The sequence below is a fragment of the Bos javanicus genome, chromosome 2 (assembly GCF_032452875.1).
Source record: "Bos javanicus breed banteng chromosome 2, ARS-OSU_banteng_1.0, whole genome shotgun sequence".
Lineage (NCBI taxonomy): Eukaryota > Metazoa > Chordata > Mammalia > Artiodactyla > Bovidae > Bos > Bos javanicus.
This window is the reverse complement of record NC_083869.1, coordinates 5,733,219-5,804,801: the sequence shown is the minus strand read 5'-3', so window position 1 is coordinate 5,804,801 and position 71,583 is coordinate 5,733,219. Positions and strand designations below refer to the sequence as shown.

At 42.5% G+C, this 71,583-nt stretch overlaps 1 long non-coding RNA gene across 1 annotated transcript; it reads left to right on the top strand.

Annotated features, from left to right (window-relative positions):
• Nucleotides 1–19,015: 19,015 nt before the first annotated feature.
• On the top strand, nucleotides 19,016–39,273 carry LOC133257116 (uncharacterized). Its single transcript, XR_009739417.1, has 3 exons — nucleotides 19,016–19,188; nucleotides 30,466–30,539; nucleotides 38,829–39,273. It is a non-coding gene; the product is annotated as an uncharacterized LOC133257116 (long non-coding RNA).
• Nucleotides 39,274–71,583: the final 32,310 nt, after the last annotated feature.

Below are 71,583 nucleotides of genomic sequence, written 5' to 3'. Positions count from 1 at the left end.
TTATTTTCTAATGCTTTTTTGTATGAAATTAAAAGATGCTTACTCCTTGGAAGGAAAGTCATAACCAACCTAGATAGCATATTCCAAAGCAGAGACATTACTTTGCTAACAAAGGTCCGGCTAGTCAAGGCTATGGTTTTTCCAGTAGTCATGTATGGATGTGAGAGTTGGACTGTGAAAAAGGCTGAGCGCCAAAGAATTGATGCTTTTGAACTGTGGTGTTGGAGAAGACTCTTGAGAGTCCCTTGGACTGTAAGGAGATCCAACCAGTCCATTCTGAAGGAAATCAGTCCTGGGTGTTCTTTGGAAGGAACGATGCTAAAGCTGAAACTCCAGTACTTTGGCCACCTCATGCGAAGAGTTGACTCATTGGAAAAGACTCTGATGCTGGGAGGGATTGGGGGCAGGAGGAGAAGGGGACGACAGAGGATGAGATGGCTGGATGGCATCACCGACTCGATGGACATGAGTTTGAGTGAACTCCAGGAGTTGGTGATGGACAGGGAGGCCTGGCGTGCTGCAGTTCATGGGGTCGCAGAGAGTCGGACATGACTGAACGACTGAACTGAACTGAACTGATGGATATTTTCTTAAGATAGTCACATTTGCAAAATGGCTTTGTACTGTTTTCTCTTTGCGCCCACTCGTGGCCCACACATGCCTGGCCTCCTCCTCCTTGCTGACTCACAGGCCCAGGCTCTGCCCACACTCACACTCAGTGACCTGGCACCCACTGTCCAGCTCTCCTGTGTTCTCCTACAAGTCCACCCACGCACCTGCTCTCCTTCACACAGGTAGACACATTCATGCTTCCACTGCTCAGCAGCCAAAGCACAAGCATGGCTTAAGGGAGGGGAAGAATAATGTTTCCAATGATCATCATGTTTTATTTAATTAGCAAGCTCTATTCACACATGAATAGTTTACAAACAGTTCTTTGATTCTTAAACTACTCCTCCAAAACCCCGTCATACACGATAATTGGGGTTTTTTATTAAAAAAAAACCCTACCAAAATATATGTGTATGTTCTTGTTGCAATTTTTTTCAGTGACAATATTTGTCCTTATCTTTTGTCCACACTGAAATATTTTACTCACATCTTGAAGTGAATGGGTATACCAATGAGACAGTGGCTTGTTGGGATGGTTATTTGTAATGCCAGTACCTGAGCTAAAGCTGGAATCAACAGGCTGCCTGACAAGATTAATTGGCTGTGGATCATGCCAGAGCAACTCCAGAGCCAACACCAGAAACAAGGGTCAGCCCACTCATTAAAAGCCTGCCAAGGCATACTCTTGGGGAGGCAGGCCCCAGAGGAGGCGAGGAGGCCAGCCTGTACTCCCTGTGTGTATTTATAAGGCTACTAGAAAGGCCTTCCTCAAATCATCCTCACCCCGGTGTTGCCATGTCTACAATCCCAGCATTAGAGAGTCATTCCTGAACCTTCTCAGGATTTAAAGTATGAAGAATTAGAAAGAGGCTGTTGGAGTTTCTTCCCATTTGTGGTAACTACTTTTATCTTTCCAAGGAGCTCAGATTATATGCCACATGGTGTGAACAGAATCTATTCTGCAATATTACAAATCCACTCTTTAATAGGAAATATGAGCATTAGGGTGGATTTTAAGAAGCACACAATTGAATTTGTGTTGATATTTTTTGGTTTTGGTTCGTTGTTTGGCTATCTCTATATTAAGTTGAAGTGCACTCCTTGAAGGAAGGCTAGGACCATTTCTCTTTCTTATTTATATTTCTGAGCTGTTGTTCAGTCGCTAAGCCATGTCTGACTCTTTGCGACCCCATGGACTGCAACACACCAGGCTTCCCTGTCCTTCACTATCTCCCTGGGTTTGCTCAAACTCATGTCTATTGAATCAGTGATGCCATCCAACCATCTCAACCTCTTTTGCCTCCTTCTCCTCTTGCCCTCAGTCTGTCCCAGCATCAGGGTCTTTTCCAATGAGTTGGTTCTTTGCATCAGGTGGCCAAAGTACCATGCCTAATAAGGCTGGAAAATTGCTGCCTATCCCTGGTAATTTCTCTTATCAATACTAAACCTTTAGAGCCAATTTTATTTTACTTTTCATCCACCATTATTTTACTCTTTATGTTGAATATAACTACTTTTTTCCTTTAAATTTCCACAATGTTGGGTCTACTGTCTAACATATCTAATCACTTTCTCTCTTGTATCATATTTAATCTTAGAGCTCATCATGGCTCATAAGGACTTTTAAGTTAATCTCTATATGATTTATACATCCTATGCAAAGATCCCTACATAAAAAAAAACTCCTCACGTAGAAAGACGCAAGCAAAGTATGAAAAGCAAGAAATAAATGTCTCCTGGGCCACCCCACAGCGATCTGACTGCCACAATGTTGTTTCCAGCTGTGAGGTTCCAGCTAAAGATGGTAAAAGGAACACAGCACATTATCTCTTCTCAGCAGAAATCAGAAGAGGGGTTATAAATAGATGCAAGATTTCAATAAATATTTGGTGGAAAGAGAATGGAGGAAATTTAACTGGCCCAATGGGAAAGGAAGTCACAGTCTAAAGTATGTGTACTTGGGGATGCTGAAGATAAGCAAGATATTTCACCATGAAGAACATGAAGGAGGCTCAGGACTTGGAGTCACCACATTTGGCAGAAAGTAAGGGTAAGGTGTGGGATGTAAAGCGGAAGTTGAAACCTTATATATGGGTCAGTCACCTACTCTTACAACCCCAGGCAGAGAAAATCAGGAGCCAAGCTACTCCTTCCTTCTTCAAGGAGGAAACTGAAGTCACTCAGTTGTGTCCCATTCTTAGCAACCCCATGGACTGTAGCCTACCAGGCTCCTCTGTCCATGGAATTTTCCCGGCAAGAATACTGGAGTGGGGTGCCATTTCCTTCTCCAGGAGATCTTCCTGACCCAGAAACTGAACCCAGGTCTCTGGCACTGTAGGCAGACGCTTTACCATCTGAGCCACCAGGGAAGTTGAGGAGGAGGAGGGATTTATTTCCTGGAGACACTCAGTAGGAAAGGCCTGGGCATCAGAGAAATCAGGTCTCTAGAAGACATGGGTAAGGCATGGGGATGTAAACAGCCAAGTGAACTGGAGGCCTGCACTGGGAATGGCTGGATCACCCGTCCCTCTCCACTGCCGTATCATCAAAGCACTGTTAATCAGGAAACTAACCCTGAGGCCAGGCTTCTTCAAACTGTGGGTTAGGAAATCAGTTTAATGGGTCATAATAAACACTGTCATTGGTTGGGCTCCCCAGGAAGCAGATTCTGAGACAGACTGAGAGTTTAGAACATTCATTGTATGCTAAGTCGTTTCGATCATGTCCCACTCTTTGCAACCCTATGGACTGTAGCCCATCAGGCTCCTCTGTCCATGGGATTCTCCAGGCAAGAATACAGGAGTCTGTTGCCATACCCTCCTCCAGGGTATCTTCCTGACCCAGGTATGGAACCTGGGTCTCTTACATGTTTCCTGTATTGGCAAGCAGGTTCTTTACTACTATTGACACCTGGGAAGCCCAAGAATATTCATCAGGGAGAGACTTTGGGATCAGAACTTGTAGAAGGAAACAAGAACTAGACAAAAGGGAAAGTAGGGCTGTGATTCAAGGTCCAGTGACTACTTCAGCCAAGCCCACAGGGGACACAGAAGCTAAAACAGCTCCTCAGAATTGTCCCCAGTCAGGCCAAAGTGGCCAGCCTTTATCCCCTTTATCCTTGATTGGGAGACTAGGTCTTTAAAGAGGCGAGTAAGTTCAACTGAGGCCCTCAGGGCAGAGCCCTAATTCCATGTGACTGGCGTCCTTACAAGAAGAGAAGGAAACATCTGGGGGTTGCTCAGAGAAGAGGCCGCGTGAGGCCACAGCGAGAAAGCGGCCATCTGCAAGCTAAGGACAGAGGCCTCAGGAGACAAGATCCCACACGCAGTGCGGTACGTCCAAATAATAAAAGTAAGGAAAGGAATTCCCTGCTGGTCCAGTGGTTAAAGCTCCGTGTTTCCACTGCGGGGGCACGGATTCAATCCCTGGTCGCGGTACTGATATCCCTCATGTCACACAGTGCAGCCAAAAAGAGAGAACAAAATGCTTACATCTTCACCCTAGAAGGCTGAGAAAATACATTTCTGTTGTTTAAGTCACCCAGTCTACGGTATTTTATTATGGTAGCCCTAGAAAATTAATATATTCCTCCCTTATTGGACGTATGACCTTGCGCATGTCAACTCTTTGAACCGAGGGAATCCCTGGAGGGGCTGACAGCTCAAGCCTGCCCACCAGCAGTCCTCAGCGACTGGGGCAACCAGGCTGTCACTGCAGAGGATATGACTGGTAAAACACAAGGTCTGTCACAAACATTCAAGAAAATAAAATTCAACAGACTAAACAGAAAATATCAGAGTGCATGTAGAAGAGATAAATATTGTTTCATGAAACTTTTCTGCATAAACATACACACATATATATATATATACATATATATACGTATATACACACACACACGTGGGCATGCCTTGTATAAATGTACATATATATATATGTGAACTAACATGATGAAAAATGATTTCTTTTTGCCAAAAATGTTTATAAGTCACTTCCTGAGGCAAGAAATTACAGGAATGTTTTTCTGAAAAAAGCTAAACAGACCCAGAGAAGTGTTGAAGTCCTTTAATGGACCGGAACCTGGTGGTCTGGAGTCGACCGATAAGAAAGTAAAGCAGAGAGAAAGAGGCTGATATTCCTTGGTTTACACAGAAAGCCAATAAAGCCCCTGGCATGGGGCTTGCTCTGTTCACGGAGGCCTCAGGCGCCCTCTCGATGGGGTGAAGGTGCAGAGCACCTTCTAGAGAGGGTTTTAGAAGCCAGGGCAGGAAAATGAACTCAGAGAGCCTGCAGAGAAATAGCCTGAGAGAGAGAGAGAAAGAAAGAGAAAGACACGGGGACCAGAGCTCTGATGGAGCAAAGGTGTTTTAATCAACATGGTGTGGGCATATATACTGTAGTTATTTTCAGCAAAGATAAAGATTAAAATTCCAGACTTAACAAACATAGGCGATCCATATTAAAGAGAGAGAGAGAGTTGTAAATAATCACTTTTACCATATGGTTCACAAGAAGGAAGAGGGTACTTATAACCGTATAGAAAAACTAATGAAGGAAATGCCTGGATTCCTCAGCCCCGGGAGAGGCTTGCCTCTCCTCTTAATTCCTGAATATTCAGGAATTAATAAGGAACAGAGGATTCCTGACAGATCCAAAACAGTACACAGAAAGCCTCCTGTTAAATGCTTCCTGACAGAGAAAAAACAAAATGTTTTCTCTACCATCCAAAAGTGAACTGCTGCTGCTGCTGTTAAGTCACGTCAGTCATGTCCAACTCTGTGCGACCCCATAGACGGCAGCCCACCAGGCTCCACTGTCCCTGGGATTCTCCAGGCAAGAATACCGGAGTGGGCTGCCATTTTCTCCTCCAGTGCATGAAAGTGAAACATGAAAGTGAAGTTGCTCAGTCGTGTCCGACTCCCAGCGACCGCATGGACTGTAGTCCACCAGGCTCCTCTGTCCATGGGATTTCCCAGGCAAGAGTACTAGAGTGGGGTGCCATTGCCTTCTACGAAAAGTGAACTATCACCCTATAAACCCCATCCACACACACAGAGTTCCTCATTAGAGCAATACCAAAGAATGTTCAAACTGCTGTAAAACTGTGCTCTTTTCACACGCTAGCAAGGTTATGTTCAAAATCCTACAACCTAGGCTTCAACAGTACATGAACCGAGAACTTCCAGATGTACAAGCTGGATTTGGAAAAGACCAAATTGCCAACATTCAATGGATCATGGAGAAAGCAAGGGAATTCCAGAAAACCATATACTTCTGCTTCGTTGACTATGCTAAAGCCTTTGACTGTGTGGATCACAAAGAACTGTGGAAAATTCTTAGAGAGATGGGAATACCAGACCAGCTTAGCTGTCTCCTGATAAACCTGTACGCAAGTCAAGAAGCAACAGTTAGAACTGGATTTAGAACAACAGACTGGTTCAAAATTGGGAAAGGAGTACTTCAAGGCTATATACTGTCACTCTGTTTATTTAACTTATATGCTGAGTACACCATACGAAATGCTAGGCTGGATGAATCACAAGCTGGAATCAAGAGTGCCAGGAGAAATATTGACAACCTCAGATATGCAGATGATACCACTCTAATGGCAGAAAGCGAAGAGGAACTAAAGAGCCTCTTGAGGAGGGTGAAAGAGGAGAGTGAAAAAGCTGGCTTAAAACTCAACATTCAAAAAACTAACATCATGGCATTTGGTCTCATTGTGCCCGTGTGCTTAGTCGCTCAGTCACGTCCAGCTGTTTGCGACCATTTGGCCTGTAGCCCACAAGGCTCCTCTGTCCATGGAATTTTTCAGGCAAGAACACTGGAGTGGGTTGCCATTTTCCTCCTCCAGGGGATCTTCCCAACCCAGGAATAGAACGTATGTCTCCTGTGCCTCCTGAATTGCAGGCAGATTCTTTACCCACTGAACCATCAGGGAAACCCCATTTGCCATGCCTTTTCATGGCAAATAGAAAAGTAAAAAGTGAAAGCAACGACAGAGTTTCTTTTCTTGGACTCCAAAAGCACTGTGGACAGTGACTGCAACCATGAAATTAAAAGACACTTGCTCCTTGGAAGGAAAGTTATGACAAATCTAGACTATACTGAAAAGCAGAGACATCACATTGCTGACAAAGGTTCTTACAATCAAAGCTATGGTTTTTCCAGCATCACGTATGGATGTGAGAGTTGGTCCATAAGGAAGGCTGAGTGCCAAAGAATCGATGCTTTCGAATTGTGGTGCTGGAGAAGCCTCTTGAGAGTCCTTTGGACTGCAAGGAGATCCAACCAGTCCATTCTAAAGGAGATCAACCCTGAGTATTCATTGGAAGAACGGATGCTGAAGCTGAAACTCCAATACTTTGGTCACTTGATGAGAAGAGCTGACTTTTTGGAAAAGACCCTGATGCTGGGAAAGACTGAAGGCAAAAGAAGGGGCCAGCAGCAGATGAGATAGTTAGATAGCGTCACCGACTTGATGGACATGAATTTGAGCAAGCTCCAGGAGACAGTGCAGGACAGGGGAGCCTGGCGTGCTGCAGTCCATGGAGTCACAAAGAGTCAGACACACTCGTTATATAAACACTGAATAGTGATATAACTATATTGGGAGAATTAGAGGAGGGTATAAGAGGCCAAATCCACATCTGCTATGGAAAAGAGTAATAGATAACACCCGGAACTTTGAAAAATCAAGAAACAGCATTAGGAATGTGGAGATAAATACCAGAAGAAACGGCTGAGAGTGAGTGTGGTTGCTCTGGGGATGGAATTAGAACTAGAACTTGCAGACGATTCAGGGAAAGGTGATCTCTTTTTCTTTTAGGCATTGAAGAGAGATTTGGCTTTTTAAACTCTGTACGCTTGTAACTTGGATGAAAATAATATAAACAATTTCAGAAAGAAAAATAATATATGCATATTATTTTTGAGTTATGGAGGCAACCATTTTAAAAAGCTCTAGGGAGTCACAGGGATGTAATGAATACGTAGGGAATACAGTTAGTAAGAGTTTAACAACTTCGGTGATGGATGGTAACTGGACTTACTGTGGCAATTATTTTGTAATGTACAAAGTATGAAATTATTATGTTGTATACCTGAAACTAATATTGTATGTTAAGTATAACTTAATAAATAAAAACTAAAGGGAAAGTCTGAAAGTTTTTTCCGGGGGACTGGGGGGGATGATAGAACCGGAGTTGATTTTCGCTATTAAAACAATTTGATTTTGTAGACTTGTGACAATATTACATTGAATAAAATTTTTAAATAAAAATAAAACAATTAATTTGCAGGAATGAATTCAGGCATGCAGACGCTTAGGAAGGGCTTTGATTCCTAAGCCTTGCTGCTTGCAGATTCCTCATCTTTGAAATCTTTCACATCTTCTTTACACAGTGTAAGCAGCTCATGAGAAAACATATATGGAAGCTCCTGGTGGATTGAAAATGATCAATAAAGGTTCCCTTCTTTCCTCTCATAGATGAAGAACTCAGGCACTAGTGTTCAGGAGCATAAACTCTTTGAAACGCCTCTTTGCTTGACTCACAAGGACCCTCCCAGTACACTTTGGATATAAAAGGAATACCTAGCATGAACATATATAATGAAGTCATTAAAAAATATCCCATGTGAAATAAGAAATACCCTTTGTGTAATCTGGCTAGCTTTGCAATGAATCTATTTTTTTCAACAATAATGTGCGATACACACTTTACTTACATGACTTTTCTCAAGCCTTACTGATTTTTGAAAAAGTTCCAGATCCAAATTTTATCTAATAGTAATTAGAGCCAATTTATCCATTGTGGTTTCCCATTAAAGCTCAGCTTTAATGCTTAGGAAGGGGGGTTGAGAAATTGATCCCTGCATTGCTTAGGGTAGGCAGGCACCCTGAATTACTAGCCTCTGGACAGGAATAGCCTGTTTTATGCAGATCTGAATGCTGATTATAATTTTTCTTTGAGTGCCCTGTCATGAAAAAGGTTGGGAAGCATTTCCTTAACAGGTGCCATAAAAATCCACTGTAAAGACTGGCAGCTCTTTAAAGTCTGAAGAAAGTTGCTTCCAACCCTCTTACATTGTTGGTGGGAATGCAAACTAGTACAGCCACTATGGAGAACAGTGTGGAGATTCCTTAAAAAACTGGAAATAGAACTGCCTTATGATCCAGCAATCCCACTGCTGGGCATACACACTGAGGAAACCAGAATTGAAAGAGACACGTGTACCCCAATGTTCATCGCAGCACAGTTTATAATAGCCAGGACATGGAAACAATCTAGATGTCCATCAGCAGATGAATGGATAAGAAAGCTGTGGTACATCAGTTCTAATGAGGTGGATGAAACTGGAGTCTATTATACAGAGTGAAGTAAGCCAGAAAGAAAAACACCAATACAGTATACTAACGCATATATATGGAATTTAGAAAGATGGTAACAATAACCCTGTGTACGAGACAGCAAAAGAGACACTAATGTATAGAACAGTCTTTTGGACTCTGTGGGAGAGGGAGAGGGTGGGATGATTTGGGAGAATGGCATTGAAATATGTATAATATCATATATGAAACGAGTCGCCAGTCCAGGTTCAATGCACAATATTGGATGCTTGGGGCTGGAGCACTGGGACGACCCAGAGGGATGGTATGGGGAGGGAGGAGGGAGGAGGGTTCAGGATGGGGAACACACGTATACCTGTGGCAGATTCATTTTGATATATGGCAAAACCAATACAATATTGTAAAGTTAAATAAAATAAAATTAAAAAAAAAAGAATAGTTTAATTTGCATGACTTCAGATGGTTTTCAATGTCTTCCACATCTGACTGGAAATTATGTAGCATTAGGTTTATGTATCGGAGAAGGCAATGGCACCCCACTCCGGTACTCTTGCCTGGAAAATCCCATGGACGGAGGAGCCTGGTAGGCTGTAGTCCATGGGGTAGCTGAGGGTCGGACACAACTGAGTGACGTCACTTTCACTTTTCACTTTCATGTATTGGAGAAGGAAATGGCAACCCACTCCAGTGTTCTTACCTGGAGAATGCCAGGGACAGGGGAGCCTGGTGGGCTGCCATCTATGGGGTCGCTGAGGGTCGGACACAACTGAGTGACGTCACTTTCACGCACTGGAGAAGGAAATGGCAACCCACTCCAGTGTTCTTGCCTGGAGAATCCCAGGGACAGAGGAGCCTGGTGGGCTGCCGTCTATGGGGTCACACAGAGTCGGACACGACTGAAGTGACTTAGCAGCAGCAGCAGCAGCAGGTTTATGTATGATTTTGAATCATTAAGCTACAAGTAACTTAATAGAGACCCCAAGATAGTTGTTAAAACAATCAGATTACTCCCTCTTGCAAAAAGAATTCTGGAGAAAGTAACCCAAGGCTAGCATGGTGGCTTCATAATAATCAAGGATCCTGCTGCTTTATTGCTAAGGCTCAGGGAATGAAAGCCAGAACACCCACACCTCAAAGAGCAGGATGGAGGAGGGAACGGGTGTGCCCTTTATCTCTTAGGAAGACTTGGTAGAAATCACTGTCCTATCCCCATTTAAGTCTACTTATGCGGAATGCAGTCACATGACCAATAGCTGGAAACTCAGTAGCAAGTTATGCTCTTTTAGGCAGGTGACATGATGTCCAGCTTGAGCTAGGAGTTTCATTAATCTGACAGAGGAGAATGAGTATTTGGTAGGGAAACAGCAGTCTTTACAACATGCTTTTAGTAATTGCTGTGTAATTCATTTCAAACAAAAGCAATCTGTCAATTCGTTATTTCATATATACTGCCAGAAAAGATGACATAATATGTATTAAGGAAGACTAATTAGCAAGTTCATTAATTGAAGTTTTGATTATATATTTTTGTTGGATTTAATAATTCAATGATTAAGGGAGTGTAGCTAGGAGGTAAAACAGATTCTGAAGCAACTGCTTGACTTCCGTCTATTAGTTGTGTGAACTTGAGAAAATTGCTTCAGTGCTCTGTGACTTAGTCTCCTTTTCTGTAAAGTGGAGATAAAAATAATCATACCTATTTAATAGGAATTTGGAAGAATTAATGAGTTAAAATATATAATGTACTTGGAATAGTAAGTGATTAATAAATGATAGCTATCAATATATCTTTAGCTTTGTTTGTTTTACCTGCTAAGTGGTGTCCTACTCTTTTGCGACACCCTGGACTGTAGCCTGCCAGGCTCCTCTGTCCATGGGATTTCCCAGGCAAGAATACCAGGTTGGGTTGCCATTTCTTTCTCCAGGGGATATTCCCCACCCAGGAGTAGAACCCATGTCTCCTGCATGGGCAGGCAGATTCTTTACTACTGAGCCACCTGAGAAGCCCAACATATCTTCAGCTTAAATTAAAATCTTTTCCTTTAAAACCAGAGGTAACTGTGACAATCTTCTCTATTAAAGAATTTCCAGGTTTGGGGGTTCCCTGGTGGCTCAGTGGTAAAGAATCTACCTGCCAATGCAGGAGACATGGGTCTAATCCCTGGTCTGGGAAGATCCCACATGCCACGGAGCAACGAAGCCTATGCGCCACAACTTCTGAGCCTGTGCTCTAGAGCCCCAGAGTCTCAACTACTGAAGCCGTGCACCCTAGAGCCCCCGCTCTGCAACAAGAGAAGCCAGCACAACAGGCCCACCTACCGCAACCAGAGAGGAGCCCCTGCTCACCGCAACTAGAGAAAACCTGTGCGTAGCAACGAAGACCCAGCACTGCCAAAAATAAATACATAAATACAATTTTACAAAAGAATTCTTCCAGATATGTAAAATTTGCCAGGTTTTGCATTGGTAAGAGAAAGAGAGAGTGAAGTCGCTCAGTCGTGTCCGACTCTTTGCGACCCCATGGACTGTGCCCACCAGGCTCCTCCGTCCATTGGTAGATAACTTAAAAATGCCGATCCCTGAAGACAAACCACAGGGCTTTGAACTAATTAATGTTATGTTCCACAGTAGCATTATGAAAGGAAAGGCAACATAGTAAGACTGAGCAGTAACTAGCTTGTCTCTTTTTCCCTCCCCTTCTCCCACTTTCTCCCTTAATAACCTGTACTGATGATATCACCGCCTCTCTTCTCCCCGCCACAGCCTGACAGTCTCACGTTGCCCCATGGCAGCACAGATTCTGGGTATCTTTACCCCTAACACTGCGGCATGCCTTCTGCATCCATCGTCCTTTCCAGTCATGTTCCTAATCATTTCTGGTGGTTCAAAATTATAAACTGCCCAGACGGGAGCAATAACGTCATTTACATGCATGCTAAGCTGCTACAGTCGTGTCCAGCTCTTTACGACTCCATGGGATTTTCCAGGCAAGCATACTGGGGTGGGTTGCCATTTCCTTCTCCAGTGGATCTCCCCTGATCCAGGACTATTGCTGTCTATTATGTCTCCTGCATTGGCGGGTGGATTCTTTACCACTAGCGCCGCCAGGGAAGCCACTAGAAGCCAGCTGAAACATGTTTTAGGTTTTCCTCGAACAGCTCCACAAATATGAGACCCATTTTCCTTTTACAAAGACAAAATTTAAGTTTTGACTACTAATGACACTAAGACTATAGCTAAAACACTTTCTTACCTTCTAAAAATAACAAAAATTATATTAAAGAAGTTTTCAGTTCAGCCTGACTCTTCGCGACCCCATGGACTGCAGCACGCCAGGCCTCCCTGTCCATCACCAACTCCTGGAGTTTTACCCAAACTCATGTCCGTTGAGTCGGTGATACCATCCAACCATCTCATCCTCTGGCGTCCCCTTCTCCTCCTGCCCTCAATCTTTCCCAGCATCAGGGTCTTTTCAAATGAGTCGGTTCTTCACATCAGGTGGCCAAAGTATTGGAGTTTCAGCTTCAGCATCAGTCCTTCCAATGAATATTCAAGACTTATTTCCTTTAGGATGGACTGGTTGGATCTCCTTGCAGTTGGAGGGACTCTCAAGAGTCTTCTCCAATACCACAGTTTAAAAACATCAATTCTTCGGCGCTCAGCTTTCTTTATAGTCCAACTCTCACATCCATACATGACTACCGGAAAAAACCATAGCTTTGACAAGAAGGACCTTTGTTGGCAAAGGACTGTCTCTGCTTTTTAATATGCTGTAAATTATATTAAAGAAGTTTTACAAAAAATAAAAATTTCCTATTTCCATTAATGTGTTACTTTCATTTTTGAACCTAAGGCAATTGCTTCAGTTGTCACCATTTCCTTCCTAGAGGGGGGTTAATAAGGGATGGAGAACATTTCTAGTCAAAACTGGGGAGTGTACACATATCCTCAGCTTATGCTCTATTGGTAAGGACCTAGTCACGGGGCAAGACCTAGATTCAAAGGAGGCTGGGAAATGTCCTCCGTGGCTGGGACCAGCTAAAACTGGAGGTGGGGTTTCTTTTACCAGAAGGAGAAAAGAGAGAACAAATGAGGAGTGTGTAGCTTTGCCACACAAATGTGTCACGGAGTTGTGATACAGTAAAAGCCATTTTACTTTGCTTTTTACTTAACATTATGTCAATCAAAAGCTTTTACCCCATGTTATTACATGGTCTTCAAAATTATAAAGCAACAGCTTTATCATGATTAATGTGTGTATAATCAATAATGCTTTGACTCTTCCTATTATTGAGGATGTAGATTCTTTCCAGTTCTTTACAATGTCACAAAAGATTTTTCCATAAGTATATATTTTTTTAATCTTCCTGGAACAACTCCCTTAGGAAAATTCCCAGAACTGGGAATACTAGGTCAAAGGGTATGTGAACAGTGTATGATTCTTAATGTTTTTGTTTCAAATTGGTTTCTAAGAAGGCTGTATCAATTTGTTCCCAAAGGAAATGTGCATATTTTTCTATGAGGGTGGGGAGGAAGACATATTCACATATCCTTGTAGGTAGAATATTTTCAGTTTTCAGGGTCCGGCTGGAGTGATCAGGAAACACAAGACTTGGGTTTGAATCTCTTATTCTGCCACTTCCTAGTTAAACAGCTGTAGGCAAGTTCCTTGTGCCTCAATTCCTTATTTTAAAATTGACGATAAAAAAAATTCCTCATAAGATTGTGATTCTTGATAAATATTGTTTTTTTTTAAGATTGTTGACAGATACTGTTTTACCATCTGCTACACACAGGGTAAAAATGCAATTTCCTGCTCCACTGAAGAGAGATATAGCCATGTGACTTTCTTTAGCCAGTGAAATGGAAGCAAAAATAACAAGTGTCATCTCCAGGCATACATTTCAAGGACCTGTGTGTTATATGCCACGTTCTTTTTTGCCTTTGCCATATGATCGGAAATACTTCAGATCATCTGTTGTCGTTTAGTTGCTAAGCCATGTCTGACTCTTTTGCGACCCCATGGACTGTAGCCCGCCCAGCTCCTCTGATAATCGGATTTCCCAGGCAAGAATACTGGACTGGGCTGTCATTTTCTTCTCCAGGGGATCTTCCCAGCCCAGGGATCGAACCCACATCTCCTGTACTGCAGGTGGATTATTTATCTCCGATCATACCAGCTCTTCAAGTGAGTCCTAGACTAAGGGTGGCACGGAGCAAAGCCTGAAGCCAATCTGTGATGGATTCGTGAACTTAGTAAGAAATAAGTCTTTGAGTGTTTTTTAAGCCACTGACACTTTGACATTGTCTGTTATTGCAGTATAACCAAGCCTATTCTGACTGCTGCACATTTTCTCAGGATTAATAAAATAACATGAATGAGATGTTGGGCCCATGATAGGCATTCAATATATGTCCTTTATAATAATAATTACTACCCTCTATTCAGTAATTCAATGCCCTCTATTTGCCAGGCAATTTTACACATTATCTCTAATCTTCAGAATAACCCTGCATATTATAAAAGCCTCCATTATAAAGGAGAAAAACAAAGCTTGGAACGGTTAGTATTTTGCCTAACGTCATCCAGCTAGAAAGCTGCAGAGCTGGGATTCAAATCTGGCGTGTTTCCTTCCATCTTTTTTTCTTTGCCTTTGGAAGTCTATGGCACCATTTTTAAACTACTTACATCATTATGTGAATTTTCTTTTACTTTTGTTTTCTAAATTTTATATTTAATCCTGCAACAAAACTTCTATTGTCTTAAACTTATTGAAAGATACACAGAAATTGAATCAAAGATACAGTAGCTTGCTATTCAAGCCCCTGTTTGTTCCACAGAAGAAACAATATCAACTCAGATACCTTCTACGGTTTTCCTGACAGAAGTTAAGGTTTATATACTTATAAAAAGAAAAAAATGGTTTCACCAGTATCCTATTTCCACGGTAGGAACAAAGATGTAGATAGAGAATGGAAGGGAAGGGGCGGGCGGGACGCACTGGGAGAGCGGCGCTGACGTACATACATCACCGTGTGTAACACAAGTGCTGCTGGGAAGCTGCCATATCGCACACGGAGCTCAGCTCGGCGCTCTGTGATGACTTTGGGGGCGGGAGTGGGGGGCGGGAGCGGGGGGAGAGGAGGGGAGTCGGGGGGGCGGGAGTGGGGGGCGAGTGGGGGGGGCGGGGGGCGGGAGTGGGGGGGGCGGGGGGGCGGGAGTGAGGTGTATGTGTACATACGGCATATTCACTTCGTTGTACAGCAGAAAATGACACATCATCGTAAAGCAACTATACTCCTATTAAAAATAAATTAAGAAAGAAAAGAATGGTTTCAAAACTGGAGTGGAATGAGTCAGATTGGAATGAGTTGGATTAAATTCTCAAACCAAACACTTACTGACTCTGTCTCTTTCTGTCTTTTAACAAGATACAATTCACATACCATTCAACTCAACCATTTAAAGTTACAATTCAGTGGCTTTTAAAACTGTCACAGAGTTGTGTTATCTATCAACCCCATCAATTTTAGACAACTTTCATTACCTCAAAGAGAAATCCCACACCTCTCAGCCATCACTCGAATCTCTCCATCCACCCCACCTCACCCTCTAGCCCCAGACAATTAGGAATTTACTTTCAGGACTCTGGCTCTTTTACAGTGCTTCCCAGAATTTCAATTCCCCTCCATCCCCCAAAAATGGTTTGCCGTACTGTCTTACCACTCTAGCCTCACACCTAACCCGGCAAAGCTTTGTTCAATTATTTTTAAATTGAAGCTTCAGTTCTTAGACTTTTTGTTTGTATCGGTCATTAAAGTCCTGCTAGGTATCCAGAGTTCTATTTATCTTAGCTGTACAGACTCTTTCAGAGGTTTGATGTGCTGCTTCAGATGCATCTCCTGTGATCAACAGTGGATCACATGAAGTGAAAGGCAAATCTTTCTGCTTTATGTAGAAACATTTCCAATAGGAAGCTCTGCTATCTCTAATAAATATTGCTGAAGACAGAAAAACAAAACAAAACACCAAAGCTTAAATTCTAAAGTATCTGGTGTAAGAAACTAAAATTCTCTTTTCTTTGCTGTTGTTGATCAGTTGCTGAGTTGTGTCAGACTCTTTGAGACCTCATGGACTGCAACACACCAGGCTTCCCTGTCCTTCACCATCTGCTGGAGCTTGCTCAAACTCATGTCCATTGAGTCGATGATGCCATTCAAGCATCTCATCCTCTGTTGCCCCCTTCTCCTCCTGCCCTCAATGTTTCCCAGCATCAGGGTCTTTTCTAATGAGTTGGCTCTTTGCATGAGGTGGCCAAAGAATTGGAGCTTCAGCTTCAGCATCAGTCCTTCCAGTGAATATTCAGAGTGATTTCCTTTAGGAGTGACTGGTTTGATCTCCTTGCAGTCCAAGGAAGTTTTTACTTACTCTACTAAAAACTTAGAATTTCCTTGTGATATATTACTAAAGATTCACAAAATATACAGTTTTTTAAAAAGCTCTCATCTGTTCGTGACCTGATCATCTAGTCCATAGAACTTTCAAAACTTTTTCTTCTCTTTCATTATTCCCTTATGAGCCATTTCACAGTTTGTAAATACCTCTAACTCGTGATATAAGGTGGTCAAGTGGGTGAGATGAAATTAAAATTGCTCTCTTATGATTCTTATTTTTTAAAAGTGTTGGTTAGGAAAAGGCAGACATTGACATTAATGGTTAAAAAGACTACAGTAGTCCCCTCTGACCCACGGTTATGTTTTCTGTGGTTACCCATGGTCAACCAAGGTACAAAAACATTAAATGGCAAACTCCAGAAATAAACAACTCATACGCTTTAAATTGCGTGCCACTCTGAGCAGAGTGACAGTCTCTCGTCATCCAGCTGCATCCTGCCCGGGACGTGGATCATCCCTTTGTTCAGCCCGTCCCTCCTGCTTGTCACGGAGAGGCCACCTGGGTGATCAGACCAACAGCGGTGGCTGTTCTGCGGCTGTGCCCCTGTGCAAGTAACCCTTAGTATACTTGATGGCCCCAAGGCGCAAAAGCAGTGATGCCTGCAATTCGAGTATACCGAAGCCAGAGAGTGCTTCTTTTAAGTGAAAAAGTGAGAGTTCTTGACTTAATAAGGAAAGAACACAATCATATGCAAAGGGTCCCAACACCTACGGTAAGAATGAACCTTCCACCTGTGAGACTGTAAAGCAGGAAAAAGAATTTCATGCTAGTTTTGTGGTGGCACCTCAAACTGCAAAAGTTATAGCCATAGTACCTGATAAGTACTCAGTGAAGACAGAAAAGCCTTAGCTATTTTGAGAGGGAGACCACATTCACACAACTTTCACTAAAATATACTATTGTAACTGTTCTATTGTTAAATCATCTCTAATTTCTTACTGTGCCCAGCTTATAAATGTAACTCTTTTATCGGTATTAAATTAATAAATATAGATATTAAATAAAGCAGGAAGCAAAAAAAATGCACCAAAGCATTAAGAGGATGGGAGAGATGAACTGTTCCCTTGGAGGGAAGAAATTAAGGAAACGTTGAATGCTTGTATACCCATGAAAACAGTGTCTCTGCGATGGACTGAATTGCGGATGAGTTAACCAGTTTGCGGGGTCTGGTTCTAGTCTCTACTTGTGCTCTGCTGAGCTGTTTTCCGCATGTTTTGGATACATGTGGCGATAGCAACCTGTTAAGTCTCTGGTAAAACCCAGTCCAAAGATATGCGAAGCCTGGACATGTGGAGCTGAATAAGCATGTATTAAAGCCATGAACTGTATTAACCTTATGGGGCAGTTATGGCAACGGGAAAAACAGTGTTGGTGAATAAGAGCGCTTAAAGGGCGACGGCTTAACGTAAGGAAACAGCAGGCACTGTGAAAGTTCAGAGGGCATGACATGCCTTTCTTTGACTCCAGGAGCTGCAAGTTCTACTTCTCCCCCGCCCTCCACCCCATATACAACTGCACTATTCTCATGAAGCTTACCTTCAGCAAATATTTATTCAACAACTATAAAATGACATGTGACTCGGTGGCTGGAACAGTGAGGGGTGTGTAAACGACAGGACCCCAGGAGTGTGTGGGAAAGCACAGATGATGCTTATGAAGCAATGAGTCCAGTGTGTAGACTACTATATTGGTGGGGAAAATGGAAGAAGAGCGTGGGACTCAAATCAGTAGGTTCTTGAATACCAAATTTATGTTAGGACTTTATTCTTTGGAAAACACAGGCTCATAATTTTTTTCCTTTTAATGTGAAAAGAAAGTGATCAAAGCTGTTTCTGGCTATTTATTCACATTTTTTTGTCCTATTGATATCTTTTTTTAGACAGTAAATTTTCAGTGAACAAAAACAATATCTATTTTACTTGCTTGTTTAATGTCTAATGCAATTTGGTAGGCTATTGCTTAATATTTAGTTGATGTAAACACCGGCTGTTATTAAAAATTCAAGAGTTCTTAGTATAGAAGGAATAAAGGATGCCCATTGTTCTTAAGATTTATTTAGCTAAACTATCATCTGCCTCACCAGGAAAAATAAGAAACCGAAGCAACTGTGGCAAATCATTTGCCCAAGAATGCCACTTTAAAATCCTAGTGAAGATATCAGGTACTACAGCATAGAAGTTCTGTAAACTGATACATGCTGTATTTCATTGATTTCAGCATTTTTTTTTTTCAGTATTATAACTGTAGGTAGATTCCAGAAGACTCGCATATATTTAAATTATCTAAAGATCTGGTTAAACATGATCAAACTAATTCCCCTCTTTCACTGCCCTCTGTAGGGTCTCCTACCCTGAGTGATTGGTTATAATGGACAGGATGTGACAGATGCCACCCCCGGGCCCCATAAGGTAAGGCATCTGAAGGAGGGTCGGAAAAGCCTGTGACAGAGTTCGAGGGAAGGAGGGATGATGGTGACTACCATAGAGCCAGCACTGGTCCCACCAGTAATTCCAAGAGGGAAAACAAGAGTTCTTGCAGTTTCCAGAAACAGGACTGACTGCCAGCTCCTTGCCATCCTCCGCCTTAGACTGGCTATGGGAGAACAGGCAGGCACACGCAGGCTGACAGCTCTTGCCTGTGACAGCTCCAGCTGACACATATACAGTGCCAGCCTTCCCAGGCCCTGGGAGCCAAGCGGGGTGAGCTGGGATGAGGTGAAGGAAAACCCCGAAGTAAAACAGAGACGATGGGAGAATTGGAGGCCGGGGTGGTGAGTGTGGTATAAGGTGCCCTGTGGAGGCTGAGTGGAAGCGCGGACGAGGGCATGAGACAGAAAGCCTGGGGCTGCCTGGTGGGCCTCCTAGAGGGGCGTGGGCATGTTTGCAGAGGAAGCTGTGGGGGCATGTGCGTGTGCAGAAGGTATGTTAGGGAGGGGTTTTATTGATGTAGGCGTGGGAGGGTGTGTGCTGCAGGGTGTGGAATGCGAGGGTGGAGAGAAAAAAGAGTGAGGAGGCTGGGAGGACTTTCATGGAGTGCCAGGAACACCCATTTCACAAAGGAGAACTGCCAGCTGCCAGAGGGTCAGATCTCCTTGTGGGAACGGATCAGCTCCCCACGCTGGATTCTGGCCACAGATCCTACCCTGCCAGATTTCTGACCCCAAAAGGGAGGGACACAGTTACTGGATTTTTACCACACCCTGATCCATGATCTTTCCCAGGGACTGATGTTTTTGCTTGCGTTATTATCATAGTGTTGGTCACAGAGCAGTATTTCTTGGCAGACAGTCTGGTGAATAGAACTATAAATTAGAAAGAAAAGAGTTTCTTGTTTTGGTTTCTTTCATGTGCTTTCTGATGGCCTTTGGAACCGTGCTGTAATATTTCTGTGTCTTGGTTCCCAATTTTCTTAGTAAGAAGAAAGACTACATCAACCAGCTAAGGGAAATATAATGTAAAATAACTGCAATGAATAAATAATTATAAAGACAACTAGATAATAAATTTTAATCCAGTGTGAGAAAGAATTTTCATGAATTACAACTATTCAAAACTAGGAGGAGGTGAAACAGGAGGTAAGGGGACAGGGCTTAACCTTTGAAAGAATGACATAGTCAAAGATTATAGGACATAAATTGGTTAGAACCAACTAGATGCAAGATGGTGGAAGATCTGACTTCCCAGTGGACCTTGAGCCTCATTACTGTATGTAATACACTAGCATGCTAAATGACGCACGCACAGTCCTGACCATAAAATGCCAAAAAGTGGGCAGTGGACCGATTCCTGGAAGTCCCTGCCCCTTCTCCAAAATAGTTGGAATAATCCTCCCATTCATTAGCCTATGAAATTACCCAGCTCACAAAAACTAACCACTCCATATTTCAACGGTGCTCTTACCTTTTGAGACAGACTGCATTCTCTCTAAGGGATGTGTATCTCTGTAGATAAATCCACTTCTTAACCTATCACTTTGTCTCTCACTGAATTCTTTCTTCAATGAGACATAAAGAACCTGGGCTTCATTAAGTCCTGAGACCAGGTGTGGGTTCAAGGCTCAATCTGAACTGTGCAATTTCAGCGGTATTTGTCTGTCATGTCATTAGATATGTTCAAATAGAGGGAAGAGGACCAGTTGTTGGGTGTCTAGCAGCAAATGAGGTGTGTATTTAAGATATCCTGAAGACTTATGTAAAAACCCTGAGATGTTATGATTCTAGGACTACACAATGCTTTAAGCAATACAGAATTATTTCAAACATTAAAGTGCCTTAGATATGAAATGATCATAGTATTAAATGGTCAACTAACAAAGAATGTCTCTGTGTGATTAGCACTATTATTGGACAGGCTGTATGTACAGCACAGAAATACAGAGAGAACTTGAGGCCCAAGTACTCCACAGTAACCCTGAAGCAAACTGAATATAGAGAAGAAGGCCCTGTCATATACCAGCGGGTAGTATTCAATGCAAACAGGCTGGAACTCTGATCAGTCATTCCTGAATAGCCTCGATTCTTATGAGCCATGCAGTCCAACTTTGTGTAGTCCTGAAAGAAGACGAGGCGGTGGCACGGGTGAAGAATCCTCCTGCCAATGCAGGAGATGCTGGAGACAAGGATCTGATCCCTGGGTGGGGACGATCCCCTGGAGGAGCGCATGGCAACCTCCTCCAGTATTCTTCCCTGGAGAATCCCATGGACAGAGGAGCCTCGCGCTCTATGGTCCGCAGGCCTGCAGAGTCAGACACAACTGAAGCGACTTAGCAAGAAAGAAGACCACAGGTGTTCTCTTCAGTGATTAAAAAAAACTGTCAGATGTCTGCAAAGCACCAAGTACAGATAACTACGAAGTGCTCATTTGAGAGACAGTCAAGAAGTCCTTCAGATAAGGCAATGGCACCCCACTCCAGTGCTCTTGCCTGGAAAATTCCATGGACAGAGGAGCCTAGTGGGCTGCAGTCCATGGGGTCACTGAGGGTCGGACACGACTGAGCAACTTCACCTTCACTTTTCACTTTCATGCATTGGAGAAGGAAATGGCAACCCACTCCAGTATTCTTGCCTGGAGAATCCCAGGGACAGGGGAGCCTGGTGGGCTGCTGTCTCTGGGGTCGCACAGAGTTGGACACGACTGAAGCGACTTAGCAGCAGCAGCAAGAAGTCCTTAGAGCGTCCTTAGCTTTCCGAGTACTGCTGACAAGTCTCCTCAAATGTCAGTGTGCCTTTTAATTACCTGGGGATGGATCAAAATGCAGATTCTGATTTAGTAGGCATGGGGTGGGCCTGAGATTCTAGTCAATATACGAAATAGTTCCCTTTTTTTAAGCATGCATCAAATGATGTGTTCTAAAACTTATTAATTAATTCATTGTATTTTTGGCTGTGCAGGGTCTTTTTGTTGCTGCCCCAGGCTTTCTCCGGCTGCAGCAAGCAGGGCTCCTCTCTAGTTGCTATGCACAGGCTTCTCATTTCGGTGGCTCCTCTTGCTGAGCAGCACGGACTCCAGGGCACATGGGTTTCAATAGTTGCGGCATCTGGGTTCTAGAGCTCGGGCTCAGTAGTTGCGGTGCATGGGCTTAGTTGCCCTGTGGCTTGTGGGATCTTTGTTTCTGGATCAGGGATCAAATTCGTTTCCCCTAAGTGGCAGGCAGCTTCTTAACCACTGAGCCACCAGGGAAGCCCCTCAATATATTTCAAAGAGATACCGATGATACTTGTCCACAGGTCACTCAGAGAAGCCAGGCTGTAGAATCTACAATGCAGACGAAAGCGCTGAGGGAGTTGCAGGTATTCACCTATTTGCCTAGGCAAGGGCACACGCTGCATTAGGAGAATAAGGTTCAACACTACCCCGTACATGGAATCACAAAACCCATAGTATACAAGGAACAGAGCCTTGTGATGCCCTTTGAAAACCATAATATGTCTCTGTTTTCTGGCCAAAATTTATTATGTGAGGGAGTATGAAATCTGTCTGGAGCTGGATTGACATCTCCTTCCCTGGTGGCTCAGATGGTAAAGAATCCACCTGCAATGCCGGAGACCCAGGTTCCATCCCTGGGACAGGAAGATCCTCTGGAGAAGGACGTCAACCCACTCCAGTATACCTGCCTGGAGAATTCCATGGACAGGGGAGCCTAGTAGGCTATGGTCGGGGGTCACAAAAAGTCCAACACATTTTCAAATTTTTCAACTAGAGCAGTGATAACGTGGTCTCTTAGGGTGAATGTCAGCAAAGTCTTGAGAATGCCAAACTACACTGACAAGGAAATGAAGTATATTTTAGTCCCTTCTTACCTGTCTTTTCCCTTCTTAGAACATGCTTTTCCCTAAGAGGCTACCTTGATCTTTTCTCTCAGGGCTTCGACCTCAATTAATTATCTTAATATCCTCCATTGAAATAGACAGTAAGGAATTTAAGGTGCAACCTTTCCCTGGGGAATCTGTAAGACTCCACATCTTCAGGACACTAAAGGGTAAGGCACTATCAGGAAAATGTCAGACCCTGTGACAGGTAGAAAAGTATATTTTAATAGGTGGACTTGCTTTAAATGGCCTTTTCACATCTCTGCAGATTGACATTACCCAGGACGAAAGGAGTGGGGGAAATGACAGTGCTGGGAGAAGTCTTGAGAAGGGTCTCGGTCTCATTCTGACTCCTCAGGATTGAGAAGGTCAAAAGATGGAAGCTTCAGTCCAAAGGAAAGACATCTGATCACATGAACTAGCAAAGGTTGTTAACCATCTTCTCAATGGTGACTGATTTATTTTGCATCAATGAATCAGAACTAATTAGATTCCACCCTGTTTCTCACCTCAGAATAGATAGTAACTAATGTTGTACCATATATTTTTAACTATATTATAAATGTAGGAATTCTTTGCTTCAGCCATCCACAACTTAGCTCCCCAGCAGTACTGTCCATCTGGAACACAACTATAAACCAAGAATTATGCAAAAAATTCCCCTCGTAGGCAAATAGATGTCATTACATTCACATGGAAGCTCGTAAGACCTAAAGATCTTAGAATTTACATAATCGACATCTCCCACCTCACAACGGTAATTCATTACTGACAATCAGCTGTTGTACACGAAACAAGCTGACTGGACTCCTGTTTCCCATTATTTCAAATGGGGAAAATTATAACGTGTCACACATCGGCCCTAAACCACCACCAAATTTCTAAAAACGTAGTGAAACCATAGTAAGATGTGAACATGTAAGTAACAAATGACATATTATGAAGTAAAATGACTCAGCAAGCTTACTGATTATAAAAGAACGGACACAGAAGTTACCAGCTGCTCTTAGTATCAGTTTCACATCTTAGTACCAGTGACACAGAAACTCATCTTTATTGATGATGTGCACTTTTAAAAGTCTGTGCACATGATTCTATCAGTTAAAGAAAGAAAGTGAAAGTGAAGTTGCTCAGTTGTGTCCGACTCTTTGCGACCCCATGGACTGTAGCCTAATCAGGCTCCTCCATCCATGGGATTTTCCAGGCAAGAGTGCTGGAGTGGATTGCCATTTCCTTCTCCAGGGGATCTTCCCGACCCAGGTATCGAACCTGGGTCTCCCACATTGCAGGCAGACGCATTACCGTCTGAGCCACCAGGGAAGCCTCTATCAGTTACTTCCCTGCATATTTGCTTTTAAAAAATGTTCTACTGAGGTTTGAGTATGTAAGCATGTATTTTCCCCATAAAAATATCAGCCCCAAAATGATATGCTGAGAGTGATGTATGTTCTGTGAAGTTGGGTGTTAAAAACCAAGAGATATTCTATGAGAAGATGTAAACTGGGGAGGTTTGCAGCGTATGTCTGCTGGCATGCTGGAGTCCACCTATATTGGTTCATGGGAGTCAGTTATTAAATTCGCTGGAGTTTAGAAAGCTGGTTGATGTCACATTGATAACTCAAAATTGGACATGATGGAGTATTTACACCATACCACAAAAACAGATGAATACTACATGTCAAGGACTCCTCTCACCCCCATGGGTGCTGGCTGTTGAGCACTTGCACACCACCAAGTACGCCTGGACTGTATCTCACCAAGTGTAAGCTATCATTGGTTACTATAGGTTATATTACAGTAAGGATATGCTAGACTCAGGGTGTGGCGAAAGCAAACCCCACACGCCAGGGGCTTACACAACAAAAGTTTGTTTCATGCTACAAGGAGAGTCCCTTGAGGCTTCTGTACGACTTGGTCACTCAGGAGCCATGAGTGATAAAGGCCCCATCGTCTCTATGAGAGGTTCAGGGTTTACTAGGTGAGAAAAGCGACTGGCAATCAAGACCTAGTTTTCCTATGCTTGGAACACAAGTCACTTTCCATCCACATCCTCTGGCCAGAACTGGTATCATGCACAGTCTATTTAGAAAGAGCACAGACAGGTGAGGACACTCTTCAGTCACATGAACCATTTATTTACATGTGTCTAAGCTGGGGGTGGGGGAGGGAAACACTGTCCAACTGTGCCTTTGGGCTATACTCTTGAGAGTCCCTTGGACTGCCAGGAGATCCAACCAGTCCATTCTGAAGGAGATCAGCCCTGGGTGTTCACTGGAAGGACTAATGCTGAAGCTGAAGCTCCAGTACTTTGGCCACCTCATGCAAAGAGTTGACTCACTGGAAAAGACTCTGATACTGGGAGGGACTGGGGGCAGGAGGAGAAGGGGACGACAGAGGATGAGATGGCTGGATGGCATCACGGACTGGATAGACGTTGAGTCTGAGTGAACTCCGGGAGTTGGTGATGGGCAGGGAGGCCTGGCATGCTGCAATTTATGGGGTCGCAAAGAGTCAGTAACGACTGAGCGACTGAACTGAACTGATAGCACAGAATGAGTTATCTGAGACCACAGATTTTAAAAAATCTTTTGTTACTCTTTTGCATGCTGAAGAGGGTAAATTAATCAAAATAAATCAGTTAAAGTATTTCATAGGGCTTCCCTGGTGGCTCAGAGGTAAGATTCTGCCTGCCAATGGAGAAGATGCAGGTCTGATCCCTGGGTTGGGCAGATCCCTTGGAGTAGGAAATAGAAACCCCCTCCAGTATCCTTGCCTGGAAAATTTCATGGACAGAGGAGCCTGGCAGGCTACAATCCATGGGGTTGCAAAGAGTCAGACACAACTAAGCAACTCAGGGTGCACACAAAGTATTCTATTAAAAAAAGGCAAATCAAAACTACAATGAGGTACCACTTCACACCAGTCAGAATGGTCCTTAAAGGTCTACAAATAACAAATGCTAGAGAGGGCATGGAGGAAAGGGAACCCTTTCACAAGGTTGGTGGGAATGTAAGTTCGTACAGCCACTATGGAAAACAGTACAGAGGTTCCTCAAAAAACTAAAAATAGAGTTGCCACACGATCCAGCCTTCCCACTCCTGGGCATATATCTGGACAAAATTCTAATTCGAACAGATTCACGCACTCCTATGTTCATGGCTGCACTATTCACAATAGCCAAGACATGGAAACAACCTAAATGTCTATCAACAGATGAACGGATAAAGATGATGAGATCCATACACATGATGGAATACTCCTCAGCCATAAAAAATGCAATAGTGCCATTTGCAGGAACATGAATGGACCTAAAGATTATTATGCTAAATGAAGTAAGTCAGAAAGAGAAAGACAAACATCATCTGATATTGCTTATATGTGGAATCTAAAATATGACACAAATGAATGTATCTATGACACAGAAACAGACCCACAGACATAGACAACAGACCTGTGGTTGTCAAGGTGGCGGGGGATGCAGTGGGAGGTTGAGATTAGCAGATGCAAACCAGTACACACAAAATGGATAAATGAGAAGGTCCTATCATATGGAACAAGGAACTGTATTCAATATCCCATGATAAGCCATAACGGAAATGAATATGAAAAAGAATGTATATATATGCATAAATGAATCACTTTGCTATTCAGCAGAAATTAAAACAACATTGCAAATGAACTATATTTTGGTAAAAAAAGTATTCTCTGAAACTTCTGTACATGTAGGGGCTTATTGTTTTGAATCACTTTTGAATCAGTAACTGGTATCTGTGATTTTCTACAGACACCATGCCACCAAGAGCGTGGGGGAGGCAGCATTTCTTAAAAGTGTTCCATTTTTAGCTCAACAAGTTTTCCCAAACCAGTAACACCCATTATGCATGTTTTAAATGTGGAGCTTTATGAATCCTCCTGGGAGTTGCTGGAAGGTTTTCAGACAACAGGTTTATACTGTCTCAGATAGCCTCAAACGATTTGCTGTCTGAAGCTCTGCAGTTGTCCAATCAGGCCCTGATGGGAACAGCCAAGTCATGATATTTTCACTAGGCTCATTTTTTAATGGACTAATTTCTCATGGATGTAGGCAACTATGTCATGAACACTGCTTGGCAAAGTGTGATTGTTAAAGTGTGACTGTCATGGATTGCATCCTGATTTCAGAGATGTTGAAATGTAAAAATTAAAATGAATAAGATAAAATAAGTGTGTTTTAGAATCTATTAAAAGACACTTACCTAAGGGGGAGATTGCACTAAAACTTAGCCTTAAAGATCTTTGAAAACTTGATGGACAGAGGATGGAGAAAAGGGATTTAAAAGCTATGTCAGTTTTTTTCTCCCTAGAGATGACAGCTAGAATTCACCTTCAGGCTAGACTGTTCTCTCTTATTTTGGGAAAATTCAACAGAATGAGTCCTTTAGGTGTCAAATCTAAGCAAAGGCCTTGTTCTGAATTGGTGATTTTCAATCAGGGTGACTCTGAGTTGCTAAACATCTTTGTTTTATAACTCAACAATAAATGTCTGTTTTGTAATCTGAAGAATTACATCTCTGCACATTGTATTTCCCTTGATAAATGTTTATTATCGTGAAAGAGTGAATTTAGGCTTTATTGTACCTATAAAGTATCACTAATTCATTTGGAGATCTGTACACTCTTGTTCAGAAGCAAAATCTAGAGATTGTGTGGAGAAGGATTAGGCAAGTTTGCATGTCACTAGCGGACAGCCCTGCCAAGGACAGAAAACCGGGCCCAGACTGTTCATGTCTGTGGGCTGTGTGTGTGCTAAGTTGCTTCAGTCATGTCCCACTCTTTGCAACCCCATGGACTGTAGCCCACCAGCTCCCAGGGTCCATGGGATTCTCCAGGCAAGGATACTACAGTGGGTTGCCATGCTCTGCTCCAGGGGATCTTCCCTACCCAGGGATCGAACCCGAGTCTCTTACGCCCTGTATTGGCAGGCAGGTTCTTTACCACTAGCGCCACCCGGGAAGCCCTGTCTGTGGGCTGCTGCTACTGCTGCTGCTAAGTCGCTTCAGTCGTGTCCAACTCTGTGCGACCCCAGAGACAGCAGCCCACCAGGCTCCCCTGTCCCTGGGATTCTCCAGGCAAGAACACTGGAGTGGGTTGCCATTTCCTTCTCCAATGCATGAAAGTGAAAAGTAAAAGTGAAGTCACACAGTCGTGTCCGACTTTTATCGATCCCATGGACTGCAGCCTACCAGGCTCCTCCGTCCATGGGATTTTCCAGACAAGAGTACTGGAGTGGGGTGCCATTGCCTTGTGGACTACATAAGGTCAAATAATCTAGAATGTATTGATACTGTACTGGTATGTTTTGATGCATTATCCTACAGGGAACCATGAGACAAGTTCATGATTCTGTTGGTCTGTCATCTTAGGAAAAGTAATCAGTCGCTAGCCAATGATAACTGGAGAAGTGGGCTCCAAACCGGGGGAAGGAAACACCTCCTTCCCATGTCTGGAGTTCGGCAGTGGGCTTGTGCTTGGAGTTGTGGATACCTTTGACCTGCTTCTGGGGTTGGCCTGAGCAGGACAGAGATGGGAGCTACACAGGCAAATCTTTGTGGAGGACTCAGAGTGGGTCTGAGCCTCGCTGGGTTTGGGGTAAGCTTATCTGGTAGCTCAGGGGTCCCCAACCTTTTTGGCACCAGGGACTGGTTTCATGGAAGGCCATTTTGCCATGGACCAGGAGGCAGAGGGGATGGTTTCAGGATGATTCAAGTGCATTACATTTGTTGTGCACTTTATTTCTATTATATTAGCTTTCACCTCAGATCATCAGGCATTAGATCCCGGAGGCTGGGGACCGGGGAGCCAAATCCAGCAGCGGGGCTATGATGTCCTTCTCCTCTGTTACTCCCCACACTTCAGTTAAGCTTGTTAAAGGTACAGCCTGGTCTCTGAGGGCTGCAGTGAGTTAAGGGGAGGTCTGCTGCATAGCTGAGATGACATGATACAGAAGGGAGTTGGGGGCTTTGCTCTGAAGTCAAAGAGGTGGGAGCTGCATATTAGGAGTGAAAGGGCTTTCCCTGCAAGCCCACTCACAAGGCTGAAAAGAGAAGGCTGAAAAACAGGAGAGAAGATTTTAAAAATCTTACATAAAGGAAGCACAAATACTGAAAGAAATGAAAAACACAACCACAAAAAGTCTGTGGGTCTAGGTGAGAGTCAAATAGCACCACACACCTGAGCTGGGTCCTAGCACAGCACTCTGTTACAGCCCAGCACACACCTGAGCTGGGCCCTAGCACAGCACTCTCTTACAGCCCAGCACACACCTGAGCTGGGCCCCAGCACAGCACTCTCTTACAGCCCAGCACACACCTGAGCTGGGCCCTAGCACAGCACTCTCTTACAGCCCAGCACACACCTGAGCCGGGCCCTAGCACAGCACTCTCTTACAGCCCAGTACAAAATGCACAGTTGTCATGACAATTCCAAGTTCTCAGGGAAAGGTTTAAGGTCACATGAAACTTCATACCCACCACTGAGAAAAATGTTTATGTAATTTGTTAATGTAAAGAAAATCCTTATGATACAGAAGCTTAGCCCTCGGTTACTTAAAATCTAACCTGAGTACCGTGGGTGCTGAGAAACTCGGAGAGTCCGAGAGCTGCCTGTTCAATTCACGGCACTGGCACTCCAGGACATTTCGAAGATAAACACGGTGTTTCCCCTGAAAGCATTTGGAGATGTTCCCTGTGTGTTTCTAACAATGCTCTAGCAGCTCATATGAATCAAACAAGCATGAATTTATCTAAATCTTCATTTATCCTATTTATATTTGTAAACTATGCAACATCTTGAGGATAATGAGTTCCATATGTTTACTACCCACTGTATAAAGTAATGCCATCTTTTATTTGTCTTTAAACTACTTTCATAGCATTTCAATGGATGCCCTGAAACATTCCAGGATTTGAGATGCTCTCACTCGAGAGCCACAGCTAGCACAGACAGGGCTTTAAGCGGGTAAGGAAAGCCATGCCCTCTGGGCACTCGAGTGGAGGAATGGGCACTCCCTTTTTGGAGCAAGGGCACAGCCCAGTAAGCCGAGCATGGCTTCAGTCCTGGCTGGGTCTCCTCCTGGCTCCCTGCCCCTCATATGCCCTTATCTGCTGCCCTGCTGGGCGCAGCTGGCATGGAGCTACACAGCGCTCCTGGGTTCATCAAGATTGTACATATTTTGATAATATCCTTTCTCAGTGATCATCTTTCTAAGGGATCTTAGTCTTTCTGTTAATTCTTAATTTAGAGCCTATTGACCCTGCTCTGTCTTTCCTGGGATGTGGGGTTGTGGCAGTTATAAAACAGGGGTCAGAGGAACAGGGCAGTAACGATTCTATTTCCAGGATTTCTAATGATTTCAATAATTCAGAGAGGACCATTTTAGGACCATAGGTTAGGTTAATTTTCCCAAGACTCACTTACTGTCTGCTGATGGCCCATGCAGAGTTACTAGCTACTTTTCTAACCATTTCCCAAGCTTGATGAGGTATCATTTCATTTTTATCTATATCAGTTCAGACCTGTATCACCTGTCCAGGTCCCCTTTCAGATTTCATTCTCTACTTCCTTTCTGTAAATATGTTTAAATCCTAATCAAGAACTATCACAATGTAAGGATAATATAATTTTAAGAAAAAATACTGAAGATGATGACTTCATTCCCCTTCTCTTAAAAAATAAATCTTTAAATCTGTTCTCTTTTTCTAGATAAACTCACTGAGCCCAGGGGTGATGCTCGGGTGATACTGAGTGAAAGAACGAATACCTACAGTCCTCTTACGGTCAGTTTGTTTTTGCTGCATTTGTTGTGTGGAAGCAGCCTCTGCTGGAAACATGTGCAAGCTCCTTCTTCTCCTTGTTCTCAGTGAACACTGGCATCTTAGTGATGTTTGGTTTAGACGCCAGATCTCTTCAGCAGTTAAGTCTATCCAATAAAATTCAATTCTTCAATTTTCTTTCATCCCAGGTCTTTGTCCCCATATTCAAAATACTTCAAGCATTTCTAAAACTAAAATTTCAATAATATCTATGGATAAAATACATATTTTTCTTCTGCCTACCACAGTAGATATTTTCTGGTGGAGAAATATTCTATACCAAATTCAACTATTAGAGGTTTTTATCTTGAGCATTTTCTCTTCAATGGAGAATTCTGTTAATTTCACATTGTTTAAAGAAATTTTTAATTATTATAAAAAACTTTAAAACACATAGTTATAGAGTGATCAGTAAAAAGCATCCCCAAATACCTATCATACTGCTTCAACAATTTTCAATAGCTCTTGAGTTTAATTTAGTATAAAAAAAAACCTCGACTTCTGATGTCACTGCGATGTCTGAAATTCTCAGATTCTTCCTCTTCTTGTGAGGATTTTTATTTTATTCCACAACCTCTTGTGGAAGGTTGAGAATGTTGTGTGATCATCAGCTCCCAACACCTCCAGGGTTGTAATCCACAGGAGGACAGGAGCTGTGGACGTAATTCCTAGTCGCCAGGTGTTTGAGTGCCGCTCCCCTATTGTTGTTGCTGGTTATTTCTTTTTGCTAATGGAGACAGTTCTCTGAGGGTTTCTCATATTTCTGCACACCTGTGAGCAAAGCACCGAGTTACCCTTTGTTCCTTTAAAAGGATTTTGTATAGCAAGCAGCCTTGGAAGTGAAGGTAGTTTCTCTCTGGAACAAAGGACGGGCATACTTCTTGGCATTATAAAGAGATCCTGGGTCCCTGAGCTTGGGGTCTTTCTGTAACATGACCTACTGCACAGGCAGAGGTCACCTGATCCTACTCTCATCCCCCCATGGGAACTGGGAACTGACATAAAAATGCTGATGCTCAGGTTGTTGCTAGTGCTGTAATAAACCTCATCTTTGACCTAGGAATCGCAGGCTTTCATCATGACACTGTGGCAGGCTAACTTTTTGGTTTACAAGGAGGGCAAGTGCAGACCCTTTAGGGTTCTTGACAGTTTTGGCAATGATGGTGGGACGATGACAAAGACGTGGCTTTCTGAAACAGGAAGCATGAGGGCCTCCCAGGCCAATTAACAGGATTTGAGGAAAGTCCAAGGGAATCAGTATTGAACTGCAAATGGTATGGCCAACTAGGAAATAAATGTTTGTTTGCTTGTCTTTTTAAAAATTTTATTTTATTTCCTGCTAAATTGAAGGAATTTGGTAGGTACTTGCAGGCTGAATTATTAGGAAGGAGTTTCAGAGACAGTTGCCTGACCAGTGAGTGCCCTGCTTATGGCTAACTCTTCTCTGGGTGAAGGAACTTTCCTCACCAACCCAGGGGTCAAACTCTAATCTACCCCACTGTAATAGCCAATAGATGGGAATACAAGACCACCTTATCTGCCTCCTGAGAAATCTGTATGCAGGACAAGAAGCAACAGTTAGAACTGGACATGGAACAACGGACTGGTTCAAAATTGGGAAAAGAGTACTCAAGGCTGTATATTATCATCCTACTTATTTAACTTATATGCAGAGTACATCATGAGAAATGCCAGGCTGGATGAAACAGGAATCAGGATTACTGGGAGAAATATCAACAACCTGATATGCAGATGATACCACTCTAAGGGCAGAAAGCGAAGAGGAACTAAAGAGCCTCTTGATGAGGGTGAAGAAGGAGAGTGAAAAAGCTGACTTAAAACTCAGTATTCGAAACACTAAGATCATGGCATCTGGTCCCATCACTTCATGACAAAGAGATGGGGAAAAAGTAGAAACAGTGGCATATTTTATTTTCTTGGGCTCCAAAATCACTGCGGATGGTGACTGTAGCTATGAAATTAAAATATGCCAGCTCCTTGGAAGTAAAGCTATGACAAACCTAGACAACGTATTCAAAAGCAGAGACATTACTTTGCCGACAAAGGTATGAATAGTCAAAGCTATGGTTTTTCCAGTAGTAGAAAGGTAAAGATGTGAGAGTCAGACCATAAAGAAGGCTGAGCACCGAAGAACCGCTGCTTTTGAATTATGGTGCTGGAGAAGACTCTTGAGAGTCCCTTCCTCAGCAAGGAGATCAAACAACTCAATCCTAAAGGAAATCAACCCTGAATATTCATTGGAAGGACTGATGCTGATGCTGAAGCTCCAATACTTTGGCCACCTGATGTGAAGAGCCAACTCAGTGCAAAAGACTCTGATGCTGGGAAAGATTGAGGGCAAGAGGAGAAGGGGGTGGAAGAAGTTGAGATGTTTTGATAGCACCACCGATTCAATGGATATGAGTTTGAGCAAACTGGGAGATAGTTAAGGACAGGGAAGCCTGGCGTGCTGCAATTCATGGGGTCACACAGTCGGACATGACTTAGTGAATTGAATAAACAACAACACTAAGATTCATCTCGGTTGGCAGAAGGTTCCACTTGCATTCAGACAAGTTACAGGGACCCACATCCATACTGAGCATGAAAGGAAGAAAAACTGCTATCATTATGAGCAAAAACCAGACAAATATAGAGCTTTGGCTGGTTTGCTTAGGAGTTGAGGATGTGGAGTGTGTAAAGTTTATTAAGGAAGAATGACAACTAGGCTTTCTCACAACAAATCCTCCTGCAACCTCTAATGCTAACTTTTGATCCATTTGGAGATGACAGTAAAAGGTCTCAGACTTTTTCTGCAGTGGATTCTGGCTTCTATAAGGCAACACTGACCTTCATGGGGAGATTTTTTTCTGACACAGAAAAACTCCATGGGAAACCACAGATATGGCATTGACAACAAGCCAGTACTCTGGAGTGGGTATCTAATGTTGATGAATGAGGAAATGATGTCATCCTACCTCTTCAGACCTCAGCCACACTGGGGAGAAACAGTTAGAGATGGGGGTCAATATTTTCCCATCCCTAAGGAAGGTCAACAGAGAAGGCAATGGCACCCCACTCCAGTACTCTTGCCTGGAAAATCCCATGGATGGAGGAGCCTGGTAGGCTGCAGTCCATGTGGTCGTGAAGAGTCAGACACGACTGAGCAACTTCCTTTCACTTTTCACTTTCATGCATTGGAGAAGGAAATGGCAACCCACTCCAGTATTCTTGCCTGGAGAATCCCAGGGACGGGGGAGCCTGGTGGGCTGCCGTCTGTGGGGTCGCACAGAGTCAGACATGACTGAAGCGACTTAGCAGCAGCAGCAGCAAGGAAGGTCGAAGGCCACACACATCTATCTCAGTAAGCTGGGAATCTCGGAGTGAATCAAACTTTTACGGCTCTGTTAAACACAGGAGTCCAAGACACTGTTACACCTGGACATGTGGGAGGAAAATGCATGCAGATTCAGCTAACGGGGTTTGGGCAGCCTTCACAGAGGGGAAGGAGAAGCTAGTCTGACTTTGGGGGTGGGGCACTTTGAGTCAATTTAATGTACAGATGTTGCTGCTTTTACATCTTTATGTCAGTAAGAATTGATGCTTTTACTTCCCTCTCTCATAAGTGCCAGAGAGGAGTCTCCACAATTGAGAAGAGCTGCATGTAGAGAATGCTGATAGGACACAAATGTTTTTAATGATGCCGAGGGGAATCTGGTATCCCTGGAGAAGCACTAAACACACACGGAGGCCTTGCCATGCAAACGAGACTGATCTTGATCAAGTGCCAGTGGTGTGGTGTAATTTGTCTGTAACATGCCACTAATCTGTAAAATAGATTTGGGTGCAGTCACAGCGTCTAGCAAAGTTGACGCTGTGAGGCAACAGCTGATTTTGGTTGCCAGGACATTTTCCAGCATTTAGTGAGTGCCTCTACCCTCCGATGTCCAAAGTTTTCAATACATAAGTCAGTAGTCACCAATCTTTTTGGCACCAGGGATAAGTTTCACTGAAGACAATTTTTCTACTGATAAGGGGCGGGGGTGGGGGGAGGGTTAGTGTTGGGGCAGGCCAGGTGGATGGTTTCAGGATGATTCAAGTATATCACATTTAATGTGTACTTTATTTCTATTCTTATCACATCAGCTCCACCTCAGATCATCAGATCATTAAATCTGGGAGAGTGTGGACACCTGTTATACATGATGCATTGTCAATGGGCAAGTCAGAAGCCTAAGTTCAACTACTCTTACTGCAGTATTCAGTTCAGTTCAGTCGCGCGGTCGTGTCTGACTCTTTGCGACTCCATAAATCGCAGCACGCCAGGCCTCCCTGTCCATTACCAACTCCCAGAGTTTACCCAAACTCATGTCCATCAAGTCAGTGATGCCATCCAGTCATCTCATCCTCTGTCGGCCCCTTCTCCCCCTTCTCCTCCTGCCCCCCAATCCCTCCCAGCATCAGAGTCTTTTCCAATGAGTCAACTCTTCGCATGAGGTGGCCAAAGTACTGGAGTTTCAGCTTTAGCATCAGTCCTTCCAAAGAAATCCCAGGGCTGATCTCCTTTAGGATAGACTGGTTGGATCTCCTTACAGTTCTCTCCTTACAGGAGAGGATCTGGTTGGATCTCCTTACAGGACTCTCAAGAGTATTCTCCAACACCACAGTTCAAAAGCATCAATTCTTCGGCACTCAGCTTTCTTCACAGTTCAACTTTCACATCTATATATGACCACTGGAAAAACCATAGCCTTGACTAGACGGACCTTTGTTGGCAAAGTAATGTCTCTGCTTTTGAATATGCTATCTAGGTTGGTCATAACTTTTCTTCCAAGGAGTAAGCATCTTTTAATTTCATGGCTGCAATCCCCATCTGCAGTGATTTTGGAGCCCCCAAAAATAAAGTCTGTCACTGTTTCCACTGTTTCTCCATCTATTTCCCATGAAGTGATGGGACCAGATGCCATGATCTTAGTTTTCTGAATGTTGAGCTTTAAGCCAACTTTTTCACTCTCCACTTTCACTTTCATCAAGAGGCTTTTTAGTTCCTCTTCACTCTCTGCCATAAGGGTGGTATCATCTGCATATCTGAGGTTATTGATATTTCTCCCAGCAATCGTGATTTCAGCTTGTGCTTCTTCCAGCCCAGCGTTTCTCATGATGTACTCTGCGTAGAAGTTAAATAAGCAGGGTGACAATATACAGCCTTGACGTACTCCTTTTCCTATTTGGAACCAGTCTGTTGTTCCATGTCCAGTTCTAACTGTTGCTTCCTGACCTGCATATAGATCATATCCCTATTGACAGACGTGGCAATTTTATTGATAAAGTGGAAATTTACTGATAAATCCAGATAAAAATTCAGGAGTCTGATGACCAATTAAAGTTTCTTGAAACAATGAGGGTAGATTCACAATCCTCAGTATCTCTGGCAGAAACAAAACAAAACAAAACAAAAAACCTGCTGTCTCTTTGCCCTTCTATCACCAAAAAGGAGGCCCATGTGGGACAGCTTGAGTATTGGAGACGGTATCTGGTTCTTTACATGCGCTAATTTGCAAATTAGCATCCTTTGGATGAGGCCCAAACCTAGAGACTGCCTTGGAAGCTGTATGGAAAGTTATTGAAATAACACACTCTCTAATCTGGGGGCCCAAATCTCTAATGATCCCTCTGAGTTACAAAATTCTGTGACTAATGGTTTTGTTGACTGCAGCCTCTAGCAAAAGGAGGCTGTCTCCACCCAGGGATGCTCCTGTGACGTTTTAGATTCATTATGTCCCTGATGAAACTACCAAAGATCTTCTTTTTAAAAAGTAGCTCTTAGCGTGCCACTGTGCTCTTATCAACACTGAATGCCTGACCCATGGAAACCTTGTGACTCTCTGATGTGATATTCCTATTTTGGGTGAGTCACCTCAGATTCAATGACTAACAGAGGGGGACAGTCCCGATAAGTTTCACTTGTCAAATGAAAACAGCACCTTCAAGAACACAACCAGCTTGGCCTCCACAGCACCTAGATTTTACACGTAGAAGTGGTACCTGTTCCTTTAGGGGAAACTTTATGCCCTATTACTAGCTTTGTACAAAAGTAACTACAGTTTTGCACTGCTGAACTTTGCCATTTGATATGGAATACGTTCTTAAATAAATGTGGTTATGTTACATATCATTTTAATGCACATCTCTCCTTTTTACTTTTTTTTTTTTTTTTTTTGCTAATGACATTGTGCTGTGCTTAGTTGCTCAGTCGTGTCTGACTCTTTACAACCCCACGGACTGCAGCCCTCCAGGCTCCTCTGTCCGTGGGGATTCTCCATGCAAGAATACTGGAATGAGTTGCCATGCCCTCCTCCACAGGATCTTTCCAACCCAGGGATCGAACCCAAGTGTCCCCCACTGCAGGTAGATTCTTTACTGTTTTACTTGATGCTTATTTTATATTTATTTTAGACTACAGAAATGATGTTAGGCAAAAAGCAGATTCAAGTGATTTTCTTATTTGAGTTCAAAATGGGTTGTAAAGCAGTGGAGACAACTTTCAACATCAGCAATGCATTTGGCCCAGAAACTGCTATCAAATGTACGGTGCAGTGGTGGTTCAAGAACTTTTGCCGAGGAGACGAGGGCCTTGAAGGTGAGGAGGGCAGTGGCTGGCCATCGGAAGTTGACAACAACCGAGAGCATCATCGAAACTGATCCTCCTGAAACTACACGAGAAACTGCCCAAGAACTCAATGTTGAGCATTCTATGGTCACCAGGCGTTTGAAGCAAACTGGAAAGGTGAAAAAGCTCTATGATATGTGGGTGCCTCATGAGCTGATAGAAAATTTTTAAAAATGTCATTTTGAAGTGTTGTCTTCTCTTATTCTATGCAACAACAATGAAACATTTCTCCACTGGATTGTGACATGTGACAAAAAGTGGATTTTATATGACAACCGGCAACAACCAGCTCAGTGGTTAGACCAAGAAGAAGCTCCAAAGCACTTCCCAAAGCCAAACTTGCACCAAAAAAAGGTCATGGTCACAGTTTAGTGGTCTGCTGCTGGTCTGATCCACTACAGCTTTCTGAATCCTGATGAAACCATTACATCTGAGAAGTATGCTCAGCAAACTGATAACTGCAATGCCTATAGCCAGCATTGGTCAACAGAAAGGCCCAATTCTTCTCCATGACGGTGTCAACTGCATATTGCACAACGAACACATCAAAAGTTGAATAAATTGGGATATGAAGTTTTGCCTCATCTGCCATATTCACCTGACGCCAACCGACTACCACTTCTTCAAGTATCTTGACAACTTTTTGCAGGAAAAGGCTTCCACAACCAGCAGAATACAGAAAATGCTTTCCAAGAGTTCATCGAATCCTGAAGCACAGGTGTTTATGTTACAGGAATAAGCAAACATTTCTCGGTGGCAAAAATGTTTTGATTGTAATGGTTCCAATTTTAATTAATAAAGATGTGTTTGAGCCTACCGTGGCCCTTGAAACTAATCCAGGTGAAGTTTTTGGCTCTCTGGACCATCTACAGTCTGACAATGGTGTGCTTTGTATCACAAGCCACTCAACAATGGGCTGACCAGTCAAGGTATCTGATGGACCTTCCATGCTTCCTGCCATCCACAGGCATCTGATATTGTTGAACTCTGAAATGGGCTCCTAGATAACTGACTCAACAATATTTCCAACTCTAACTCCTTCACCTCCTCCTGGTCCACATACCTTAGGAAGATAATTATATCACTAAATGCAACTCTCCCCAGAAGGGGATCACTTTCTCTCAGTTGCTTCCAGGGTAATGATTAGGATGAAAGGGGTAGGAAGTTATTAGCACAATATATCGTCCTATCTGGGCTTCGCATGTGGTACAGTGGTAAAGAATTCACCTGCCACTGCAGGAAATGCAAGAGAATGGTTCAATCCCTGGGTCAGGAAGATCCCCTGGAGTCGGGCATGGCAACCCATTATAGTATTCCTGCCTGGAAAATCATGGACAGAGGAGCCTGGAGGGCTACAGCCCACGGGATCACAAAGAGTTGGATACAACTGAGTGTGTGTACACACACACAGAGTCCTAATTAAAAATTTTAGGACTCTTCCCTGACCATTCCCAGGTAAGATGCTTTTACTTTTCTCCTAATAGCAACCCCAGGCCAAAACAGTTGGTTTGCCCACTATTGCTATGAATAATAAATTGTCCTTTGTCTCTGACTTCTTCTTCTTTTCTTATTTCTTCTACCAGAACACCTGAAACTATGGCAGGCTAACTTGCCAGCTCGCAGAGCACAGTATCAGACTCTTCAGAGCTCTTGACACCATGCCAGCACTGAACAGCAATCACAGCGCAGAGCTCTACAGAAATGAGGCCGACTTCCTAACTTTCTTCCTCGTGTTGTCAGACAGAGAGTGATAACTTTGTTACGTGCTCTTGTGGACTCAGCAAGATTGTACAAAGAACATTTTGACCAAAAAAATGAAAATGAGTAGGATCCAGGCACTACTTGTTCCTTTCGTATTTCCATGCAGGGGAAGAAACCGTGTATTTTCTTTGCCAGTTGCCGTCAGGTTTATTGGGCCCCGGGTGTGATTACCCATGGGAGAGTGTGCCTCTTAAGGACCTTTCCTCAGTGGCCACACAGTGGGTACAACAAAGAACCTAATTACAGTAAAGATTGTATGCAGCACAACTCAGGGTGGCCTAATTAAATCTCGTATCATGGCTGACAGCTGTGAATTTGTTTAAAGAATTTGTTGTGAAAGCTCCTCTGATGTTTACTATTGTTACTCAGACTTCATGCAGTGAGATTATAGTTCAGGAGGTCCCTGATACTGGAGGGTTAATGCTAGCTCTCACTGTGCGTGTGGACGTGTGCGTGCGCACATGGACTGCCCTTCAGAACCTTTTAATACGTCAAATCAAGGCAGAGGGAGAGAGCTGTTTTCTCATTTACTGAGAAAGGTTTCTGCAGTTACCTTAAAACACAACTTCAAAAGGCCTTTGTGTATATTACTTGATGTGTAACAATTCTGACACGCAGTGCTTCGCACGTTTTCACACACGTGTGACAGCTGCTAACTCATGGAAACCCTGAGGCTTTCCTCCAGGCTTAGGGGCCTGGGTTGAAGATAAGTCACAGACAGACCTGAGACTGGTCATGGACAGCTGGATGATAATACATTATTGCTGTTGGGGAATCTGTTGATGCTTCAGCAAACATTCATTGCTGCTGCTGCTAAGTCACTTCAGTCGTTTCCGACTCTGTGCGACCCCGTGGACTGCAGCCCACCAGGCTCCTCCACCCATGGGATTTTCCAGGCAAGAGTCCTGGAGTGGGTTGCCATTGCCTTCTCCGAAACATTCATTAGGTACCTGCTATCTGCAGGTATTGAATGAGACACGAAGAATACACAGATGTCAAAATATTTGCCTAAATGTTTGATGTAAAGCTGTCAATCCATGGGAGGCAACCATTAATAGGTCTGTAAACCAGTAATTATTCTACATATAAGATATATAAGATGTTAAATGGGGGCTTCCCTGGTGGCTCAGCAGTAAAGAATCCACCTGCCAATGCAGGAGACACAGGTTCAGTCCATGATCCAGGAAGATCTTACATGCCAAGGAGCAACTAAGCCCCTTTGCCACTGCGTTGAGACTGCTCTGGAACCTGGGAGCTGGGACTGCTGAAGGCCGCATGCCCTAGAGCTCGTGTTCCACGGGAAGAACAGCCACCGCAAAAGAAGCCCACACACTGCAACCATACAGCAGCTCCCACTCGCCACAACCAGAGAAAAGCCTGCGCAGCAACGAAGACCCAGCACACCCAAAGTAAATACATATAAATAGAATTTTAAAAAATTTAAAGATGTCACATGGGAATACAGAGGAGAAAATGATTAATTGTGCCTGGGATTAAAAAAGAAAATTGAGAGTAGACAGTGGTTTTGGGGTCTACTACCACGTTTGGGACTGGTGCATACAACCCTGCATTCTGGGCACTGTGAGGCTCAGACACTCCAGAGGTGCAGCCAGAAAGGTAAGCTTTGGAGCCACATAGCTTTGGGTTTGAATTTTAGCTCAATGACTAACAACCAGTTATCAGTTATATGATAGGCTTCCCTGGTGGCTCAGACGGGTAAAGCATCTGTCTCCAATGCAGGAGACCGGGGTTTGATCCCTAGGTTGGGAAGATCCCCTGGAGAAGGAAATGGCAGCCCACTCTAGTATTCTTGCCTGGAAAATCCCATGGACGGCGGAGCCTGGTAGGCTGCTGTCCATGGGGTTGCAAAGAGTCGGACACGACTGAGCGACTTCACTTCACTTCACTTTACTTCACTTCAAGGAATTTATTAACCTCTGTCAAAGCAGGTTTCTTTATTGTCAAAAGAGGAACTGGCGTTTAACAGTCTGACATAAATTGTAGCAATATTTTCTTTGAGCAGTCTCCCAAGGCAAAACAAATAAAAGCAAAAATAAGCAAGTGGGACCTAATCAAATTTAAAAGCTTTCGCACAACAAAGGAAATTCATCAAAAAAATGAAAAAACCTGGGGGATGGGAGAAAGTATTTGCAAATGATGCTACCAACAAGAACTTAATATTCCAAATATACAGACAGTGCATACAGTACAATATTGAAAATACAAACAACCTGATTAAAAAATGAGTAGAAGACCTAAACAGACATTTTTCCAAAGAAGACATACAGATGCCCAACACACACATGAAGAGATGCTTGACATCACAAATTATTACAGGAATGCAAATCAAAGCTACAATGAGATAGCTCCTCACACTGGTCAGAATGGCCATCATTGAAGAGCCTACAAATAATAACTGCTGGAGAGCGTGTGAAGAAAAGGGAGTCCTCCTACACTGTTGGAGGGAATGTAAACCGGTGCAGCCACTATAGAGAACAGTATAGAGATTCCTCAAAATACTAAAAACAGAGCTATAATACAATCCAGCAATCCTAGTCCTGGTATATATCTGGGAAAAACAAAAACTCTAATTAAAAAAGATAAATGCACACCAGTTTTTATAGTGGCACCACTGACAATAGCCAAGACACAGAAACAATCCAAGTGCCCATCAACAGATCACTGGATTAAGAAGATGTAGCATATATATATATATAAATATATAAAAATATATACATACACAATGGAATATTACTCAGCCATAAAAACAATGAAATATTGCCATTTGCAGCAACATGGATGAACACAGAGAATATTATACTTAGTGAAGCAACTCAGAGAAAGATAAATAAGATATCACATATATTTTGAATCTAAAAAATAATACAAATAAATGTATAAACAAAACAGAAACAGACTCAGAGACATAGAAAAAGAGAGGAAAGGAAAAGAAAAGGAAAGAGAGGGAGGGAGGAGGAAGGAAGGGACAAATTAAAGAGTATGGGATATGATATTGCTTATATGTGGAATCTAAAACAAGTAAAAATGAACTTATTTACAAAATAGAAACAGTTACATACATAAACAACAAACACGGTCATCAGCAGGAAAGCAGGGGGTAAACTAGGAGAGTGAAACTGCCATATACATACTGTGCTGTGCTGTGCTGTGCTGTGCTGTGCTGTGCTTAGACGCTCAGTTGTGCCCGACTCTTTGCAACCCCCTGGTCTGCAGCCCGCCAGGCTCCTCTGTCCATGGGGATTCTCCAAGTAAGAATACTGGAGTGGGTTGCCATGCCCTCCTCGCCATATACACACTGCTGCTGCTTCTACTGCTAAGTTACTTCAGTCGAGTCCGACTCTGTGCGACCCCATAGACAGCAGCCCACCAGGCTCCCCCGTCCCTGGGATTCTCCAGGCAAGAACACTGGAGTGGGTTGCCATTTCCTTCTCCAATGCATGAAAGTGAAAAGTGAAAGGGAAGTCACTCAGTCGTGTCCGACTCTTCTCGACCCCATGGACTGCAGCCTACCAGGCTCCTCCATCCATGGGATATTCTAGGCAAGAGTACTGGAGTGGGGTGCCATTGCCTTCTCCAATATACACACTACTATATATAAAATAGATAACCAATAAGGACCTATTGTAGAGCATAGGAAACTCTACTCAATACTCTGTAATGATCTATATGGGAAAATAACCTGCAAGAGTGGATATATGTGTGTGTGTGTATACATAAATTACACACATATATTACATATATATGTAACTGATTCACTTTGCTGTACACCTGAAACTAACACAATATTGTAAATCAACTATATTCCAATAAAAATTAAAAAACACTTTTTTAAGTATGAGATTAACAGATACAAACAACTACACATAAAATAAAATAAATAAGCAACAAAGACCTACTGAAGAGCACAGGGAACTATAATCATTATCTTATAATAATTTTTAATGGAATATAATGTGAAAAATATAACCGAATCACTTTGCTGTACACCTGAAATGATACAGTATTGTACATTAACTACACTTTAATTAATTTACAAAAAAAGAATGATGGTATCACCACATTGAATTATGAGAATCAGAGGAAATAACCAACCTAAAGTGTCCACAAGGTAGATGCTCCATAAATGTTAGTGTCCCTTGCCTCCCACCTTTCACTCCAATCCTGTACTGAGAAATGTAGAAAAGCCAAATTACCAGTTTACTGGGAATGATCATTCTTTCAGGGATTCATGGCAGATTTCAGAGTATGTTGGAATTTGAAAGCCAAATAATTTAGTATGTATAGGAAAGGGAGAAACTAACAACAACATTTTTTGCTGGCTGCTTAACATATATTCTCTTTTTTAATTCTCAAAAAATCCTCTAAGGGAGCTTGTGTTTCTCCCATGTTGAAGAGTATTTCTTACCTAATGTAATATCAGTGTTACTTAATTCACTTTGTGTGAGTGTAAAGCTTCATAATCTTGATATAGGCTTTAAAAAAAAAAATAGTAAGGTTCCAAATTAAGGTACACTGTAACCAGATGACAACAGCTGGCTGCAGCCACCCAGTACAGATGCAGGAATAAGGGTTGTGTGGACACGTGCTGCATTGATATAGAACTTGGTGTATTTTCCATTTATGTGTCATCTATACATACTTCTTCACTTGGAATAATTAATTCAAAATGGAAAGTTTCTTTAAAATACCTGGTAAAGAAAACAAGCCTGTTTTATTTTTGTTTCTTTTTTTTAAATCAGTTTATCACAAACAATTTTATAAAGAGTTCATGACCAGAATGTTCCTTTATTACTCACCCTAAATCTTAGCTGGGGGGTCAGAACTCTCCCAAGGCTTGGGTATAGCCCTAGGGCTTTGGAGTAGATGCAGTAGATTAGTATCTATATATAGTTTTTCTCATTTGGTTATGCTTTTTTCCTATTCCAAACAAGAGGGCACTAATCAGCCCAAAGACATATGCCATTCCCTGATTTCTCTGCTGTAAATACTTCTTTTGGCTTCCCCAAAGCTCCCCATTTACTGAAGGTATGGGATATAAACGGTTCTAACCAAAACACCCTAGAATTCAGAAAAGCTCTAAGAAGAAAAAAGTTTCTTTTGCTCATGTGATACAGATTGAAGGCGAGCGCTGAGGCCAGACAGAGGGCTGTCCCATGAGGTCATTCAGGGAAGTCTGTCCTCGCAGCTGGTGCTGCATGGTATGCACTAGGGTGATGTTCTCACGCCCTGGGGTCACGCCCTGCTGAGCCACGTCTGAGTTTCAGCCCAAGGGAAGAGTGACGAGTTTACCAAGGGCTGTGTCCTTGAGATAATCTAGGCTGAGCATACATTACTTCATTTCCTGATGGTCTAAATGGTCAAGGTCCCTCCCAGTAACAAGGAAAACTGGGATATGTAGTTGACAACCCAATAGACATGTGTCTACCTAGAACTCAGGGAGTTCATACAAAAGTAGAGGAGAAAGGATACCACGAGATGACAGCAATCTCAGCCACACTCTGACAAAAGTTCAAACAGAAGAGTAGCTATACAATGGTAAAGCACTTTTTTTGGTGTTGTTGTTCCAACCAGGAGGTTGTTGTTGTTCAGTTGCTAAATCATGTCTGACTCTTTGTGACCCCATGCACTGCAGCACACCAGGATTCCTAGTCCTTCACCATCTCCCAGAGTTTGCTTAAATTCATGTCCATTGAGCCGTGATGCCATCCAATCATCTCATCCTCTGTTGGCCCCTTCTCCTCCTGCTTTCAATCTTTCCTAGCATAAGGGTCTTTTCTAATGAGTCGGCTCTTTGCATCAGGTGATCAAAGTATTGCAGCATGAGACCTTCCAATGAATATTCAGAGCTGATTTCCTTTAGGATGGACTGGTTTGATCTTCTTGCTGTCCAAGGGATTCTCAAGAGTCTTCTCCAGCACCACAGATTGAAAGCATCAATTCTTTGGTGCTCAGCCTTCTTTATGGTCCAACTCTCACATCCGTACATGACTACTGGAAAAACCGTAGTTTTGACCACACAAAACTTTGTTGGCAAGGTGACGTCTCTGCTTTTGAATATGCTGTCTACGTTTGCCATCGCTTTTCTTTCAAGGAGCAAGAGTCTTTTAATTTCATGGTCATTGTCCGCAGTGATTTTGGAACCCAGGAATATCTGTCATTCTCCCATTTTAAGTTTTTAGTATCTCTCCTCCACTATCATCCTTAGGCAGCAACTTCTAGCTGTGTCCTCAATAGCATCTGGCCACCACTTCTGCCTCCCCCAAATTAACTGTTAATCCAGAAGTCAGCAGGACTCTTTCTCAAATGCAAACGAGGCAACATCACTTCTCTAGTTAGAACTTACCGTAAACCTCTCGTTGCAACAGAGAATAACATCTGAATGCTGTACCGTGGCCTGGAAGGCTGCGCTACTGGCTTCAGCTTACATCTCTTCCTTCTCGGTACTCTGCCAACTTTTGTTGTTTTCCCCGAACAAACCAAGTTGCTCTCATCTTGGGTCTTTCCCTTCTGCTGTTCCTTCTGCTCAAGGTCATATCTTCACAAAGCCTTTCCTAATATTTAGCTTCAACCCAAACGTGACCTTCTCAGTCACATTTGGGTTGAAGGCCATCAGTTGAGGCCTTCCACAAACCCTCAGCTAAAGCAGCCCCACCCTCCTAGTCACTATCTGTGGTATTACCCCCAAATGTTCTTCATAACATATGTCTTGGACACTATGACTTATTATCTGTTTACATGGTTATGGCATATAAGCTCCTGGAGAAAGAACGCTCTCTTGTTCATTATTGGATACAGAGCTCCTACCGGGCAGCTATGAACACATCGCAGGCACTCTGAATATCTGTGAGCTGACAGGCTTGGGTTTTGTAAAACAGCAAAACTATCTAAGCCATTAGCACAGGACCTTGAACATGACAGGTATTCATTACTTATTGAATGAATAGGTACAAACTCCAGTGAATCAGAGAGACAAGGAAGGCCATTTGAAAAGGCTATACATAAACATTTTGTGTTTAATTAGCAATTTTCTAAATATTAAAGAAATCAATAATCTTTGTAAAAAATACAGATGAGTATAAAGAGAAGTCATACATACTACTGAAAGAAAACAATCAACATCTTGGTAAACACACATATAGACTTTTTTTCCCTATGTATGCACACACACACACAGTTTTTAAAAATTGGTATCATACATAATATGCAATTTAAATAGAAAACTTCTCAAGTATACTCACCAATAAATCATGTTTATTTTAAAGTATGAAGATGAATAGTAAGATATATTACACTGTGGTGTCCTTCACTTACTGGTTTCAGATGGTGATTATAGAAAATAGAGAAAAAGATTTGCATGGGCACATATTTCACCAAACTCATGTCCCATGTTAGGGGTTCTCTGCAGAGAAGGGAAAAAAGACTTCTTAGAAAAGCTTGTCAAGCCTGAGATGCTGCTTATTCTTATGTAGGTCTAACTTTCCTTTCTTTCTACAGAAAAGCATTGATTGCTTGTCTTTGAAGGTTCCTCTGTCCATGGGATTCTCCAGGCAAGAATAATGGACTGCCAGTTAATTCTCCAGGGGATCTTCCCAACACAGGAATCGAACCCGGGTCTCCCACATTGCAGGCAGATTCTTTACCGTCTCAGTCACCAGGGAAGCCCTTCCTAGCAAACGATGATGACAGTGGGAATTCCTGGCAGTGAGAGCTCAGCGCTTCCACTGCCAGGGGCCCAGGTCCAATCCATGGTTGGGGATCTGAGACCTGGCAAGCCTGGGCACAGCCAAAAACAAAACAGTAAGTTTTTTTTTTAAAAAGATTTGTATCACTGGAAGAAAACTATCAAGACCTAATATTTTTACCTTTATCATCAACTTATATATAATACAAACTCCCATGATAGAACTGCTATCAAAATGTCAGGAGTGGTGTCTTCCCTGGAGATGAGGGGAAGCAACTAGATTTGGAAATCTGGTGTACAAACGTATATGAATATACGAATGACATTTATAATCCATATCCACCCATCATCCCATGAACATATGTAGCTGGCATAGATTAGAGCAGCCCTCATTTTCAACAAAAGAATCTGAAATGAAGTATTTGGTGCAGTCTAAAAAATGTAAGAATGACCTCTGTTCGTTTCCAAGGCAAACCATTCAACATCACAGTAATCCAAGTCTATGCTCCAACCACTAATGCCAAAGAAGGTGAAGTTGAATGGTTCTATGAAGACCTACAAGACCTCCTAGAACTAACACCAAAAAAAAAAAAAGATGTCCTATTCATCATAGAGAACTGGAATCCAAAAGCAGGAAGTCAAGAGATACCTGGAGTAAGAGGCAAGTTGGGCCTTGGCGTACAAAATGAAGCAGGGTAAAGGCTAACAATTCCATGGACAGAGGAGCCTGGAAGGCTACAGTCCATGGGGTCGCAAAGAGTCAGACATGACTTCACTTTCACTTTCACAGGCTAACAAAGTTTTGCCACGAGAATGCATTGGTCATAGCAAACATTCTTTTCCAACAACATGAGACAACTTTACACATGGACATCACCAGATGGTCAACACTGAAACCAGACTGATTATATTCTTTGCAGCTGATGAAGAAGAAGCTCTATACAGTCAGCAAAAACAAGACCTGGAGCTGACTATGGCTCAGATCATTAGCTCCTTATTGCAAAATTCAGGCTCAAACTGAAGAAAGTGGGGAAAACCACTAGACCAATGACCTAAATCAAATCCCTTATGATTATGTAGTGGAGACGACAAATAGATTCAAGGGACTACATTTGGTAGACAGAGTGACTGAAGAACTATGGACAGAGGTTTGCAACATTGTACAGGAGGTGGTGACTAAAACCATCCCCAAGAAAAAGAAATTCAAGAAGGCAAAGTGGTTGTCTGAGGAGGCCTTACAAATAGCTGAGAAAAGAAGAGAAGTGAAAGGCAAAGGAGAAAGGGAAAGATATACCCAGCTGAATGGAGAGCTCCAGAGGACAGCAAGGACACATAAGAAAGCCCTCTTAAGTGAACAGTGCAAAGAAGTGAAAGAAAACAATAGAATGGGAAAGACTAGAGATCTCTTTAAGAAAACTGGAGAGAGCAAAAAACATTTCATGCAAAGATGGGCACAATAAAGGACAAAAATGGCAAGGACCTAAAAGAAGCAGAAGAGATTAAGAAGAGGTGGCAAGAATATACAGAAGAAATGTACAAAAAAGCTCTTAATGACCCAGATAACCATGATGGTGTGGTCACTCACCAAGAGCAAGACATCCTGGAGTGTCAAGTCAAGTGGGCCTTAGGAAGCATTGCTACAAACAAAGCTAGCAGAGGTGATGGAATTCCAGCTGAGCTATTTCAAATCCTAAAAGATGATGCTGTGAAAGTGCTGCAAATTTGGAATATTCAGCAGTGGCCACAACTGGAAAGGTTCAGTTTTCATTCCAATCCCAAAGAAAGGCAATGTCAAAGAATGGTCAAATTACTGTCAATTGCTCATTTCACATGCTAGCTCAAGATTATGCGCAAAATCCTTCAAGCCAGGCTTCAGGAATATAAAAACGGAGAACTTTCAGATGTACTAGCTGGATTTAAGGCAGAGAAACCAGAGATCAAATTGCCAACATAATATATAGTGAATCATAGAAAAAGAAAGGAAATTAAAAAAAAATATCTACTTCTGCTTCACTGACTACACTAAAGCCTTAGACTGTGTGGATCACAACAAACTGTGGAATATTCTTGAAGAGATGGTAATACCAGGCCACCTTACCTGCCTCCTGAGAAACCTGTGTGTAGGACAAAAAGCAACAGTTAGAACTGGACATGGAACAACAGACTGTTTCAAAATTGGGAAAGGAGTACATCAAGGCTGTATACCATCACCCTGCTTATTCGACTTATATGCTGAATACATCATACAAAATGGCTGGATGACTCACAAGCTGGAATCAAGATTGCCAGGAGAAATATCAACAACCTCAGATATGCAGATGATACCCCCTAATGGCAGAAAGTGAAGAGGAACTAAAGAGCTCCTTGATGAAGGTGAATGAGGAGAGTGAAAAGTCTGGTTTAAAACTCAATATTCAAAAAATGAAGATCATGGCATCTGGTCCCATCACTTCACAGCATTGGGTCCCATCACTTCACACCATAGATGGGGAAAAAGTGGAAACAGTCTCAGATTTCATTTTCTTAGGCTTCAAAATCACTGTGGACAGTGACTGCATCCATGAAATTAAAAGATGCTTACTCCTTGGAAGAAAAGCTATGACGAACCTAGACAGCATATTCAAAAGCAAAGACATCAATCGGCTGACAAAGGTCTGTCTAGTCAAAGCTATGGTTTTTCCAGTAGCCACGTACGGATGTGTGGGTTGGACCATAAAGAAGGCTAAGTGCTGAAGAATTGATGCTTTTTAACTGTGGTGTTGGAGAAGACTCTTGAGAGTCCCCTGGACTGCAAGGAGATCCAACCAGTCCATCCTAAAGGAAACCAACCCTGAATATTCATTGGAAGGTCTCATGCTGAAAGTGAAGCTCCAATACTTTGGTCACCTGATGCAAAGAGCTGACTCATTGGGAAAGACCCTGATGCTAGGGAAGACTGAGGGCAGGAGGAGAAGGGGCCGACAGAGGATGAGATGGTTGGATGGCATCACGGCTCAGTGGACATGAGTTTGAACAAACTAAGGGAGATAATGAAGGACAGGGAAGCCTGGCATGTTGCAGTTCATGGGGTCTCAAGAGTCAGACACAATAGCGACTGAACAACAACAATCAAGTCACAAAACATAAAAATGTTGTGGGTGTTTACAACTTGTTTTAAAAAGGCATTATTTGCATTAAAAATATGTCTTCTAATTTCCAAAATATGGGAAATTTTGGTTAAAAGATAATGGGGGGAAAAGGAAAGCACTGGAAGCAACTGGAAAAGTATGCATATAAATACCACAGTCCTTTTTGCTTTCAGCCTTTGAACTATGCGGAAGAACACGCACATTGTGTCTCCAGTTCTGACTTTGCCCAGATGCCTGTGTGACTTTGGCCAAGTCAGTTTCCCTCCCTGGGTCTTTGAGTCGTCATAACCAAAACAAAACAAGAGGGTAAAAAAAAAAAGCCAGCACTTTTTACACCAGGGAGCCCACCTAAGCCGAAGAGAATGTCCCATCCAGCTCTAGCAGTCTATGATTATTACTGGTGAAAAATACATTGATTGTGTTATTTTGTACAGATTAATTATATAGGGTGTTGCTTTTTTTCCCTCTTGCCTTTTTGTTTGTTAAAAGGATGTTGGTAGGTAGTTTTGCTGCTGCTACTGCTGCTGCTAAGTCGCTTCAGTCGTGTCCGACTCTGTGCGACCCCATAGACGGCAGCCCACCAGGCTCCCCCGTCCCTGGGATTCTCCAGGCAAGAACACTGGAGTGGGTTGCCATTTCCTTCTCCAACGCATGAAAGAGAAAAGTGAAAGTGAAGTCGCTCAGTTGTCTCCAACTCTTAGCGACCCCATGAACTGCAGCCCACCAGGCTCCTTGGTCCATGGGATTTTCCAGGCAAGAGTACTGGAGTGGGGTGCCATTGCCTTCTCCAAGGTAGTTTTGCTAAATGGTGCTTTATCTGCTTAAAATTTCTGGTGTGAAACGACGGACATTTCTAGTATCTATCAGTTAAATTTTGAAAGGCTCTGATGCTGAAATGGCAACCCACTCCAGTGTTCTTGCCTGGAGAATCCCAGGGACGGGGGAGCCTGGTCGGCTGCCATCTATGGGGTCGCACAGAGTCGGACGTGACTGAAGCGACTTAGCAGCAGCAGCAGATGCTAGTTGACATTTTAGTTGAGTCAAAACCCTCCTCAGGTGGGTTTACCATGGGTGGTCGTTTTTCCTAAAAGGAGGCTGTGACTTGGCTCAGGAAGGACTGTGTTCTCCACGGTCAGGAAGACCGTGGTAGAGAACATAGTCATTTCAGAGCTGCGGCCAGTGAGACAGGGGACTGGATGGGGAAACAGAAGTGTGCTATACGGTTTTCAAGAGAGAAAAGGAACTTGCCATAAGGGACTGTTGGTATGTGAAGACAAAATTATGCTGAAGCCCTCCAAATCCTGTGACTGCTAAAGACCCCATTGCTATCCAAAACAACTCTCTGGAAAGGAAACATGACCCGAACTCTCCTGCTGTCTTGGACAAGGGCCCAGAGGATGAGAAGAAAAAAAGAACAACTGAGTAAAAGGGATGACAGAGAGAATGCCCCCATGGCAGTCACTGTTAAAATGCTCACTTAGTACTTCTAGGACAGAAGGAGCAAACTCATGAAAGTGCCCGATACAGAAGTGGAGCATTCCACCTAAAAGGTCCAGCCACAATACTAAAGCCTTAGAATAAAGTCAACAGGTTTACCATGGGTTGAACCTTAGAATAATGCAGTTCCTTGGCTTGTTTACCACAACGCTTTCTTTAGAGCTTCTACTTGAGGAACTGGGGTGGAGCAAAGAATAAAAAATATCCTTTCTGAGCTTGCCTCACATCTAGCTTGAAAATGGAACTGCTGACTGGTAAGGCTACCAGTTTACGTGGTTTCAGTGAGCTTTCAGAGTCCAAGCATGGGTAGAGTCTGCCTGTTTGCATGACAGTGCTGCACATATATACACACAGACACACGAACACATACACACCTGCCTCATTTATCCCTCTGGGTTAGTGTTTCTCAGTCTCAAAACTATTGATGTTTCTGTCTAGATGATTCTTTGCTGTGGGCCTGTCCTGTGCATTGTAGGATGGTTGGCAGCAGCCCTGTGCCCCTTCCTCCCCTCGTTGCCTCCTTCCTTCCCCCACCAGATGTACCAATAAGAACCAACAATGTCTCCAAGCAGTGCCAAGAGTCTCCTGGGGAACAAAGTCTCCCTTGGTGAACATCACTGCTCGAGGCTGAGATGAGGACATTTGGCGAAGGGGAAGAGAAGACTGCAACCTTTCCCGTGGAAGAGAGAGTGAGGAAAGATGCAGATGTTTATTCTTTAAGCCATTCTGCTTATGGATGTTATTCGCAGATGCCTACAAGTGTTTTTAGGAAACTGGTCTTATTCTAAGCAAGCCAGTATTACAAATATCACTTTAAACTGTAACTTAGAACTGCTTTTCCAGACAATGTCTCATTGGATTCAAATATCTGTCTTGAAGAATGCTCCTGATTTGGTCATCATTTTTATCACTTGCGGTACTGCAGCCTTCCCTGTGGAAGAGCATCAAGTGATGTTTTGCTTTTGTCCCCAAAACTTTGCAAACTACTCTGAAACACTGTTGAAAACACATTTTAGCAGAATGACTTTTTTTTTTTTTTAACTGTGATCCTCAAAGAATCCACTTTGTCTACTAGCTAGGACAGCAATTCTCTTTATTCTGAATGTAACTGAGATAGAGTCATCGAGATCCATTTTACTACGTGGCTATGTAGACGTGAACTATTTTGCCACCAGCACGGCTGTAACTTGCAGGCAACAACGATCTTACTGAATAACCTTATGACCAAACCTCATAACTTCAGAGTGACTAAGAAGTAATATAGCTTAACCTGAAGCTTAAGGATACACCCTTACTTAGTGTTTACATCCTATCTTGACTTGTATTTTGCTCCTAAAGAATAGGAAACCATCATAAATGGTGAGGGTGTGTGTGTGTGTGTGTGTGTTTGTGTAGGAGCACTCCAAGCCCCCTCCTTCTACAATTTATTTAAACCATCATTTACTGAATATTGATTATGGCCCAGTATTTGTGCCAGTTTTAAGCAGATTTGTATTTTGAAAAAAAAAACAGCTGTATATCTTTTTAAATTGTGTTGTAATTAATACTTTCTCCATTATTTTGATATTAGTGAAGATTACCACAAAATTACTGTTTTTTTCCAGCTATGTGGACAGAAATCAAGAAAAAGGAGAAGGACTCGACAAAAGATAGCCTGGATTTTTATAAAGCCAAACATCCAGGTTTATCAGATTACAACATGTGGGGAGAATCCTTTCCCTATTGTTTTACTATTTGTAGATAAGTAGGCAAAAAAAAAAAATTCTCTTGGGCTAAATTTTTATTTTCAGCTGGATGGATGGCAGGCCCAAGAACATCACAGGTAAAATTCTTGAAATGTGTAATTTCAGAGAGTTTCTGGAAAAAAAATATATACTTTCTGGCCTTTAAGTGAGTCATCATAGTTTTCTGAATTTGCTACTGATTTACAAGAAATATGTTAAATATAAGTAAATAGGGATAATATGAATATTGCTAATGCGTTTAAGTCTTAACTTTAATTCTTACTTGCTTTTAGATTCTATCTTCTGTGTTGGGTGCTGGCCTGTAAGCTGGTGTCGATCTACTAGGCTGCATGGGAGTTATGTAAAATTACCAGCTGATATAGGCCAGGCGCCCACAGCTCTCTATGCATCAGGGACCACACTGAAGGCTTTCCAGGAGTAGGTGGCTCTGACCTACAGCAGGCACGACAAAGACAGCACGTGGGCCTATTTTCAGCGTCCCTGAGGCAGGTTTTCTCCACAAACTCATCAACTTCCTCGAGCCTCCCTGCCACCCCCTCTCCACCCGGTCACGTCCCCTCTCCCCAGTCATCTGAAAGAACTGTCTCTGGCCCCCACCACCACTGAGATGCAGAGCCTGCAGCAGCACGATGGCCTCACGCTCTCCCACTGCCGAGCACGGTCCTAGGTGCTGCCCCGCGTGCCACCTCCCCCATCTCTAGCTGGTCTGAGCGGCACAAAGACCCTGGAAGCTCAGAACATGCCTTTTTGAAGCTTTCCAACCTCAGCTCTATATGTCTCAGAAAACTGTACCTTTGCCACCTCTAACAGTGTTATTCTTAAAACCTCTCTTGCTCTTCCTCTCATTCTTTTCTTGCTGTTTCTAATTCTTGTTTCTTGGTTATTGTTTTCTAAGGAGGGAGAAGAAACAGATTGAAAACCAATTAGAGGATATTAGAGAAGGAAAGAGGATCCATTAGAGGAGAGTACAAGAGGAGGATGATCAGTATTAGTTCTGGAACAAAGCTGCTGCCACCAGACAGAAATTATTGTTTGGGGTGGGAGTGCGTGGCTGCAGTCACAGAGCCACTGAGCGGCCAGAATCTCAGCAACGTGTTCCCAGCCCTGGCGACAGCATTCCCATCCTCCCGTCACTCATGGCTCTAGTGTCTTCATACAAAGGCTGCTCAGAAATTAGTTGAGGAAGTACAGACAATTGTTATGGGTTGAAACATGCTGAACTCCTAACCCCTAATATCTCAGGATATGACCTTATTTTTCTGTTAATAAGTGCAGATGTAATTAGTTAAGATGAGCTCACCCCAGAGTAGCCTGTGATCCAAAATGACCAGTGTTCTTAAAAAGGGGAAATTCAGATATGAACATTCACAGACAAGAAGAATACCACTAGAAGGTTGGAGTCATGCTTTCATAAGCCAAGGAACTATCAGAAACTAGAAGAGAGGGTTGGAACAATCCTTCCCGTTGCCTTCAGAGGAATTAAGGCCCTGCTGACGCCTTGATTTCAGACTTCCAGTTTTTAGAACCATGAGAGAGTACATATTTGTTTAAACCACCTGCTGCTGCTGCTGCTGCTAAGTCACTTCAGTCCACCTAGTCTGTGGTAACTGGTTAAAAGACAGGACAAGCCAACTAATACTACAACGTAATAATGAAGGAGCTGTCCTGCTCTTGACTAGGGATCTCCCTGCATGGGTACTGCTTTGATGCGGCTAAGAAATGTGCACCATCCAATCCAAACACCTAGAATGAAACCCATGTGTGTTGATAATAGACATACACATGTAGGGACATAAACAAAAACACGCTGCAATGATTTCTAGGAAACTCCATAAAAATAATAATTGCTGAAGCTACCTGTTCCAGTTATCATGCGCACGTGTGCTCAGTCATATCCCACTCTTTGTGACCCCATGGACTGTAGCCAACCAGGTTCCTCTGTCCACGGGATTCTCGAGGCAAGAATACTGGAGAGGGCTGCCCTTCCATTCTGCAGGAGATCTTCCCCACCAGGGATCAAACCCGCATCTTCTGCATCTCCTGCATTGCAGGTGGATTCTTTACTGCTGAGCCACCAGGGAAGCCGCTATGGCTATCATAACCAAATGATAAGAATCTGTGGTATTCTTGGTCTTTTTACACGTCACAGGAGCTGTATTCCCACATACCTGGACAGTTTGATAAGCTGAGCACTCCAGGTCACCTCCTTCTATAACTCAGCACTGTAGGCAGTTTCTTTACAGTCTGAACCACCAGGAAAGCCCATAAGTCAGCTCAACCAACATTTATTAACAAGACAATGTATCAAGAATTCTTAGCAAGGGCAGTTGAATAAAGCATCAGACACAATCTCAGTCCTTAAGTAGCTTATTGTACAGTAACTAATAAGGCAGAATTCTAGAAGAATCTTTCATCTATCAACCCATAAGATACTCTGTCCAATTATACCCAAGAATGTTCAAGATTCTTAGTTATAGGTGATAGAAGCACAACTCAAGCTGGCTTAAACAAACGAAACCCTGTGTTTTTGGAGGGTGAAAATATGACTTAGTGTAATAGTCAGGGTTCTCCAGAGAAACAGAATCAACAGGAGAGAGAGAAACAGGAAGAGAAAAGGCAGGGGAAGGGTGGAGGAAAGGAAGGAGAGAGAGACAGACAGAAGAGAGGTCTTTAAGGATTTTGCTCATGTGATTGTGGGCTAATTTGTAGGGCAGGCTGGCAGGCTGGATAATGAGGCAAGAGTCTTGAATCTGAATTCTGCAGGGCAGTAGTCTGGAAACTCAAGCAGTGTCTCTGTGTTGTAGTCTTGAGAAGAATTCCTTCTTGGGAAACCTATCTTTGTTCTCAAGGCTTTCAACTGATTGGATGAGGCCCACTCATATTATGGAAGGTAATCTGATTTAACCCAAGTCTGTTGACGTAAATGTTTTGTGGTTATTGTTCAGTTGCTGAGTCTTGTGCAACTCTTTGAGGCCCCATGGACCGCAGGCTCCTCTGCCTTCTGCAGACTCCAGGCTCCTCTGTCCTTCACTATCTTCTGGAGTTGCTCAAATTCATGTCCAGTGAGTCAGTGATGCTAGCTAACCATCTCATCCTCTGCTGTCTCTTCTCCTTTTGCTGTCAATCTTTCCCAGCATCAGGATCTTAGCCAACAAATTGGCTCTTTGCATCAGGTGGCCAAAGTGCTAGAGTTTTAGCTTCTGCATCAATCTTTCCAATGAATATTCAGGGTTGATTTCCTTTAGGATTGACTGGGTTGATCACATTTTAAAAATACCTTCACATAGACATCTAGACTGGTGTTTGACTAAACAACCTGGCAAAGCCTAGAGAAGCTGACAGAAAGTTAAGCACCACAGCGAGTGGAATCCAGGGAGTGACCCAAAGTTATCAGGAAAATCCACCCCTCCCATCTTCCATGATGAAGATTTTGGCTGGCTCATCTTCCAGTTCATGCCCTGGGGAACCCGTCACTGTGGCTGAGGGAATGTAATGCCTTGGTTGGGGCCAGGAATGGGGAGACAGGCTGTTGTGTTTAAGAAGGGAGGTTGAGAAGGCATCAGGAGCTGTTCAACTAGAAGTATCTCACCAACCAAGGGCATGGGGAGTGTGGTTTTGAAGCAAAAGAAAACATTTTGTGCAAATCCAGTCCTTGGGTACTTAGAGGTATGAAAGACAATGGAGAAAGGAGAGACCCTTTGGGGAAAATGGAGGGTTCTTACAGGACTGTCCTATATGCTCCTGCCACTGGAGGTGGTTAGTTACATCAGCGGTCACACCAGAGACCATATGCAATTAACAGACTTATTTTACATTAGCTAGATGTACACAACCTTTGAATCTCAGGAAATTTTCCTTTGAGGAAAATTTAGTTTTTCTCATTGATTTGAAGTCAGTAATTTCTGTTCCTCTGAGCACAGAATTGCTTTTAATTATAAATGCATGACATTTAAAATTATTTAAATACAAATATTTTTACACCAAGGGGTGTGGAATGCAGGGTGTGGGATGTGGGGATGGAAGCAATGAATTTTTTCCTGTGCAGAAACTCTGCTGGAAAAATATTTTCCCTTAGTCATCGTTCCGAAGAATCATTCCTCTCAGGGATGCTTGTTATTTAAAATTAAATGGAATTGGCATTTAGAGATTCTTAGAATAATTTAGCTGGACTTGTTTCAGTGATTACATAATGGTTTCAAATGGGTCAAGGTCCCAATAAATGTTATCTGTTTATGTGGTCACTATTCATCTGCCTCCCCTCACCCTCGTCTCTTTCACCATCACGGCTGCTACCCCACTCCTCTCCACACTGGAAGCTCCTTGAGGACAAAAACTTTTCATTTCTCTCACTCCCAGGGTGGTCTCTGAAGAGTGCACTGCCTAGGTGCATGCTGAGCTTCACTCAACACTGATATCTGGGGAGCCTGGGCTCTTAGGAAGGCAGAGAGTTCTGTGAAGCCTCAGGGGACAAAGCTCCTGTTTTTTTTTTTACGAACAAAAGTCAACACCACTGTAACAACAGCTTTACAAATTTCCAGATGCACAGCCGCCACTGTTAGCAGCTGTGGACACGTCTTACATGCAGCTAACATCTGTCAAATATTGGAAAACAGTTGCAGGCGAAATCTGAAGCATGTTTCCTATATACTCCCTCTTCGCATTAAAAAAAGATTCACTTCCTCAACAACTCTGCCAGCTAGCCTTCCCTTTTCCGGTTCAGTTCTCCCCATCCTCTTCACTCCTTCCTCTTATTGGAACAGGAAAGACCTCCCTTTTATCCTTTTTACTCGTACATTAGCGGACTGATTAGAATTTGGAATTAATGAATCTCATTTGAATTTCTTTCTCTACTGTAAAATGGAAGAATGTGTTATCCTCTGAAAGGAAATTCAGGTATGAATAAGCATGTGGCGAGGGTCCTCCCTTCCATCCACAGGGGCCTCCTTCCTCCTCCCCCTCCCCTTCTGCTTTCCTTCTTAGGGAGTGGGTGGGAGAGGGGCACAGGCAGGGTAACTCTGAAATGCAATGATTTTAACTCCTTGAGGGTGCCAGAGGGAATCAAATGGAAAAGGTGGCTATGCTTTTTTTTTGCCTCTAACACCTACTTCTGGGACCTGAGCAGGGCTATGGATCATAAGGACCCATTTCTCTACAGAGGGTAAGTCCACCTTGCCTTACCCTAGCCACTTTAACTAAATCCCTTCCCTGGATTTTTTTCTTTCTTTTGAACACAGACCAGGCCCCTCTCCTGAATTTAACCTAACTTCTTCCATCCATGAACTTTAACAAAAACTCCCATGTGCCAACCCAGAATAGCATTGTTAGGAGTTCGCAAACTTCCTTGCTAACGTGAATACAATGGTTAATATTATTTCCATTTTACATATGAGATTTCCAGAGGCAAGGTAACCTCCCAAGGTCACAGCACTCAGAAACCAAGTCTGGAAGCCTGAGTCTTTCGGCTCCAAAGCCCATATGGACTCCCAGATGTGTTCTAATGTCACATTAGACAGTAGAACTAGCAGTTTGGCATTCATTTTTCAAAAACTGACAATATTTCAATTCTGCTGCCTCCCTAACCTGACATCTTGGGTCACAACCCCGTGCCTCCTATATTATTTCTGTCCTCACTTCAGTATCTCTGGGGTACCTCACATTCCTCCTGAGCAAAACTGCTCCTGAAGTTCCAGTCTTCAACTCATCAAGTTAGTTGCTTAGAGATCTAGGATCCTTGATTTTCCCCTTTATCTCTCTTTTCCAAAAATTGGTTACCAAGTCCTACAGATCCTCTCTGTCACATGCACACACATACAAACACTGCAGATCTACTCCAGGATTTGCATTTTGTCAGAGTTCTAAGCGTTCTCTCATTCACAGCTCCATCAAAGTACATTTTTTCTAAAACGCATATATAATCCCATTACTCTCTTGCTTTTAAATTCACAGGATAAGGTCAGATCCCTTAGCTAGGCAAAGGCGATCCTGTGTTCCTCCCAACCCACTAGTCCCTACCATAACCTTGACTCCTTAACCCATTCCCACCTACTCTGTCTTTTGAATTCTTGCTTTCACACCTGCTGAACTTTCATGCTCTTTTTCCATTCACACACCGAACCCAAGTTCAAATGTCAGTTGTGCTGTCAAACCCGCCCTGATTTCTCTGGAAAACTTGGTGGCCCTGTACTTCTACAGCTGCAGAAACATACCTTGAAAATAAAAACACATCCCTTTGTACTTGGAGTGACTGCTAATGGTGTACCTCTTTGCCCTAGCAGAGTGAGAGCCCTATGTGAGCAAAGAGACCTAGCATCATCTGCGCTTGGAGCCAGACCTCTGGCACCGGTTCTGTTTCTGGTGTGGGACAGATCCTCAATAAACATTGCTGGGCTGAGCTCAACTGAAGTGCATCTGAGGAACGAGGGTCCCAGCTTCCAGCCCGGTGCTTGTCATTTAAATATCTCCTCATGGGGGAGGGAGGTGGGAGCGGGGCTCAGGATGGGGAACACGTGTACACCCGTGGCGGATGCATGTTGATGTATGGCAAAACCAATATTGTAAAGTAAAAAATTAATTAATTAATTAATTAAAAAAATAAAAATCCAAAACCAAAAATAAATAAATATCTCCTCATGGTTAAGCTGAGGCCTGAGCAAAAGAAGTAAGATTTCAACATTTGTCATTTCTGTCTGTGACCTCAATTTTTTTTTTTTTTAGTTCCCTTTTCCTACCAGTTACAGTCTCTCTTCTTGTTTTAGATTCCCAGTGACCTCCTACATTTCTGCTCTGATTTCGCCAAATCAGGAAAGACCTAGAATCATCACTTGTATTCTAGCTGAAACCCCCAGCTCTGCTGTACACTCATTGGGATCCTGGGTAAATTCTTTTTTTTTTTCCTTTTGTGAGCTCACATTCCTTGGAAATGTTCTTCTCAAGTGTGAGGCTTAGGTTTTAAGAGGCATTCTTTCAGAGAAGATTTGCATTTCTCCTGTCAAGGACCTGGGAGACTATGAACTTGCTGCCACTTTTAAACTCAAAATCTGCCCCTTTTTTGATGGCTACAATGGTTACCTGGTAGGATTGAGCTTAGGCATTTTTCAAAAAATAATTTATTTTGTGTGCGCTGGGTCTTCGTAGTTTTTTCAAAAGCTGCACAGGCTTTACTCTAGTTGCAAGGACTAGGGGTACTCTAGCTGGGTGCATGGGTTGGTTTCTCATCGCAGTGGGTTCTCTAGTCACAGAGCACAGACTCTAGGGCACGTGGGCTTCAGCAGTGGCAGCATGTGGGCTCAGCAGTTTTGGTTCCCGGACTCTAGAGCACAGGCTCAGTAGTTGTGGTTCGTGGGCCCAACTGCTCTGGGGCATGTGGGATCTTCCCGGATCAAGGATCGAACCTGTGTTCCCTGCACTGGCAGGCAGATTCTTAACCACTAGACCACCAGGGAAGCCCCTGGGCAAATTTTTGACCTGTCTGAAATTGGTTTCTTATTTATAACATGGAGATGATAGTACCTGCCTTCTAGGGTTGTCATGGAGATGCAGTAAGAAATTCTAAGTAAAGCTTTAGCACAATCCCAGAAACATAATAATGGCTCAATTAATGTGAAAAGAAAACTGCCTCATTTACACTGACCTGGTAAGTTCTTCCCAATGCATTTACTTCAAAGAGGTTCAAAAGGGAGGGGATACATGTATGTTGAGGTTTGACAGAAAACAACAAAATTCTGTAAAGCAACTATCTTTCAATTAAAAAATAAATTAATTAAAAAATAATGAAGACCAGATTCTTCAAAGGGAGGAAGGTTCATATTTCAAAAAGTAAGAAAGTAGCCCAAATGGATATCAAAGTTGATCATTAAAATGTTTTGTAGTGGCAAAGAAAAAAAAATGCTATTCAATTGTGGGATGAATTACCTATTAAAGAAATCTATTTGTTCAACCGACGTGTACTGATAACGTCCTTGGTATCTTGCTTTGCACTTGGGAACAAAGAGGAAAGACTGGCTCCCGGACCTGGGGAGGGGTCTCCCACCTCTGTGATCAGGGCAGCCGTATCGGGGGGGTGGGGGGGGTCTCCACAGGCAGTCTTTCCAGGGTTTAGAGGAGGGCATCTGGCATGGCCTCGTGAGGGTGCTGAGGGCAGGCTTCTCAAAGGAGGGGCCCACTGAGGCTGATACTGGTCAGATGAGGGCAGTCTTGCTAGAGGAAACTGGAGCAAAGGGACAGAAGTCAGGCTCTGACAGAAGAGGATAAATGACAAGTCGTTGGGTTCAGCTGTACTTTGGGTACGTGCAAGAGCAGGTGAGTTGGAAAGATAGTCTAGAAAGATATGCAAGTGGCCAAATAAATCTTCAGGAGCAAGAGCAAGTGGGTGGGGAAGGTGTGGGCTGCAGTTCTTCTCGCTCAGTAAATCTCAACTGAGCTTTGCATATTGGAATCACCAGGAGCTTTTAAAAATACCCAAACCTAGGTCCCTAGACAATTATGTATAAATCAGCATGGAGGTACTGAAGCATCATTTTTTTAAAGCTTCCAAACTGACTTTCGTTTGCAGCCAAAATTGAGAACTGCTCTATAATTTAGCCCCTGAAACCACACCAACCCAAAGTGCGCTGGAAACGTAACTTAAGAGAACTGCAGTGAAACTGAAAGCATACCTGACCCTACCCCTCCCTGTATTTTCTCAATTAACTTATTTATTAACTTCTTATTGTGGTAAAATGCATATATCATAAAATTGATCATCCTTACCATTTTCAAGTGTACAGTTCAGTGGCATTAAGTACACTCCCATTATTGTGCAACCATCTTCATCACCATCCATCTCCAGAAATTTTCATTATCTCCAAATGACACTCTACATCCATTAAACACAAATCCCTTGCTACAGTGAAGCTGAGCTGGACCTTCAGAGAGGTTCATTGTTTGTTAGGGGTGAAGGAGTGGCCTTTGATTTTGATCAGTCACTGGATACAAAGAGCTGCAGGAAGGGGCTATGACTGAGGGCGGAGACAGCTCCCTTCAGCCCAGGCAATTCTAAACAAGGCAGACAGTTGAAGGCTGCTGGCTACCAGCACTTCTGGCATTTGGAGAAATAAGGCCTTTATTCCTGCAAGGAGATGTGGGTGACATGTTGCACCATTCACCACATCCCAAAGAGGTCTCCTCCTGCTTGCTTTGGCCTCCTGGTTCTTGGATGCCATGGGCACTTTACCATAATTGAGAAAGGAAGCAGCCTATACTTTCCAGGCCCATCCCATCCCTTCCCTTCTTCACCTTCCACTTTGCCTTCCCTGTTCCTTCTTTTCCTCAATTACAACCTGGTAACATTCCTGTTGCCCTTCTGTTGAAGACTACAGTTTAAGTCTTGGACCAGAGTTCCTGCCACTTCAAGCCTCTCGCTCCCTAAGACAATGAGCAGGAATGGAAGTAGAAAGCGGTTGCCCAAATCCTGGAGAATGGGTGGATGGGGTGAAGGTATAGCAGAGGGATACTGGGATAAAATACTTAGGCACAGAGAACCCCAGGCCAGGAGCATGGATTCAGGTACTGAGGGGCAGATACCAAACCAAATAAGCAGGTACCTGATGAGAAAGTTAGGACCGAAAAGGATGATAGTTAAATTGTACTTGGCATTAGGGACATAAGCATTGACCTTAGTTTTTGCATGTTGAAGAAATGGCAAAATGAGAAGACAAAAATACAAAGTTAGTATTTATGTCTAATTATTATGATGTGCAATAATCCAGTATATAATAAAATGTGTTAACACTTAAATGTGTTAAAATTAAAGTCTATCTCAAGTTGCATTTGATTAGAACAGCAAACGCTTATATACAAATGAAGGGCTTCATAAACTGTAAGATAACACGAAGGTACCTATAACCTGGAGATATGCTCACATCCTCAAACATCAGAGGGTATGCCCTGCCGTGCATCCTCTTTTGGGCCGAAGGAAACTGCACCTTTGGGTCCTTCCTGTGGCCCCCTTGGCTCTCACAGATGCACAACCCATGTACTGAGTCCCTAATTCTAAACTCCGGGACTTGTTTCTCATAAAAAATTTTTCTTAATAATCTTACCTGTGCATCGTAACTATATTTTGTGACTTTTCTCCTAAAAATAGCTTTTAGATAATTTGTATAATTGGATTTACGCACATTTCAATTCTGAGTCCTTAGGTAATCCGCTCCACTTCAGCTTTAACTGAAATGCACTACCTTAGGGTCTTCCCAAGGTCATCTGAAGTTAGACTCCGTCTGGAAGCTCAGTACTTCCTTTTTATTTTTTTTGCTGAGAAGGCATGATTTATTTGAAAATTGTTTAATATAATCCAAATGGAGGAACAAAAGGTATTCTTCCTTTCCCTTTCAAGTCCTGTGGTACCAAAACACAATTTCTCCCCACCCTCACCCCACCCATCCCATCCCCACTCTCACCCAAAACTAAATTACCCCTATCAGAGAGATTAGGAAAATGTACTAGTGATTTAAAAACATTTCACCTGCACAGTATTTTCATTTGGGCCCTATTTAATTTCTGAGTGTCATTTCCATTTCTGGTTCTGACACTATCTGTACTCTCTATATCCTCAGAGTAAGGGAGCATAACACTTCTCTGGGGAAATTTACTCAAAATAAACCTCCAAATGCAAATTCTCTGAAAAAAATAACAGGATTATGCACTCAAAGAAAAAAAAGTTTTGATATTTCCTTTAGGCTAGCGTCTCTTTTCTCTTAGGATAGTCATATGGGAATTGAACGACTTCTTTGGTTGGATTACAGTTTTTATCCTCATCACCATGATTATCGCTATTAAGTTTTTAGCGTACATTTTTATGATTCAATCTTGGAAATGGTTCTTAAGAGTTTTCATGATCATTTCCTTAATTGTTTCCTTTTTTCGGGCTTTTACGAGGACATTAGCTTTGTCCTTTCTTTTAACTGCCTGCAAATCAGGACTTAAATTTTATTATCACGTAGCTGAGTGGAAAATCCCTCTCCCTGGACTCTTAGTGAGGCCACATAAGAAGCCTCTGAGGATGTGCTGTCTCATCGTAGAGCTAAGTCGCAGCCCAGGATCTGAGCCGGTTCTCCTCTTTGCCCACAAATTAGTGTAACAGCTCATAAAGACTTGAGCAAAAATCACCCTGCGTTTCACTCTTTCGCCTCACTGTTTCCTTAGTGTGGCCCAAACTACAAACCAAACCTCATCTCCTCTTGTCTATCAGTTCTTCACCCTTGGCCAGCTGTTCTGGTGGTTCCTTAGTTCTTACCATCAATCTCTAGCAGTTCCTGGGACGCTCTGAGCTAGCACGGACCACTACAAACACATTTCTCATAGGGATCAGTGGCATTTCCCAAGAAACAGGAAACTCCTTCACGGAGAACCGAAAGGTAAAACACTGCTGTGAGTTTTCATGTATCCCAATCCATTTTTCTTAGATCATTCCTTCTTTCTTTCCTTCCATCGAGCAGAAGTTATTACATAGAGCTAAATGATGTCATCCTCAGAAGAAACTTCCCTGATGGCTCAGATGGTAAAGCGTCTGCCTACAAGGCAGGAGACCTGGGTTCGATCCCTGGGTCGGGAAAATCCTCTGGAGAAGGAAATGGCAACCCACCCCAGGACTCTTGCCTGGAAAATCCCGTGGACGGAGGAGCATGGTAGGCTATAGTTCATGGGGTCGCAAAGAGTTGGACGCGACTGAGCGACTTCACATCACATCAGAAGAAACAATTCCCAATTACCTAACTTCTAACTTATTCTGTGATTGGGTTACAGTTTCATCTGAAAGCAAAGGAAGATTCTTTGCTCTTTTAAAGTTCTTTTTATCCAGATAATTCTTGCCTAAAACGATGGGAGTTGGCAGAATGGAAATAAGCATAACACAAGATTGCAAATCAACTAAAATCCAACATGATAAAAATAAGTTAAATACCTGAGAATGCTTTAAAAAAGAATGAAAATAAGCAAGAAATAATCTCTCTTCTATCAGAGGCAGCAAAGCTGGCTCCCAATTCAAAGAGCAGAACTGGTCTTGTTATTAAGACTTAAAGAGTGCAACGCTTTTGTTACTTAGCTCTGAAAGCACATGATGTGGACCATAAAAATTTTTTTTCGATGTTATGGTTTGCTTTCAGATTGTAACTGTCATACAGAAATAATGCAAGGCTAAGCAAAGTCAAACCTAGGGTTCTGCAGGGTCAGTTCCAAAAACAGGAGACATGTGGTGTTTTTATTCTGCCATTTAAGGGAGAGGTTCACAGGGTAGCCAACGGCAGTACTTACTGTCTCTAGACATTATAAAGAGCTAAGGCACAGGGCTAAAAGTTGAGAGTGAGAGATTAGCACTGATAACTAAGGAAAACAGCCATCTAATAGTCAACAGGAAGTTAGAAAATAGAGAATAGAACCAAAGCCATTCAACTCATTCTGCCATATCGGGTCTTCCCTGGCTGTGATTGCTTTTATCTGGGCGGCCAGTGCTGCACTGGCTCTTTGGCTTCAGCTTCTTAAAGGTGCCACTCAGCACCTGGTAGTTCTTCTGCAGTCAATTGGTGCTGCTGCATCATCACCACCTTTATCATTGTCATAATCATCATCAAATCAGCAATTCTTTTTCCAGGATGCAAAGCAAATCCTAATTTGCCAGATCCCATGAGACCTAAACTTTCAGTTGGATTTGATAATATCTTGTTTCCTTAGAAGTTTGTCGAGATGGTTTTCTGGAGTTGATACTTTACAGGCTTTCCTGCAGTCTATTTTATATATCATCCACAGAATGTCTGCTACTGAAATCTGGGTACAAATACACCGTGTCCTACAAGCATAAGGAGAGTGTGGAGAGAAGCCATGATATTTACTTGCCACAATCAGTTTGCGCTCATGCAGTGGGAGGTAAGGAAGATGCTTAGGGCAGCAATCCGCAATCTCTTGGTACAAAGGACCGATTTTGTGGAAGACAGTTTTCCACAGACTGCAGGGTGGGTGTAGACGGGGGAAATGGTTTCAGTTTTGCCCACCGCTCAACTCCTGCGGTGTGGCCCAGTTCCTAACAGACAGTGAACTGGTACCAGTTCATGGCTCGGGGGTTGGGGACCCCTGGGTTGCTGCTGCTGCTGCTAAGTCACTTCAGTCGTGTCCGACTCTGTGTGACCCCATAGGCAGTAGCCCACGAGGCTACCCCATCCCTGGGATTCTCCAGGCAAGAACACTGGAGTGGGTTGCCATTTCCTTCTCCAATGCAGGAAAGTGAAAAGTGAAAGGGAAGTTGCTCTGTCGTGTCCAACTCTTAGCGACCCCATGGACTGCAGCCTACCAGGCTCCTCCATCCATGGGATTTTCCAGGCAAGAGTACTGGAGTGGGGTGCCATTGCCTTCTCCAGACCCGTGGGTTAGGGGATAGGAAAACTGAAATATAGAAAAGTTCCCTCTGCAACATGCAGCCTTTTCCAGGGGGGTAAAAGAAAGATAACTTGGCTCTAGTGGGCACTGTTTCCATATCTTATTACACCATTAAAAAGGACATAGAGTCCCAAAAGAACTTTTAGATCTCATTAGTTTTCTATTCAGTCCTGCCCATCAGTGGCATTAAAAGAGAGCTACACAGGGAACTTCCTGAACCTGATAAGGGTCAACTACAAAAAATCCACAACTAATACCATACATGATGGTGAAAGACCAGATGTGTTCACTCTAAGATTAGGAAATAGACAAGGGTATCCATTCTTACCACTCCTGTTCAATACTGTACTGAAGACAGGACAATTAGGCAAGAGAGAGAAACAGAAGGGATCTAAGTTGAAAAGAAAAAAGACATGCTCTTGTATACAGAAAATCCTAAGGAAGTTACTAAAAAAAATACTAGAACTAACAAACATATAAGGTTATGGGATACAAGATCAATATACAAATGTCAATATATTTCTATACACTGGCAGTGAACAATGTGAAACTAAGAAAATTTCATTTACAGTAACATAAAAAAAGAATAAAATAGGAAAAATTTAATAAAATAAGTAAAAGATTTGTACACTGAAAACTTTTAAAACATCACTGGAAGAAATTAAAGAAGATCTAAATAAATGGAATCGACACCCTAGGTTCAAGGCTTTCAAGACTCAATATTGTTAAAGTGGTGGTACTCCTTAAATTGATCTACATATTTGATATAATACATATCAAAATTTCAGCTGGACTTTTTGCAGACATTTCCTCACACTCCTCCCATTTCAAAACTTATTACGAAGTTATAGCAATCAAGACAGTGTGATAGTGGCATAAGGACAGATATTTAGATCGACGGAACAAAACTGAGAATGCAAAAATAAAACCCTCATGTGTATGGTCAACTGATTTTCTACAAAGGAGCTAACCAAGACAATTAAAAGGAACAACTAGATATCTACATACAGAAGAAGAATTAAGTTGGATTCTGACCTTGCATTATATAAAATCATTACCTCAGAATGAATCAGAGACCTAAATACAAAAGTTAAAATTACAAAATTCTTAGAAGAAAATATAGGAATAAATCTTTGTGACCATAGATTGTGCAATAGTTTCTTAAATATGACACCCCAAAGCACAAACAACAACAGAAGATAAATTGGACATCATCAAAATTAAAAATTTTGTGCTTCACTTCAACAAAGTAAAAAGAGAACACACAGAATGGAACAAAATATTTGTAAATCACTTATCTGTTAAGGGACTTGTATCAGAATACATAAAGAATTCTTAAAATTTAACAATAAAAATAAATAACCCAATTAAAAATAGGCAAAGGACTTTCTTCAGAGAAGATATACAGTGACCAACAAATGCATGAAAAGATGCTCAACGATGTTTGTCGTTAAGGAAATGCAAATCAAAATCATAATGAGAAATCACTGCAGACTCACTAAGATGGCTATAATCAAAAATTTGGACAATCACAAGTGTCAGCAAGGATGTGGAAAAATTAGAACCCTTATTCTCTATGAGTGGAAATGTAAAATGATGCAGTCTTCTGAAAGACCGTCTCAGTTCCAAAAAAAATTAAACGTAAGACTTACTATATAATCTGGCAATTCTAGTTGAAATACACATTCACACAAAAACCTGTACACTAATATTCATAATAGCTAAAAAGTGGAAATAACCTAAATGTCCTGATGAATGAATAAGCAAAATGTAGCATATCCATAAACGGAATATTATTTGGCTGTAAAAAGAATGAGTATGAATGAAACTTGAAAGCATTATTCTGAGTGAAAGAAGCCAGACACTGAAGGCCACTTCTTGTATGATTCCATTTATATAAAACGTCCACAGTAGGCAAATCCATAGGGATAGGAATTCGATTAGTAGTTGTTTGGAGAAGGGACACTGGGAAGTGACTATTAATGGGTATGGGGTCTCTCTGGGCTGACAAAAATGTTCTGGAATTTTGGCTGACAATTGTACAACTTTGTGAATATACTAAAAACACTGAACTGTATGCTCTGAAAGGGTAAATTTTTTGTTATGTGCATTACATCTCAATAAACCTATTATAAAAAAGAAAGAAAAAAGAGAGAGAGAGAGAAAGGATGAACAGAGGTAAGGAAGGGAGGGAAGGAGGGAAGAAGAAAAATAAAGAGAGCTCTATAGATAGTAATCTGTGATGCTTAGGTCACCATCATCCTTGACAGCTTGAATGCTATCAGGTATTTAGATTTATTAGATTGTCTTTAGTTGTGCTTTTTCTTTCTTTCATTCTTTCTTTTTTAATATTGAGGTTTCAGTCCAAGTCATCCAGCCAAACAGATTCTCAAACATGTGTTTCCAACATATCAGAGTCCCTGGCCAAATGATCTGGATTCAGCTAAGAAATCATGACCCAATTCATTTTAGCTACAGATTAACAAGCACAGGGGCCTCAAGAAAATAGGTTCCCTTTAGTGCCAGGTTAATTATAATGTTGACTGCAGCCATGAAGTTAAAAGATGCTTGCTCCTTGGAAGAAAAGTTATGACCAACCTAGATAGCATATTGAAAAGCAGAGACATTACTTTGCCAACAAAGTTCCATCTAGTCAAAGCTATGGTTTTTCCAGTGGTCATGTATGGATGTGAGAGTGGACTATAAAGAAAGCTGAGCACCGAAGGATTGATGCTTTTGAACTGTGGTGTTGGAGAAGACTCTTGAGAGTCCCTTGGACTGCAAGGAGATTCAACCAGTCCCTCCTAAAAGGAAATCAGTCCTGAATATTCCTTGGAAGGACTGATGCTGAAGCTGAAACTCCAATACTCTGACCACCTGACGTGAAGATTGACTCATCTGAAAAGACCCTGATTCTGGGAAAGATTGAAGGTGGGAGAAGATGGGGAAGACAGAGGATGAGATGATTGGCTGGCATCACCAACTCAAGGGACACGAGTTTGAGTAAACTCCGGGAGTTGGTGATGGACAGGGAAGCCTGGCGTGCTGTAGTCCATGAGGTCACAGAGTCAGACACGACTGAGTGACTGAACTGAACTGAATAATAATAATCAGTGTAAAAGAATGAATAACAAATGAAATGAAACACACAGACATTCAAACATATCTTGAGGAATACCCCATTATATCACCATATTAAGAGTTCAGTTCAGTTCAGTCACTCAGTCGTGTCTGACTGTTTGTGACCCCATGGACTGCAGCACGCCAGGCCTCTCTGTCCATCGCCAACTCCCGGAGTTTACCCAAACTCGTGTCCATTGAGTTGGTGATGCCATCCAATCATCTCATCCTCTGTCGTCCCCTTCTCCTCCTGCCTTCAATCTTTCCCAGCATCAGGGTCTTTTCAAATGAGTCAGCTCTTTGCATCGGGTGGCCAAAGTATTGGAGTTTCAACTTCAGAATCAGTCCTTCCAATGAACACTCAGGAATGATTTCCTTTAGGATGGACTGGTTGGATCTCCTTGCAGTCCAAGGGACTCTCAAGAGTTTTAGGAATATAAAAAAGGAGGTGTCCCTGTAGAGTGATTTTGGGTTATGCAGCACCCTTTTGAATTGCTCAGACTGCTTAATAGCATTGACTTTAGCAAGTGTCACAACATCCTTTTGGGTAGCAAGCATTGCGCTAATAGTGCTGTACAACTGCAGGTCAGACAACCAAGGGACACAAGGTTATCACACGTCTAGAAGACAGTTATGCATGAAGTTCAGATGGCCCACCTAACAACGCTTCATCCACACCTGACCCAAGTGGCATCTTCTTGGACTGATCATCTCTCTAACCGATGACGGTTCTGAGTTCCTGTTACTCTGGATTTTCCAAGTGTATCTGCCATTTCCTAAACAGATGGTCAGTATCACACTGTATCACTGTTTTTGATGGTAATAGAAATCACATAGCTAACACTTCCTGAAGAAACTGGATTAGATATTGAAAATTGGACCCTGGGCTTTTTTAAAATTTGATTTCCTGTTTCATTTCCAGAAAGTCACAGGAATATTGACAGTCTATCAAGGGTATTTTGAAATAGATTAAAATCTACATTTGTTACCTGACATATACTCTGAACATTTTAGAAGGACCTATGGGACAAGACATGCTTCTTTTTGATAGCAAAAACAGAGAGGCCAAGAGTACAGTATGGCTTATACATTTTGGGGCTCAGTTTCCTGTGTAAAATAAAAGTTAGGACGAACTCACCTCTTAGGTCCCATGCAGCTGTTTGATTTGGTCATTGTGATGGTGATTTTCTCTGGTCAGCTCAAAACCTGGGCAGGAATACCTATGTAGGGATAGCATTCAGCTTATTTACCAGCATATTCCCCATGCTTAGCACACTGCCTGGCACACAGCACGTGTTTAAAAATATCCTTTGAGTAAACACACATCTGCAGTATTTTGTTTTATAAAATTTTCTCTGACTGCAAAGCACTACAGTTGAAGGTGAATTTAACGTAACAACCTCTCCCAGGAATATATCTGTTGTGTTGCTAATGTGTTGTTTTTTTTTTCCTCCAGATTTCTTTCATTCCTAATTACTCTGACTGACCATTCACAAAAGGGTATTAAGCTTTGAAGATTTCCAAACCCCTCTGGTGAGGGAATGTCTATAAGTGTTCATATGTTTCTCACTAAATTTTAAAAGGTTATTCGTATCTGCAGTATTTTTTGGCATTTTAACGAATAATAACATATTCATATTACATCAACACTTACTTCATTGTTTTTCCTTTAAAAATTCTTTTTTAAAAATGTCAACATCTTCCCTGACTTTATTTCGTTCATTAGTTACCAGTGCTGACTCTTTTTTCTGGCCAGTCTTCCTCCAGAAAACTTAGAGGAAGGAGATGACCTATTTGTCTTTGATTTTTGCTTCCAAAGATGCTCCGCCAAAGAACAGAAACTCCTTATAGAATGCATACGCTTCAGGGGCATCTGGCTCTGTCTTTAACTTGACAAAAATAAAATAATAAAGTTACGTTTTTCCTTCACACATTTAAAAGCCAGAAATAGATTCAGACGTACAGTTTTCAATCCATGTGC